The sequence below is a fragment of the Trachypithecus francoisi genome, unplaced genomic scaffold (genome assembly GCF_009764315.1).
Source record: "Trachypithecus francoisi isolate TF-2019V2 unplaced genomic scaffold, Tfra_2.0 Lachesis_group20, whole genome shotgun sequence".
Classification (NCBI taxonomy): Eukaryota; Metazoa; Chordata; class Mammalia; order Primates; family Cercopithecidae; genus Trachypithecus; species Trachypithecus francoisi.
In genome coordinates, this window is record NW_022681466.1 from 25,147,394 (window position 1) to 25,214,723 (window position 67,330).

Sequence of the window (67,330 nt, forward strand, 5' to 3'; positions counted from 1 at the left end):
ATGGAGGGCACCCTGTTGCATAGTTTAAATGCACACTCAGGCCAGGTGAGGAGGCTCACGCTTGTAATCCCAACACTTTGAGAAGCCAAGGTGGGAGGATCGCTTGAGCACAGCAGTTCAAGACCAGCCTGGACAACATAGCAAGACCATGTCTCTACAAAAAGTTCAAAAATTAGCTGGGTGCAGTGGCACATGCCTGTAGTCCCAGCTACTTGGAAGGCTGAGGCAGCAGGATCATTTGAGCTCAGGAGTTTGAAGCTGCAGTGAGCTGTGACTGTGCCACTGCACTCCAACCTGGGCAACAGAGTGAGATACTCTCTAAGAAAAATAAATACGTACATATTCATTTAACCCTTGCAGTGGCCTTGTGAGGGCAGCATTATGACCACCATTTTATGTATGTATATATGGATGGATGGATGGATGGATGAGATGGAGGTCTCGCTTTGTTGCCCAGGCTGGAGTGCAGTGGTGCAATCAGAGCTCACTGCAGCCTGGACCTCCTGGGCTCAAGCAATCTTCCTGCCTCAGCCTCCAGAATAGCTAAGACTACAGGTGTGGGCCACCAAAGTTGGCTAATTAAAAAAAACTTTTTAGGCAGGGCATGGTGGCTCACGCCTGTAATCCCAGCACTTTGGGAGGCCGAGGCGGGCGGATCACGAGGTCAGGAGTTCGAGACCAGCCTGACCAACTGGTGAAACCCCGTCTCTACTAAAAATACAAAAATTAGCCAGGTGTGGTGGCACACGCCTGTAATCCCACCTACTCAGGAGAACACATAGCTAGCAAGCCGGCATAGGTGGGATTAGAACCTAAATCTGTCTGGTTCTAGAACCCCTTCACTATTTGAGGTACAATTTACTGCGAGACTACTGGCACTAAACTTTGGGTTGGGGGCGGGGCCTGAGGTAGCTCCTGCTCTCATACATTCTGAGAGAGTTTGACAATAGGCAACTACATACAAAAAAAAAAAAAACTCCAGAATGCTTCAGGGCTCTAGAAGGGAAAAAAGCGGGTGCGTTTATAAACTTAAAATCATCAGAGGCAGCATCTGCAAGGACTGTGAGAATGCCCCAAGTCGGGGCAAAAGTTTTGGCTGTTCGGGGAAGTGATGAAAGGCCAAAGTGGCTGCAGCGACGTGGACCCGGGAGGTCATCAGGCGCGTTGGTGCGAGTGGGGGAGGGCAGCCACGGACACCTGAAACCCACGGTACGCCACGCAAGGGGTTTCAGCACGTCCTGAAAGGCCCGATACCCCCGGACCGCTGTGAGAGGGGCAGAGGGAGGTCCTTCGACAGGACGTGGCCTTAGTCGAGGAAGGTGGGAAGCAGGGGCTGGCACCTGCGACGCCCCATCCGCCCCCCGTGGCCTAGCAGCAGGGCGGGGCGAGGCGGGTCACGCACCCCTACCAGCCAGCCGCTCCCACCCAGCCCTCGGCTCCCAGAACTCGCGGGGGTCCTCGCCCGGGTCCCCCGCCCCGCCCCGCCCGGCTGGTGACGTCACTACGCTCGTCGGCGCCGCCTGTGGCGTCACGGGTCGGGCCCGCGGGGCGTTCTAGGGGTCCTTCGCTCTTGGAGCCGCCGGCGGCGGGCGCGTGCGCGGCCCGATGAAGAAGGTGGTTTCCAAGCAGTCTCCGCCCAAGTTGATTGGTAGGTGCCCTCCCCGCGCAGGGCGCCGGTTGCTACGGACGCAGTGGCGGCCGCTGGCTGACGGGCGTGCGCGGGGTCGCCGCGAGTGCGGCGCAGCCTCGGTGTCTCGGGGCCGGGCAGTGCAGGGTCACGCTTACCGCCGGGACGGCACCATGAGGTCTCTAAAGAAGGATTCCCGCCTCAAAATAACTCCAGCCAGATTATTAGAGGCCGCAGAGAGCTTCAAAGGTTGGCGCTGTCTGTCTTGGGCGCTCAGGAGAACCCAACAGCGGAAGCGGTCCCTGGAATGAGTTCAGGACATGGGGGCCTGGAGGATGGGGATGGCACCAGGGGTGGAGGAAAGATCACGGGGAAGTGGGGTACTGGGGATAGGACCCTTAGGGATGTGGGGGGCAAGGCAGGAAGAACCCACAGCGCACTGGGCCTTGGGGATGGGGACATAGGAAGTGGGAGACTGACAGAGGGGCCTCAGCGACCACTGGCTGGGGAGATGGCCTTGCGCAGGCAGGGATACCTTTACCTCTAACCACATCTTAGGGTGGCATGCAGGAGGCAGGATCCCCAGACTGGATGAGGTGCAGAAGAGCCAGGAAAGAGTTTAAGGGTAGAAGGGCCAGGAATTGGGGTCCTTGGGAAGAGGAAAGAATGGAGTGGTGAAACCAGCCACCTTAATGGGGTTCTTCGGTAGAGGAGGGTTGATGGGGGGCAGGCGTCACTCAGGATTCCTGCTGGAAAAACCCAGAAGAAAAGCCTTGCTTGGCTAGTTCTGTTTTTGACTGCCTTTTCCTACCACGTGCCCTTTCCAGCTGGATGACACTTATCCAGCTCCTTTAGCCTGAAGAGAGTCGCTAGATATGACTGCTTCCTGGCCTCTACAGCTTCCTTCTGGTTACACCTGGGAGAGCCACAGGGCGTCTGATAGCGGACTGACTTCCACGGACATGTTCTCATTTGCAACCCACCCCCTTTTGATCTTTTTTTGCTGTTTCCATTTATTTATTTTTAAATTTCATTTTTAGCTCTTTTGTGTGTGTGTGTGTGTGTGTGTGGAAACAGGGCTTTTGCTGTGTTGTCCCAGCTAGTGTCAAATTCTTGGCCTCAAGCGATCCTCCTGTCTCAGCCTCACAGACTGCTGGGATTCCAGGCATGGACCACTGCGCCCAGCCTAGTTTTGTTTACTGAGAGCTGGTTTTGTGTGGTACTGTGACTCACCAGAAGCGTATCGGTATTAACTGTGTGACCCTGGTCCTCAAGAAACTCAGTCTAATGAATACCTGGAGGAGTAACCAGACAAAGGTAGAAATACAAATGCTGTGATGTAGGTGCCCATCGGGCTTCAGGGGGCTCAGAACACCTGAGCTAGACCAGGGATGGTTGTAGGGGGTCGTCTTCTGAAGAAGGTGATATCTATGGCAGACAGGAAAAAAAAAAAAAGAGAGGTTTGCTTCTCTAGGTCTAGGAAGCAGCATGAGTTTATGGAACTGTAAATGTGGGAACCAGAAGAGGCTGCACAGGTAGGTAGGGCAGGGGCCAGACCATGAAAGGGCTTTATGTACTAGGTCAGAAAGCCTGATGTGCTCTTGCAGGCCCTGGGGAGACCCAGCCTCAGAGTTGTGAAAGCTCAGTGTGAGGAGAGGGGATGCTCAGAAAACTAACAGGAGCTTAGTCGCTTTTCAGTATGGCTCTATGTTTCTTCATTTATAAAAGTCCAACGTTGAGCCGGGCATGGTGGAGCACATCTGCAGTCTCAGCTGCTCAGGAGGCTGTGGCAGGAGGATTGTTCCAGGCCAGGAGTTCATGATCACACCTGTGAATAGCTGACTGCATTCCAGACTGGGCAACACAGTGAGACCCCCATTATTTAAAAAAACAAAAGTCCAATGCTGTTTTATGACATTATATATATATGTATTTTGAGACAGGGCCTTGCTCTGTCACCCAGGATAGAGTGCGGTGGTACAATCATAGCTCACTATAGCCTTGAACTTCTGGACTCAAGCGATCCTCCTGCCTCAGCCTCCCAAGTAGCTGGTATTACAGGTGCACACCACCATGCCTAGCTAATTTTTTTTTTTTTGTAGAGAGAAGTTGCCCAGGCTGGTCTTGAACTCCTGGGCTCAAGCCTTGATCCTCCCACCTTGGCCTCCCAAAGTGCTGGGATTACAGGCATGAGCCACCATGCCTGGCCCATGACATACTTTTTACTAGTTGAGAGAGAGGGAATATCTGGTCCCCTTTCCCAAGGGCAGTCAAGGGCTTTCCTAGCTACTGCCTCCTGCTTACATAGTTTCTGGAAGATCTTAATCAGATTTGAACTGCTGTAAACAAATCAAGGAAAGATTTTTTACTGCATATTTATTTTTAATAAGCAGAAAATTCAGTTTGTTAATTAACCCTTGAGTTAAGAACATGCACTAGAGTGAGGAGGGGGAAAAAATGAAGTGGTTAGCATGCAAGATACCTTTTTAAAAATCTCTCAGGGCAGCCTCTAATGTTGTAGTGCAGTACTCTCCCCCAGCCCCCATATAAGGCAGCTAATGACCAAATGTAATCTTGTAACCTTGTGCGATGTTTCTCCAAAATCTCTGATTCTTAAGCAAAAAGGAAAGCAAAAACAGTGACTTAAACCTGTTTCTTGGGACCTGAGAGCCTTTCTGAGTCCCAGTACCCCGCCTTCCCGCCTTGTGCCCCCCTACCCCTGCTGTCTTGTTGCTAAGAAGCCAAGAACCCTCCCAGCAGTATCAGATTCCCCTCCCCAACGAATTAAAGCTCCGCCCTAGTAGGGACAGCCCCTCCATGGTTCCCCCAGCCCAACCCTAAGGTCAGAATTTCCCAAAGACTTTAATCAACGCTAAAACCGAATAATACTCAGATAAAACAAGAAGCAGAAAGAGTCCAGGTTTCGTTTCCCTCCATAGTTCCCCCTCTGCATCTCCCTTCCTATCCCCACCTGAGCACCTTGCTTCCAGCCCTCTGGTCCAGCTCCAGCAGAAACTGACTGATTACCCCATGCAAGCGGGGTGGTCTCTTTTACCCCTCACTGTCAGCATCAAGGGAGAAATGTCAGCTGGGTGGCTCACCAGGAGCCCTATAGCTTGGGATTCCAGACCAAAGAACCAGAGAGTGCTGGGCCTCTACAGGCTAAGTAGTCAGACATACCTCAACCCTGTGGAGTCTTCCTGCAGGTCCTAAAATGATCCCTGGGGCTCTTCCTTCCCTGGTCTTCCCAGCTTGCCTCTGCCTCTCCTGTCCATCTGGCTCTCCGCATCTGATGAATCATTCTGAAATGCGCCTGTCATCAACTCACTCCCCTGGACCAAAGATCAGATGCCTGAGCCATGCTTTACAAAGCTCTCATGCCCTGGTTTCCCTCTCATCCCCAACATCACCACCTTCCCAGCAAATTTTCTGTGTTGTGCCACTCACATGCCATGCTCAGCCCTGCCCCCTGGCATGCTTGGACTTTGACCTCACCTGGAGCATCTCGGTTTGCTGTTGTACCTGTACCTGCCTCTCCTTCGAGGCCTGCCTCAGCCTGTGGAGCCACCTCTGCTGCTGTTCCTCTGAACCCTTCTTCAGAGCCCTGAACTGTGTAATCTACATGGATCTGTTCCTTTTTTGATGTCTAACCAAACCTATTGCCTGTACTGCAAATGTAGGAACTCCTCTACTATGTTATGATTGGTGTGTATTCGCGTGTTACATTTTTCAGTACCTCAAGAGAAGGAGCCATATCTTAACCTTTTATACTATCTTTGTAGTTTATAGCACATAGAAGAGGCTTGGTAAACAGTCCCTAGGAGCAATTTAAGATATATATATCCCTGGGCACAGTGGCTCATGCCTGTAATCCCAGCACTTTGGGAGGCTGAGGCGAGCACATCACCTGAGGTCAGGAGTTTGAGACCAGCCTGGCCAACATGGTGAAAATCTGTCTCTACTAAACATACAGAAAATAGTTGGGTGGTCGGGTGCGGTGGCTCATGCCTGTAATCTCAGCACTCTGGGAGGTTGAGGCAGGTGGATCACCTGAGGTCAGGGGTTTGAGACCAGCCTGGCCAACATAGTGAAACCCTGTCTCTACTAAACATACAGAAAATAGTTGGGCGGCCGGGCACGGTGGCTCATGCCTGTAATCCCAGCACTCTGGGAGGTTGAGGCAGGTGGATCACCTGAGGTCAGGAGTTCGAGACCAGCCTAGTCAACATGGTGAAACCCAGCCTCTACTAAAAATACAAAAAATTAGCCGGGCATGGTGGTGCATGCCTGTAATCCCAGCTACTTGGGAGGCTGAGGCAGGAGAATCACTTGAACCTGGGAGGTGGAAATTGCAGTGAGCTGAGATCACGCCATTGTACTCTAGCCTGGGCAACAAGAGCGAAACTCCATCTCAAAAAAAAAAAAAAAAAGCTGGGCATGGTGGTGCATACCTGTATTCCCAGCTACTTGGGAGGCTGAGGCAGGAGAATCACTTGAGCCTGGGAGGCAGAGGTTGCAGTGAGCCGAGATCGCACCAGTGAGCTGAGATCACGCCACTGCACTCCAGCCTGTGGGACAGAGTGAGACTCCATCTCAAGGAAAAAAAAAATGTATATATCATTTTAATGAATATTTTATTAACTAGAACATACCGCTCCCTGACCCTATGCAGTAACAGAGCGTTTATTGGACTACATTAAAGATAACTTTCTCAGAATAACCTTAGACCAGAGTTTTACTATTTCAATCTAAATCAAACATGAAAGATTGGCTTCTCTATCACTGAAGGGATGCGAGCTTTGGCCCCCAAAAATCTTCAGCAGTGTTGAAAGTTTCTGTTGACATGTGGTAATTGTGTACCCACCAGTAAAAAACACACATCTGGAGATGTTTAATCACTTGGAAAGATGTCAACCCAGTCAAGGTTATGGATAGAGGAAGCAAATGTCCTAGAAAATACAGATAATACCAAAATATTTACAAAAGCAGACCTTCAACTGATCTCAGTTCTCATAGGCTGCCACCCACTTTGGTGAGTTTGTGTAGAAGGGAGAGGGGAGGTAGAAATCAAAGCCCAAGGCTGCATCTCCACACTTGGCGGCAGATGACACTGGAACTCGGGGTTCAGCTGTCAGCCGCGCATGTGTGTTTGTGTGCACAGAGCCATGCATTTAACAGACAGATATTCCTGAACCTTTGCTGACCCCATTACAGAAACAGACTGTGGATGATAGGCCGAATTTATTATTTTTTTCTAACAGAAAAAAAAATTTTTAAGGATAGGTTCGCCTGTGTTGCCCAGGCTGGTTTTGAACTCCTGGCCTCAAGCAGTCCTCCCATCTCGGCCTCCCAAAGTGTTGGGATTACAAGCGTGAGCCACTACACCTGGCCAGCAGGCTGAATTTAGAACTATGTTTGGAATGATTTTGGTGTGAGTTTTTTTGGCCACCAACTCTATGGAAATTTCCTTTAAAAAAGTTTGATTTTATTAACCAAAACACCTGCCTTGATGTTTTAGTGATACTGCCTCTTAAAGATTATGGTGCTGTGAGAAGCAGTGGATAAAACCAAATTTTGTTTTAAACTCCCTAAAGGCAGAACTTAGGTTTTCTTTTGATTGTTTTATGTAGGGCCTTATATCAAACCGTTCTGAACCAGAGGGAAAATGACAGGGTTGACCAGCCAGAGAAATGAGATGTGTTTGAACCTGTTAAGCCACCTCTGTGAAAGGAAGGCAGGGAGTGTGTCCTCATTGGAAAGTGACCTGTGACCCCCTTCTGCCCCAGATGTTGTCAATGTCATGCTCTGGCTGCCACAACAGACTCTTAAATACATTCATACGCTCATCTTGGTCTTGCAGGATTTTTTGTTTTGTTTTCTTAGAGACAGGGTCTTGTTCTATCACCCAGGCTGGAGTGCAGTGGCACAGTCTTGGCTCACTGCAGCCTTGACCTTCTGGGCTCAGGCTGTCCTTCGCCTCAGCCTCCCAAGTGGTTGGGACTACAGGCATGTACTACCATGCCTGGGTAATTTTTGTATTTTCTTTATAGAGCCCAGACTGGTCTTGAACTCCTGGGCTCAAGTGATCTGCCTGCCTTGGCCTCCCAAGATCTTGCAACTCTTAATCCATTCTTTGGCATGCTATATTGCCCATGGGGTAAGCCTTCACATGGCTCACTGAGCTCTGCACGATATGGCTGCTGCTGCTCTCTCTGAGCTCTGCCTCTTCCCTCCCACCTCACCACACTCCAGCTGTTTAAAAACACATGCTTTGAGTTCCAGGGATGTGCTTCATTCTCTTGCCTCTATGCCTCTTTATGTGATTTTCTTTGGAATGCCTGTTCCCCAGGGCCCTTTCCTTTCTCCAGCTTCTTTCTTCAGCTCTGTTTAAACATCCCTTCCTTAGGAAGCCCTCCCTGACCCCCCCACCTCCCACACCCGCCGACTCTGGGCTGGGTATTCCTCCCCACCATGTTCCTGTAGTTACTCTGGTTCAGTCTGTTTCACGGTCTTGTTTCCCACTGGGCATGTGCTCTTTAAAGACAAGCTCTGACATATATCCCCAGAACCTAGCACAGTGCCTGGCACGTAGAAGCTGCTTAAACAATCTTTTTTATTTTTTATTTTTGAGACGGAGTCTCGCTCTGTTGTCCAGGCTGGAGTGCAGTGGCCAGATCTCAGCTCACTGGAAGCTCTGCCTCCCAGGTTTTCGCCATTCTCCTGCCTCAGTCTCCCAAGTAGCTGGGACTACAGGCGCCCACCACCTCACCCGACTAGTTTTTTGTATTTTTAGTAGAGACAGGGTTTCACCGTGTTAGCCAGGATGGGCTCGATCTCCTGACCTCGTGATCCGCCCGTCTCGGCCTCCCAAAGTGCTGGGATTACAGGCTTGAGCCACCGCGCCTGGTCAACAATCTTTATTAAATGAAATAGTATGCAATAAATGGCCAGTGGTGAATGTTCTGCCTCCCCCACAGAGATGATGCATTTTAACCAGTGTCTTATGAAACCCAATGCCTTTACCCAGAAGCATGGATCAGTGCCAGCACTGGAGGACACTGGCAAAACATCTAGTTCAGTTGTTCCAAACCACTGTGCATCAGAATCACCTAGGGAGTTGAAAAAATTATAGCTCCCTAGGCCCTGGCTCCATGCAGTAGCCAGGAAGCTGTATTCATAAAACTCCTCCCAAGATTCTGAGGCAGACATTGGACTAATAGTTGGGAACCACTGATTTAGTCCAACTGACTCTTTGTACACATGGGAAGCCTGAGGCCTAGAGAGGTTAAGTGATGTGTGCCCAATACTGTCTAGCTTATAAATAGCATAACCTGAAATAGAACATCTTTTTTGCATATTAAAAATAATCTTTTTTGTACAGATGGAGTCTCAACTATGTTGCCCAGGCTAGTCTTGAACTCCTGGGCCCAAGCAATCCGCCTGCCTTGGCTTCTCAAAAGTGTTGTGATTCCAAGCTTGTACCACGGCACCCGAAATGAACATCTTTTTGTTTTGTTTTGTTTTTGAGACAGAGTCTCGCTCTCTTGCCCAGGTTGGAGTGCAGTAGCGCGATCTCAACTCACTGCAACCTCTACTTCCTGGGCTCAAGTGATTCTCCTGCCTCAGCCACCCGAGTAGCTGGGACTACAGGCATGGGTCTGGCTAATTTTTGTATTTTTAGTGGGGACAGGGTTTCACCATGTTGGCTGGCTGGTCTTGAACTCCTAGCCTCAAGTAATCCTCCTGTGTCAGCCTCCTAAAGTGCTGGGATTACAGGCATGAGCCACCATACCTGGCCTGAAATGAAACATCTTCTGATCTAAATTCTGGCTACAGAAGTCTTAGTCACTGTGGTGAGCCAGGGGCTGTGGGTAGGGGGACCCTCCAGAGGGAGCTCCTCTTGCCCCAGCAAAGTGCCGCCCAGGCCACCTTGGCAGCCTCTGCTATCTATCCAGCTGGTCAGCTCTGCACCGCCCCCCTCCATGGAGTCTAGTATATATTTATACTTTTGTATGTATATATTGACATATACAGAAGGAGCTCTTTAAGGACTTAATAACTTTCTGCTTCTCTTCAGAAAAGAAGCGGGCAAAGGGACCTGAACAACCCACACCCCCAATTCAGGAAGAGCCTGAACCTGTTAGCAATGTCCTACAAGGAGATGACATTCTTGCTTTGGCCATTAAGAAGGAAGACTTGAAGGAGGTGAGGATGAAGCCTAAGCTTCCCTTATCATAGAAACGTTTCCCTGCCAGCAGCCTGAGTGGTCTAGAACACCAGCCATGTCCACTGTCTTCCCACCATCTCCCTACTCATGGGGAGTGTCTAACTCCGTGGAAAAATCCACTGAACACAGATTCTTTTCACTTTACCACCTTAAGGAATTCACTGTGTTGTCTGTTGTAACATTTCTGAGATTCATATAGAACCACGGGGGAATGAGATGATGAGGTATCTTGCTCCTGTAGAGGTAGGTGCCATCATTCCCATTTCACAGAAGGGAGGATGAGTTTAAGGAGCAAAGGTACAGCTCTGGGTAAAGCTGCTAAACCCTAACCCCATGCTTCACTTGGGAGAGTCAGCCACCTCTCACCTGAACTATCTGGAGGCATAAGATGGTCTTTTTTTTCCCTCCAGGATATTACTAAGTCACATATCTGTTACACAGGCATTTCCTCAACAGAACATATGGGCAGAGCTGAAGAAACAGATCTGTCAGCCTTCAGGAACTCCACCCAGAACTAGAATGGAGGAGATGGGTGATGCTCTTCCTCCTTCCACCACAGGTGGAATTCTCCTTTGTTTTATTTCTTTTTAGCAACATATTCCTCGCCTTACTGAAAAGGAAGATAAACGCGTCATTACCCAGAAATTTATCATCCGTAAACTCAAACCCACGGATCCTAGGAGGAAGGTCTGCCACCTTGTAGCACGTCCTGCAAATCCTGATGCAGTCACAAAGCCTCTGGACTACTCTGGTACACCCAGTCTCAGCCCTGGCTTCACTGTCTTTCAACTCATGGGTCAACCTCAAGAGAAACCCAGTCTCCATCAGAAAGTTGCCCTCTTGAGAGTTGCCCACCCACAGCTTCTTTCCCCTTTCTTCTTTTATCCTCACAGGTCCCGGTGACAGCTTTGATGGCAGTGACCAGATCCTGCCCCACCACATCTTGGGGAGTCTCCAGGACTTTAAGAGAATTGCACTTGCTCGAGGGAACACCCGGGTTTGTTTGCACAGAACTACCCGGATGAGAGCAGTCACTGAAGTCATTTCGGTCTTCCACCTGACAGAGTCAAGCAGGGCTGGGGTTAAAGAGACAGTTTAGTCTCTAGGTTCCGAGTCTGAGTTGATAAGGGACCCTCTCCCAGAATAGTTAGCCACTTCAGTTGCAAGGCACAAAAGGCAGCTGAAGCTGGCTTCAGTGAAGTTGGGGATTTACTGTAAGGATTCCAGAGATTGCCTCATGGAACCCAAAGGTGGGAGTACCTGGGTCTGAGTAGACTGAACCCAGAAAGGCATCAGGACTCAGGGCCCACATGCCTCATTTCCTTCTGCTCTGTGCACTGTCTTGATTCTCCCTTCCCTGGAGACTGGCCTGCCCTCCTCACTCCACGTGGTGGAGGAAGGTGGCTTCCCACTGCTTCCTGGGCCATGGGAAGATTCTGTATCTTTTCAACCTTCCCATCATGCAGTGCTTCTCATGTCTCTTCCCCTTGCTTCTCTGGATCCAGGCTGACTCTGGTCAGGCGCTAAGGGGCCTGGGGCCATGTAAGAATGCTTCCATTTACACATGGGTGAAGGTGTCAATCAACGTCAGTTGTGAGGAGGACCAATAACACTAGAAGATGTTGACCCCAATCTTGAAACAGAAGTTAGCTTTCTGCGGGAGAGTGGACTGACAGCTGCTTTCAGGGCCCCCTGCTTCTGGGATTTATTTTCTGTCACTGGCTACCCTGGAGTCCTGAAGAGGAGGGATTCTCAGCACAGTGGGATAACAGCATGGGTTTAGGCCTCAGGAAATGTGTGCTCAGCCCCGCCAGAGCCTTCTCACTGCCCTCCACATGCCTATGTTGTACTTTTCAGCTGGCTGAGCTGATACCTACCTCACCCTGTCTGATGACCCTCATCTCTGCTAAAGGCGAGTCAAAGCAAAAAGCCCCCAAAGAAGAGAAGAGACCTCCCTGGGCCCCACCTCCTCAGCACAACTTTCTGAAAAACTGGCAGCGTAACATAGCCCTGCGGAAGAAGCAGCAGGAAGCCCTCAGTGGTGAGCAGAGCAGACAGGGCTCCCGCCCAGCCTCCATCTGGCGCAAGGCTCTGCTGGATTGTTTACTCTCCTCCAGAGCCTGGCCTCAGGCTGACCACATTTGTGCTGTTCACTCCCAAGAGCATCTCACTCTGAAGCTTCAGTGGGTCCTGAAATCAGCCCCATGAGGGAAGCTGTCCGATGCAGACTGCCAAGGCCCCTGTTTGTTCTGGTTTGGCAGAGCGGCTGCAGTCTTGCCTCTCTCTCTAGAACACCTAAAGAAGCCGATCAGTGAGCTGCTCATGCACACTGGGGAGACCTACAGACGGATCCAGGAGGAGCGGGAGCTCATTGACTGCACACTTCCAACGCGGCGTGATAAGAAAGTGAGGCCACCTGTCCTAAGTGCCCGGGGGGCAGGGGGTGGCAGAGAGGAGGGGGGTGGGGGGCAGGTGTCTGGACACAGGGATGCTGGTTTCAGGTGGCACAGCTGGGGAGAAAAAAACCTATCCATTGCAAAGCATCATTAAGCCCTCAAGGCCTTTACTAAATTCTATGATTAGTCAGTAAAGTTATTCAGCCTGTGGTGGCCACACGGGTAGCGAGTTATTAGAGTAGTCTTAGTGTTTGTCTCCTAGGAGCTTAGACTGAGTGGAGCCTACACCTAAGGAGAGAGGCTGAAGAGTCCCCCCTCTTTGGTAGACCAGTGCAGTACCTGTACCAACCCACACCATCTGGCTGGGGGCAGGTAAAGATGACAACAGGGTGTCCAGAAAACGTGGCAGTGGATGCTTCCGTTCTGCAATCATGGCAGCAGTGAATTCCCCAGAGGGAGCATCTGTAGCCTGTGGTGGTGCTTATCTTCCCACATCTCCACCAGCATCTGGCTGAGGTGTCCAGGTAATCTGACTCACCTTTCCTTCCTTGCCAGAGCTGGGAGAACAGTGGGTTCTGGAGTCGACTGGAATACTTGGGAGATGAGATGACAGGTCTGGTCATGACCAAGACAAAAACTCAGCGTGGCCTTATGGAGCCCATCACTCACATCGGGAAGCCCCACTCCATCCGGGTGGAGACAGGTGAGGCGCAGGGCTGTAAGCCAGCTGGCATCTTGTGCCTGGCCCAGAGGCAGGGTAGTGTGGCAGTGGCCAGCATGGCTCTACAGTGCGGCCCAGGGCCTGTTTCTCTGTGGCCTTAGGCAAGTCCCAGAGTCTTCCTGAAGTCTGGCTCCCTCTTCCTTTTCTTCAGTAAAACAGTGAGAGAGCTAGGAAACTGGCGTGCAGCCATAGAGCTGCCGTCCAGTGTGGAGCCTTGAGCTGCATGCCACCGGTGAGCACCTGGACCGTGGCTGCCCTGCACTGAGAAGTGCTGTCAACTGGACACTGGCTTCAGTGTGAAAACAATATATTCTATTAGTCATTTTTATATTGATTACATGTCAAAATGACAATATTTTTTATATACTGAGTTAAATAAACTATATTACTAAAATGAGGCTGGGCACAGTGGCTCACGCCTGTAATCCCAGCACTTTGGGAGGCTGAGGCAGATGGATCACTTGAGGTCAGAAGTTCAGAAACAGCCTGGCCGACATGGTGAAACCCCATCTCTACTAAAAATACAAAAATTAGCTGGGCATGGTGGTGCGCGCCTATAATCCCAGCTACTTGGGAGGCTGAGACAGGAGAATTACTTGAATCTGGGAGGTGGAGGTTGCAGTGAGCCAAGATCATGCCACTGCACTCCAGCCTGGGCAACAAGAGCAAAACTCTATCTCAAAAAATAAATAAATAAATAAATAAATAAATAAAATAAATAAACTATATTACTAAAATGAATCCCACTTGTTTCTTTTTTCCTTTTTCAGTGTGGTATCTAGGAAACTTTCAGTGACACATGTGGCTTGTGTTTGTGGTTTGCATCCTGTTTCTCTTGAGCATATCTGCTTTAGAGCCTGCCAGGCTGCCTGGGTTCAGGTCCCAGCCATGTCATATTAGTGAACCCCAGAGTGGTTGAACCCCTCTGGCCTTATCTGTAAAATATTCACAGAGTTGTGATAGGGCTAAATGAGATATGAAATGTATTAAGTTCTGACTCATTGTTAAGCACTCAATAAAAGGTAGCTGCTACTATCATTTTTATTATAATCCAAAAATTTGGCTATTTGGAAGCTAATTTTGCAGGAGTCTTGTGTAGGGCTGCTGAGGAGATATGGGACAGGAGAGCAGAGTCCAGCTGCTGCAGGGAAGCTGTATTTTTCATCCTTCCTAGAAATGGTGTTGGGATAGGCACTCTCAGAGCCCTTGAGAAGTGGGTGAGCAAGGGGGCATGGCAGCAGCCTGTGTTGAGGGTCCTTGGACCTCATGCTAGGATTACCAGCCCAGAGGGATGCTTCATACCGCTACACCTGGGATCGGAGTCTATTTCTGATCTACCGACGCAAGGAGCTGCAGAAAATCATGGCAGAGCTGGATTTCAGCCAGCAGGTTAGTATGGCCTCCATGCCCCAGTCAGAAGCCCCTTGGGGCAGTGCCTGTCTTCAGTCAGCTCTTCTAACCTTTCTCTGTCTCTCGGAGGATATTGATGGCCTGGAGGTGGTGGGCAAAGGGCAGCCCTTCTCAGCTGTTACTGTGGAAGACTACACAGTGTTTGAAAGAAGTCAGGGAAGCTCCTCTGAAGAGACAACATACTTGTGAGTGCAGCCTGAACCCGGGGGAGGGAGGCTGAAGAGTTCTCCAGCAACTACCAGTATGAAAGAGCAGGCTTCCCTCCCTGAGATCAGGGTGCCTCCAGCCTAGCTTCTCTCCAGTGGTTGCCACCCACTCCTTGAACCCATTCCAGCAGCTGTGCTGGCTTTCCTACTGCCACCTGCTCCTGTCCAACAACTAACTCCTAATGGGGCAGACATTCCCTTGCTGGTCAAGTGAGGGCTCTCTAGACCCTCCCACTGCTGTGCATCTTGAATGCCTCTGGCATGGAGAGTCTGTGTATTTCTGCGTACCATGAATAGCTCTGGCAGGAGGGCTTGAAGAGTCTGTGTGTTTCTAAGAACCTCCCACCTAGAGCAATGGGTCAGGAGGAAGCTGCACAGGAGTGGAGTTGATCATACTCCATTGCAGGGTGGAGCTGGTTGTGTTTCTAGGCTTCCTGGTGACCATTTCTGCGGGGTTCCACATGGCATGACTGGCAGCCTAAGAGAAAATAAGTCACTGGCTTTTCTTTCAGAGGCGCATTGGCCAGTTCCTCTGATGTCCCCATGCCTATTCTCGGCCCTTCTCTTCTGTTCTGTGGGAAGCCAGCTTGCTGGATCAGAGGCAGTAATCCACAGGACAAGGTAAAACTGCCTCCACCGCACCTGCTGGGAGGGCCTCCCTTGGGGGTGCAGCCCCGAGGTGTCTGTGGCAGTTACCAGCAGCCTGCACAGTCTCCTGTTTGGGTTTTTATCTGGTCGTGCATTCAGCACATCTGAAAATGGTGACAGCAACACTAACTTGAGCAAGAATAAAATCACAAGGCTGCAGACTGTCATAAGCCACTTGGGGCTTATACCTAGCCCCCAAGCATGTAAACAAGCAAACTCTCTCAAGGAGGTATGGCTCTAAGAAGGTTCTAAAATATTCTTCAGATGCTGAGGAATAGAAATGTTCATTGGGTATAAAATATATTTTATCTGACCAGGCGTGGAGGTTCACGCCTGTAATCCCAGCACTTTGGGAGGCTGACGTGGCTGGATCACCTGACATCAGGAGTTCAAGACCAGCCCTGGCCAACATGGTGAAAACCTATCTCTACACTAAAAATACAAAATAGCAGGGCGTGGTGGTGGACACCTGTAATCCCTGCTACTTGGAAAGCTGAGGCAGGAGAATCGCTTGAACCCGGGAGGCCGGGTTGTAGTGAACTGAGATCACACCATTGCACTCCAACCTGGGTGACGAGAGCAAAACTCTGTCTCAAAAAAAACCTTATATATAAATATATATATATATATTATATATAATTATATTTATATATATATTATCTTCTCTTCTTACTGTTGAGGGTAACCTCAGAGACAACCACATTGGAGTAGGATACCACTCTGTGTGACAGTGGGCAAGCCCTGGAGGCCTGGGACACGAGACTTGCAGTGCTAAAGCCAGAAAAGTTCTGGGCAGACCAGATGAGTTGTTCACTCTAGGCCAGGGTCTCCAAAAAAGACATTTCTTGTCCCTCCTCCTTCCAGAGGCAGGTCGGGATTGCTGTTCACTTGACCTTTGAAATCCTGGAAGGCGAGAAAACCTCCTCAGAACTGACTGTGGTCAATAATGGCACCGTGGCCATTTGGTATGACTGGCGACGGCAGCACCAACCGGATACTTTCCAAGACCTGAAGAAAAACAGGATGCAGCGATTTTACTTTAACAGCCGGGAAGGTACTTGGGCGAAGCCACCCTACACGCTGGCTCCTGTCTGGGGCTGGTTTTATCCTCGTGATACATCAAAATTTAGTTATGGCCCAGCTCCTGTAAGTTTGAGTCCCTCTCATTCCTTCCGTGAAATGTGTGGCCTGACTATTCATGTCTGTTGAGGAACTTGAGAACCCGGGGAGGTGAGCCACCTGGGAGCAGAAACGTTCTAGGGGCTCAGTTATCTAGATGCACAGGCCTGGAGCTAGGATGGCCAGCTGTCTCCATTTGCCTGGGACTTTAGCACTCAAAATCCCCCTTTCCAGGAAACCTCTCAGCCCTGGGCAAACTGGGATGGTTGGCCAGTCACCTGGCCTGGGGCTCAGTTAACTGCATGTAGGAGCATACAGGTCTGGGGCTCAGCCAGCTCCTGCATGTTGGAAACCTCAGTCTCTGTCCCTCTCAGGTGTGATTCTGCCTGGAGAAACTAAAACCTTTACCTTCTTCTTCAAGTCTTTGACTGCTGGGATCTTCAGGGAATGTTGGGAGTTTCGAACCCATCCTACTCTATTAGGAGGTGCTGTGCTGCAAGTCAATCTCCATGCAGTCTCCCTGACCCAGGATGTTTTTGAGGATGAGAGGAAAGTACTGGAGGTAAGGGACCCAGGACCATGGCCGCGGTGGGCATCAGGTAGGGTATCCTGCTATTCTTCCTGGCAGTGCCTGCAGGGATGGTATTTCTCCCAGCCTAAAAGGAGAATTGAATTTTTAGCAAACAGGTAACTACTTTTGCTCCATGAACACTTCCCAGGGCTTGTGATGTAAAAGATGGGTGCGCTGGCTAGGCAGGTGAGGAGCAGCTTGCAGCAATGCCATGCATGGCCCCACTGAGTTAGAAAGAAATTAGACTGAGCCTAAGAGGCAGACTGTGTAAAGTACAAACAATGCATGGCCCTATGCACTGGTCTACGTTTTGTCCATCGCTGTCTAGTACTATACAGTGGAGTTGCGTTTAACCGACAAGACTTCAAAACTAGTGATAATAATTAATAAATAGCAGGGTGAGTCTGCCCACCGTCCCACTCAATCAGCTGACAACTCTGGAGTGAGTGTGAGGTGGGAACTGGGAATCTGTCCCCCCGAATCAGTTTCACAGTGTGGCCATTTGAGCCGTGCATCCTGGGATTTGGTAGAAAGCTGTGCTTTTTTATTTTTTGTGGCCCCCAGTCACAAGGCCGGCTCCTTCAGCTGGAGCTCAGCCTGTGGTGATCAGAGGTCATTTTGACAATGTCATGCTTGCTTTACTCACTGACTATAGCACTCATGTCTCACACAAGGTGCCCCTCCCCTATGTTTCTGTGACACTGACTGAAGCCTGATGAAGGTTCACCACCATCCTCAGAAGCACCCCCACTGTGTGCCCCACCCCTTCTTCCTAATCTGGTGACATGCTAACTGTGTGATCACCAGGCCCCAGGCAGCAGCAGCCTTCCCTGGAACTGGCCCTCCTCTGGATCCTTTTCATCCATTTTTAGGGAACAAGGATGTCTGGAGAGATTCAGAGGCTTTCGGGTCTTAGAACAGGCGTGTGTGTGTGTGAGAGAGAGAGAGAAAGAGAGAGATAGAAAGAGAGAGCCAATGCCAAGAACTCAGACCCTAGGAAGGCACAAAGTCCTGGGGGCTCCAACTTCCTGAAGGATGCATGGGTTTTGAGAGCCTGGGCTGCCATCCTCTGCTACCTTCCCATTTGCAGAGCAAACTGACGGCCCATGAGGCAGTCACCATCGTTCACGAAGTGCTGCAGGAAGTGCTGATGGGGGTCTTGACCCCGGAGCGCACACCATCACCTGTGGATGCCTATCTCACCAAGGAAGACTTGTTCCGGCACAGGAATCCTCAGGTAAGGCCCAGTACCAGTACCAGCCTCTGTCCCATCATGTGTGCCCTGAGTCAAGGGTCCCCAACCCCCAGGTCGCACAGCAGCAGGTGAGCAGTGGGTCAGCCAGCATTACCGCCTGAGCTCTGCCTCCTGTCAGATCAGCAGTGGCATTAGATTCTCATAGGAGCGCGAATCTTATTGTAAACCGCACATGCAAGTGATCGAGGTTACACACTCCTTATGAGAATCTAACTAATGCCTGATGATCTGAGGTGGAACAGTTTCATCCTGAAACCATTCCCCCACTGCCTGCCATCCGTGGAAAAATTGTCTTCCATGAAACCAGTCCCTGGTGCCAAAAACCAGTCCCTGGTTGCGACTACTGCCCTAGGTGAGAGTAATAGCAAACTCTTTTATGTGTCAAACTCTGATCTGCACATCTTCCATGAATATCTCACCTCTTCTCACAGCAGTCCTATGAGATGGGTACTACTTATTTTTATTTATTTATTTTTTAGAAATAGCATGTCACTCTGTCACACTCCAGGCCAGAGTACAGTGTCCCATTCATAGCTCACTGTGACCTCAAACTCCCCAGCTCAGGTGATCCTCCCACCTCAGCCTCCTGAGTAGCTAGGACTACAGGCATGCATCACCATGCTCAGCTAAATTTCTCTATTTTTTTTTTTTTTTTTTTGGTAGAGATAGGATCTCTCTGTGTCACATAGGCCAGTCTTGAACTCCTGGGTTCAAGTGATCCTCCTACCCTGGCCTCCCAAAGCACTGGGATTGCAGGCTTGAGCCATTGTGCCTGGCCCTGGTACTGTTTATATCCTCATTTACATTGAGGAAACTGAGGCCCAGAAAGATGAAGTGATTTGCCCAGGGTAATTTTGCTAATAAGTGGATTCCTGGTGAGAATGGAGCTTCACAACTCCTTCATTCAAACCCAGGCTTCCTTGGAAGCCCAAATGCAAAAAAAAGCTTCAACTTGGAGGTTCCCAGGTTGAAAAGGAAGTAGGGGGCCCCTTTGGCTGCAGCCCTCCTGCTGGCTTCCTCCCTGCCTCCTCCATCAGTGCTCTCAGGGGAACGGGAAGAAGCCAGGGCCAGCTGGCATGGGCTCCGGTGCCTGCACCCCAGCCTCTCCCTCACAAGCCTTCCCATCTTCTGCTGCAGCTGCATTACGAGCACCAAGTGGTGCAAAGCCTGCATGAACTGTGGCGCCAGTACATGACCCTGCCCCCCAAGGCTGAGGAGGCCAGGCCAGGGGACAAGGAGCACGTCAGCCCCATAGCCACAGAGAAGGCCTCTGTGAATGCCGAGCTTTTACCGTGCTTTAAGAGCCCCACTTCTGAACCTCAAGTGCCCCAGCCTGAGAACGAGGCCCTCAGGGAATCCGGGTCCCAGAAGGCCAGAGTGGGAACCAAGAGTCCTCAGCAGAAGAGCATCATGGAGGAGATCCTGGTGGAGGAAAGCCCAGATGTGGACAACGCCAAGAGCCCCTGGGAGCCGGATGGCCTTCCCCTGCTGGAGTGGAATCTCTGCTTGGAGGATTTCAGAAAGGTGCTTCCAAGACCCTGGAAGGCGTTGGTAGAGAATAGTCCTGCCTTGAACCAACAAAGGAGGCCCCAGCAGCCCCTTTTGCTCCATGGGCAAAGAAACAAAATCTGAGAGCCCAGAGAAAGTGATCTCTTGGGTCGGTCGGTCTATCTATCTATCTATCTATCTATCTATCTATCTATCTATCTTTGAGATGAAGTTTTGCTCTTGTTGCCCAGACTGGAGTGCAGTGGCACGATCTCAACTCACTGCAACCTCCACCTCCCAGGTTCAAGCGATTCTCCTGCCTCAGCCTTCCAAGTAGCTGAGATTACTGGCATGCGCCACCACACCTGGCTAAATTTTTTTTGGTGGAGTCTTGCTATGTTGCCCAGGCTGGAGTGTAGTGGTGCAATTTTGGCTCACTGCAACCTCTGCCTCCCGGGTTCAAGTGACTCTCCTGCCTCAGCCTCCCCAAGCAGCTGGGACTACAGGCATGCACCACCACATCCAGCTAATTTTTGTATTTTTCGTAGAGATGGGGTTTTGCTATGTTGGCCAGGCTGGTCTCAAACTCCTGACCTCATGATCCACCCACCTTGGCCTCCCAAAGTGCTGACGTTACAGGCGTGAGCCACCATGCCAGGCCAATTTTGTATTTTTAGTAGAGACAGGGTTTCACCATGTTGGTCAGGCTGGTCTCGAACTCCTGACCTCAGGTGATCCACCCATGTCAGCCCCCCAAAGTGCTGGGATTACAGGTGTGAGCCACCGTGCCCAGCCGGGTTACCTAGTTTTGTCTGGGGTGCCCATGCTTCTATGTTCCAGGAGGGGGGCCCACTCTCTGACCCTGGCAAATCTTGGAGAAGGGGTTCATAGGTACAGATTTCTGAGGGGGGTCCCTGGCTCCCACCAAAGGCACCCAGACAGCTCTCCATGGCTACATCCCCTCCTGGTTTCTGGTCCCCTGCCACCCATCCCCACATCACCATGCCCTTCACTAGAGGACACAGAGAGCCTTGGTGTCCTGGTGCAGAATGGTGCCCATGACCCTGCCAGGCAGTGATGGTGCTCCCTGATGAGAACCAGAGAGAGGATGCGCTGATGAGGCTCAACAAAGCAGCCCTGGAGCTGTGCCAGAAGCCAAGGCCATTGCAGTCCAACCTCCTGCACCAGATGTGGTAGGTGCCCTGCCAGGAGAGCCGCCCCATCTCCTTCCCTTTGTGGCATCTGCAGGGGTCTTGGGACTCCAGGGGTCTGAGTTTCCCTTGAGCTCAGGTTGCTAGAGCATGCGGCAAACATTCCATGTTCTGGAACCCCGCAGTGCCTGCTGCTCACTGGAGAGCAGTCACAGCAGATCAAACACCTTAACTTTTTTTTCTTCCTGCTTTTTCCTTTTTCCTTCTCAATGAGCAGAGGAATGAAAAAGGAGAAGCCAGAGGGCAGAAAGAAGGGTGGGGGCAGATTCCATTAAAAGCTTCACTTCTCTGCTGTCACCCTCCCCAGTGCCTGTTTGGAACTTGCTGGTATAGGCGTGGGGTCCTTTTCAAGGCCCTCAGGACAAGCCCCAGGAGCCTATGCTGGAAGTCTCATGCAAGGTTCAGCCCCTCCAGTGGGACTGGGCCCAAGTCTGGCCCTGGCCCCAAGCCCTTTGAAGTAGGACTAAATTCATACAGGCCTCCTAACCCTAGTCCTGGGCCATGTTTTTTCTTGGTTGCCACCCAAGGCAAGCCAGAACCCCCTCCAAGCACTTGCCCTGGTGGGGAACAGTGAGGATGCTGGCTGCTCAGGCGTGTGGCATTTCCACAGCAGTTCCTGGCACCAGGGTCTTTGAAGGGAGGGACCCAAGCCTCTGCAGGTTCAAGGATAAATGAGGAGTGATGGCATTTCTCCACTATGTCTTGCCCTGTAGTTTGCAGCTGTGGCGAGATGTGATTGACAGCCTGGTGGGCCATTCCCTATGGCTGAGGTCTCTGCTGGGCCTGCCTGAGAAGGAGACCATCTATTTGAATGTGCCTGAAGAGCAAGGTCAGATCTTGTGCAACCAACCACACCTCTGCATAGCCCTCCTCATCTCTCTGAATGGACAGGCAGCAGTGCCTGGGCCAGTCATACTCCTATGGTGGAAGCTCTGCTAGGTTGAGCCCATGGAGTAAGCCCCTTACCCCCTTCTATCAGCTGCCAGGATGTGGTACCCAGAAGCTACCTTAGTGACCAGCTTGGTTTAGTAATCTCAGCAAAGTTAAATGACTTATCCATGGTCGTTCATGGGAGCATGGCAGAGCCGGGACCAGAACACAGGCACCACAGTCCTGTTTCATGAAGTCACGCGCCTACCAGGGCTCAAGGCTATTGCCCTTTGCTTTTCCACCTCCCCTCAAGCCTCCTCACGTGCCTGCAGCATCCACTAGGCTGCTGGGGGCCTGTCACATTTTCTTCCACCTACCTCCCTTAGATCAAAAATCACCTCCCATCATGGAAGTGAAGGTACCTGTGGGGAAAGTTGGGAAGGAGGAGCGGAAAGGAGCAGCCCAGGAAAAGAAGCAACTGGGGATCAAAGACAAAGAAGACAAGAAAGGAGCCAAGGTACTCGGGAAGGAGTCATGCTGGGGCATGGTCTGGGCCAGGTGGGGCTGGGGAGGGGATTGGAGGGGCTGCAGAGGTGTGGGCTGTGGAGGTGGGCATGTGCCCAGGCTCTCCCAGTGAGCTACTGTTGAGGACATCCGGGGCCTACCTCTGGTGCTCCTGAAGGCTGTGTGTGTCTCCCTCTTCCAGCAGGACCGTCCCAACAGCAAGAAGCACAGGGCAAAGGACGACAAGAAAGTCATAAAATCTACAAGTCGGGACAGGTTTTCCTTGGAAGACCCTATCCCTGACATCAACCTCCCTTCTCAAGAACCCATAGACCCCCTGGTCATGGAGAAATACACCCAGAGGCTGCACAGCGAGGTGAAGGGAAGCACCCAGCAGCCATTCCCCTGCCTCCCACCTGCCTCATTCATTCCGTTCAGTCTGCAAACAATAAGTGCCCACTCCATCATGGTGGAAGCATAGCTGCTTCAGGAAGGGCATCCTCGTGTGTGAGACAGGCCTCATGAATAAGGAATGTGCCTAGCATGTTAGGTGATGAGCACGATGCGACAGAAGATAGACCAGGCAGGGAATGGAGGCACAGAGGCCTCAGTGAGGAGGTGACAACCCACAAAGACTTGAAGGGAGGGGAAGGGAGGCCAAATGGACGTCCAGTGAAGAGTGCTTTAGGCAGGGGGAGCAACTGCCACAGGAGGGAGGGGCCAGCAGGGACAGGGTGGTAGATGGGGAACAGGTCATAGAGGTGAGGGATGGTTTGCAGGCTATTGTGAAGACTTGGGATTTTTTGGAGTGGAAATGAGAAGTCATGCAAGGTTTTGAAGAGCAACGCGATAGGGTCTGATAGGCTTTAGAAGATGGCTCTGGCTGCCCTTTGGAGAACAGACTCTAGGGGAACAGAGAGGAAGGAAGCCCTTCTCTTTATGCTGCTTCTCCTTACTCCCCGTTAGGTGCATCCTGGCAGACGTGTTCCTTGGGAGAACACCATGTAGGGTGCATTCCCATCAATTGTAAGGTTTTTGAAGGACTAGAGAGACTTCATCCTAATCCGTTCTTAAGTAGCAGGTCCTTAGAGATTCACCCAGGTTTTCCGTTTTGTTTTTTTGTTACTGCTGTTGTTTGTTTTGGAGGGGAGGTCCACAAAGCCATTTTCAATATGTCAGTATGTCTAATGGCCACGCCTTGTCTTCTTCTAAGGTGGATACCTGGGGAGCTGGGATTACATCATGTATTGTGTTCACACTCTGGATCTCATTTGATCAAAAGTTCCCTTTGCCACTGGTGATATCACTAAGATACCTGATGGTTGATGGGGTCTAGAAAGTAATTAAAGGGCTCTGAGGACCCACAGGGGTTGACCCTTCCATGGCTCTTTGATATTAAGAATCAACTAGCAGACCAGGTGCAGTGGCTCATGCCTGTAATCCTAGCACTTTGGGAGGCCAAGGTGGGCAGAATGCCTGAGCTCAGGAGTTTGAGAGCAGCCCGGGCAACATGGTGAGATCCCGTTTCTACTAAAAATACAAAAAATTAGCCAGGCATGACACTCACCTATAGTCCCAGCTACTTGGGTGACTGAGGCACAAGAATCGCTTGAACCCGGGAAGTGGAGGTTGCAGTGAGCTGAGATCATGCCATTTCACTCCAGCCTGGGTGACAGAGCGAGACTCTTATCTCCAAAAAAAAAAAAAAAAAAGAAAGAAAGAATCAATTTGCTGGCCAGGCACCAGTGGCTTACACCTGTAATCCTAGCACTTTGGGAGGCTGAGGCAGGTGGATTGCTTGAGCCCGGGAGTTCGACATCAGCCTAGACAACACAGGGAGACCCCATCTCTACAGAAAAAAAAAAAAAAAAAAGAATCAACTTGCCTGGGCTTGTATGATCCAACCCCATTGGAGGGCTCAGTCCCAGAGACCTTTCAGTGTGTGGATCTGTTATCATACAGGAAGGAAAATTGGCATCCAGGAGACCAGAGTAGAACTGGGACTGAGCCCAGGCCTACCCCAAACAGCTAAATGGGCACTGCTCCATGGGATCCCTGGAGTTCCCCTTTAACAACCTGGCTCCAGTGCCTCCATATGTCAAAGGTACCGGCGCAGGGCCACCTCCCCAGATTGGTTTCAAAAATAAAACTGCAAAAGCAGGTGGATTGCTTGAGCCCAGGAGTTCAAGACTAGCCCGGGCAATGTGGTGAAACCCCATCTCTAAAAAAAAATAGAAAAAAAGTAGCCAGGTGTGGTGGTGCACACCTGTAGTCCCAGTTACTTGGGAGGCTGAGGTGGGAGAATCACCTGAGCCAGGGAAGTCAAGGCTTGCAGTGAGCCATGATCACACCACTGGACTTCAGCCCGGGTGACAGAGAGATCCTGTCTTAAAAAGCAAAACCAAAAATTATTTTGCAAGAACTTTGAACTTGTGAAATTCTTTCACAAACAACTAGTTTCTTTCCCCTCTCTAGCTATTCTCCCACAGCACAATTGATATATAGGTGCTTCCCACAGAGGAAACCGTGCCTGTGATGTTGTCCTGTTCTTCCAGGTCCATGGGCTGCTGGACACCCTGGTGACCGACCTGATGGTCCTGGCTGATGAGCTCAGCCCCATAAAGACTGTCGAGGAGCCTTTGCATCTCTGCAGGTGACTCTTGGGCCCAAGCAACCTTCTGGAAAATGGGTTAATAAATAATAAAGAACCTTCAAGTTTCTACTACTTCTGTGTGCCTCTGTGTCTTACATGATGGATCTTGGCTAGGTCAGCTCCTGGTCCAGGTCTTCCCATGTCCCATCTGCCCTCAGATCCCCTCCTGCCAGCTGCCAGAGCCCTCCAGCAGGAGGAGAGACAGACATAGCTGGGGAGGTGATGTGAGGGATGCCAAGCAGAAGAGCAGGTTGGTAGCAAGACAAGGAGTCAGGTGACAGGACACAGTGTGTCACCTCTGGTAGTCCCTGCCTCTGGCTTCCTTGTCCCGAACTTTTAGGGTCATACTTCCTGGAGCCAGGTCTTCCCGAAGTGTCATCACCAAGTATGACAAAGTGTGAGATGAGGAGTAGAAGTAGACCCATGGGACCTGGCTCCCTGCTATCTCCCTTTAGCTGGGTCCCAGGGCCCCAACTCAGTCCCTGCAGATCATGCTCACCACACTTCTTCAGCTCTAGAGGCCACATCACCTTGTTATTTTGGGGTCTAGTCTTCCTTATCCCCTCCTCATCTCAAACTATCTGGCCTTGAGCCATCTTTCTGCCTTAAAAACAGCTGCTGATCTTCCTGCTGCCTCCCTTGCTCAGGGGAACATGAAACAGGCTAGAAATGGCTCTCAGAAAGGTACTGTCAGCTCAGACTCATGCCCATCATTGTCTTCTGTCAGTCATAACCATTTGGGTCTGGGTTCCCCATGTGAACAGCACTCCAGGCTCCCAGAGTTTGAAGAACAACTTTGGTTTTTGGGTGGGTGGGCGTCCTTAAGTGGGCCTCAGGGATCCTCCAGTTGAGATGCAGAAGGAGGATGGAGAGCAGGATCTGACTCCGTGTGGGAAAGGCAGGGAGGGGGCTGTGCTGGAGTCCTGATGCCCTCCTCCCCTAGAAGGCAGGGGCTCCACCAAAAAGCCAGTCCCAGGGAACGGCCCTGCCCTCTCCCTTAATGTCCTCCTGGCCCAGAGGAGGAAGGGGAGTGGTGTGGTGGGGGTGTTGGAGCCCCCCTCCTTTCCTGTTGAAGAGGCAGGGGAAGGGTTAACTCAAAGCAGAGGGGTCGCCAGCACTGGCTCCAGATTTGCACTTCCTGGGGGCGGCCAACAGGCAGGTCCCCCACCTCTCAATGCACCACCTGCTTGGCCAGCAGGAAGGGGTTAACCTGCCCTGCGCTTCCTCCTGTGTCCTGTTACTGCTGAGGCAGACCTGCCGGGCCAGCTGAGCAACTTTCCTCGGGAGTGCTGCCTGGCGCTGGCTAGGAGGCAAACGCATGCGGGAAGAGCTGCTACCCATTCCAGGGACCCTGCCGCTGCCCCTCTGAGGGGTCTGTGCCTCCTGGGAGCAGGTGGGTCTCTGGGACAAGGGTCCATGGTGGATGGCTCTGGAGACGCTCCCGAAGCTGTGCCGTTCCCCTGCTGCACAGGTTGGAGGGTCACCGCAGAGGCTACTCAGGCCAGGGCTGGGGCCGAGGGAGCCCACACTGGAGGTAAGCTCCCTCCCTGGCCCCCTCCCTGGCAGTGGCGGCATGGAAGGTGGGAGTTGGTGGGGAGCAAAGAGTGGGCTTGGGGCTTAGTCTCTTTTCCAGGTGCGAGGGAGAAGGCTGAGCTGTAGAGGACCTAAAGGCTTCTTTCCTGCCACCCCTCCCTCCCTGCAGCCCCCAGAAAGGGACTCAGGGCCCCCTCCCCATCCATCCTGGGAATTAGCATCTTTGGTGGCATTCCCCACAGACTCCTTCTGCACATCTCTGCTGTTTCCTCTTCCTCAGCCCCTCTTGCACACCTCTAGCCTCAGGGCAGCCCCCCTCCCCCATCTCCTGTGCTCCCAGGAGGCAGCTGTTACAGTGGCCAGAAGCTTAGAGCTCAAACTCACCCCCATTCCTACAGCATCAAGAAGGGCACTATCATTCCCCACTGCTCAGGCTGGACCTGATTTGGAGGCAGGGACTGGAGCCCACCTTAGCAGAGGACGGGAACGGGGTGTGGGCTGGGCTGGTGGGTGCACAGACTTTGCGCAAACTCATGCACGTGTGACTGGACAGATTTGGGTTCTTTCCGTTTCTCTGAAGCCCTTGCTGGGGACGAGCGATCTGCGTTTTTCGGTCCTGACTTTTGGGAAGCTCTCCAGATCCCCCCATCCTGCAGGCCCTGAGAAGAGCAGCCCCTCCCTACTGCGCAGTTCTCCTTGGGACCCTGTATGTAGGCGAGAGCTGATACTCCGTGGCCCATCCCACCGCCTGCTGGCCATGCTCCTATCCCCTCAGTCGCCTCCTTCCTCTGTCCTCTCCCTCATCTCTGAATTCTCAGGCCCTGCCCTCTCTGTGCCCTTCCCTCCACCTGACAGGGTCTGGCTCAAGGTCACTGCAGTAATTCCATCTCCAGCTGCCCAGGGCTGCTGCTGCTACCGCCACTGCCTTATCGGCCGCTGGGTTTCTGTTTCACTCCCTTTTATTTCTGGGCATATGGTGTTCGATAAAACCCTTTGCTTGTAACACTGCTGGCAGCGCTCCCAGCTGCTCCCTCCCGCGTTCCTTCCTTTCCTCCTCCCCTCTCTGTGCTCTGGCAGCCTCACCATGTTCCCTCAAACTCCAGAGAAGGAATATCAAGGTGCCTCCCCATGTTTCTGACCCCACACTTCCCCCCAGCCCCTGCAGGGGTGTGCAGAGAATGCCCACCTTCTGTGAGAAAGGTCCAGGCAGGGCCGCAGGGCCGCTGGGCCCACACCGAGAGTCCCCTCCCAGAGGCTGGTGCCCCTACCCGGGCCGGGCCGGAGGGCCAGGGCAGCCAGGTCCAGGTAGGGCTCTGGTGGAGTCACAGTGCTCGACTGGTTCTGCTACTTCCAGTGGCCAGCCGGTAGGGGTGTGCACTGGGCGGACTTTGGTGCACATTATTTCCCATCTTGACTCTGCCACCCCCAGCCACGGGATGGGGAGGTGAAGGCAGGTCTGAGTCACTAGCAAGGGGGAGGGCAGGAGTTAAACAAGTTGTGGCCGTGGCATCCCCACAGAAGGCCCATCACCCGCTGGAAGGAAAGACAGACAGGAGACAAAAGGTATGCTGCGCCGTGGGCCAGGCACTCTCCACCTTGTCTGCTCCCACGGGATCCTATTCTCTGGGCCCCAAACAAAACCTGCCAAGGCGTGTTTTCAAAGCGTGGGGCCGCTTTGAACTGAGCCCAGCACTGGCGGGGCTGGGGTGGAAGGAACATGGTATCGGGTGGGGGAAGGTCTCCTTCATTCCTGCTTCTGGCAGCCTGGGGACCAGCTGGGGCACGGGCTGGGATGGAGGGTGGAGCCGAGAGTTGTTTGGTGGGTGGGGGAGAGTTCACGGGGGAAGTGGAAGCTCTGCAGGCCCAGCCAGTGTGTGTGTGCATGCACAGACCAGCGCTAGTGTGGGAGGAATGGCGGTGGTCAGGGAATTCCTCTTTGGTTTCTGAAAGGACCTTGGGAGGACCTGGGGCCTGGGGTTGTATTCAGCAGACAGCTTGGACCTGCGGCTATTAGGGGCGAATTGGGCTGGCCTGGCTCTTCTCCCTGCTGGGGTAGCAGAGGTCCACCATGTGTCCAGGGCTTTGGGGCTTTGGAGCTTTGGAGAACCCAGACTGTTCCTACTTTCAGAGAGCTTCCATTCTAGCTGAGAAGGTGGGACTGAGACAGTAAAGCAATCCGATGAATTAATGACTAAGCTGGGTAACACTGACAATAAGGATTGGATTAGTCTTCTGGAGGCCCAGATGTTAGTCGAGGCTCTGCCACTTACGTGCCATATGACACGGGCAGGTCTCATCCCTTCTCTGGCCTCAACAATTTCATGTGTAAGTGGGGGGCGGCAGTGGTGGTGGCAGGCAGGAGTGTTGGCAGTGGCCAGATCTCTGAGGGGCAGCCTTCCTCAAATGATCCTTGCTTTCTTGCCTTCTGGCTCACTTCACAGCATTTCTTCTGAGCTGCCCTCCCCTGACTCGCTGGTTCACTCCTCCTTACTCTTCCCTTGGATCTTAGATCTCAGCTCCGCCACCACCTCCTCTAGGAAGTCTCCCCTGATTTTCCTGGCTTAGGTCTTCCTGGGCAGCTCTGCACTCCCACACTGGACTGTGATTTTCTGTACCCTCTCAACTGAACGTGGGTGGACCAAGGCGTGTGTTCTGTGCCTGGCATGATGCCTGGCTCAGAAAAGGCCTCCAGGAAATAGGTGTTGAATGCACCAAACTACAAAAATTAACAATATGAGAAAAGTGAGCTGAGGAGCTGGGAAGGACAGGTCTTAAGCTAGATCTCAGCAGAAACAGAGGCGGTGGTGGAGCAGAAGCAAGGCAAGTGAGCTTTCCTGGAATCCCATTAGCATTCCCCTATGAGGCCACGCCCTCTTAGGTGGGGCTTCCTAGGGTCATCTTGGTCCCCCATGTAGCAGCTCTGTGATCTTGGACAAGTCACTTAATATTACAGGGTCTCGCTCTGTTGCCCAGGTGGGAGTGCACTGGCACGATCATGGCTCACTGCAGCCTCCAACTCCTGGCCTCAAGTGATCCTCTTGCCTCGGCCTCCTGAAGTCCTGGAATTATAGGCATGACCCACTGTGCTAGGCCCATTTAATACTCTAAGCCCTACCTTTCCCATCTGTGGATGGAAACAACGATAATAGCATCTTTGTGGTGTGACTGTGAAGATAGATAGATGAGCATGCAAAGCTCCAAGTGCCTGCTGAATTATAAGTGAAATAAGAACGTGCACCGCTGAAGGCTATCCCTGGAGGCAGGGACACTCTGGCCAGGCCTCATTTAGTTGGTCAGTGGCTGAGTGCTCTGTAAGGTAGGGCTTTGCCCCTGAATTCCTGGCCCTTTCTTCCTCAGCCTCATGTGGAACCCAAGGACGCAGCTGCTCTGCTGAGAACACAGCGGCCCATCCTTCGAGACCGTGACCTCACCACAGTGGCCCTCAGCCCTCCATCTCCAGCGGGGGCGAGGGCCACCCACCTCCAAGTCTCCAGCCATGACGACTTCCGCGCTCCGGCGCCAGGTGAAGAACATTGTGCACAACTATTCCGAGGCGGAAATCAAGGTGCGCGAGGCCACCAGCAATGACCCCTGGGGCCCCCCCAGTTCGCTCATGTCCGAGATCGCTGACCTGACCTTCAACACGGTGGCTTTCACCGAGGTCATGGGCATGCTGTGGCGGCGGCTCAATGACAGCGGCAAGAACTGGCGGCACGTGTACAAGGCTCTGACATTGCTGGACTACCTGCTCAAGACAGGCTCTGAGCGGGTGGCCCACCAGTGCCGCGAGAACCTCTACACCATCCAGACACTCAAGGACTTCCAGTACATTGACCGCGATGGCAAGGACCAGGGCGTCAACGTGCGCGAGAAGGTCAAGCAAGTGATGGCCCTGCTCAAGGATGAGGAGCGGTTGCGGCAGGAGCGAACCCATGCCCTCAAGACCAAGGAGCGCATGGCACTGGAGGGCATCGGCATTGGCAGTGGGCAGCTGGGCTTCAGCCGCCGCTACGGCGAGGACTACGGCCGCTCCCGGGGCTCCCCGTCCTCCTACAACTGTGAGTGAGTCCCGGTGTGTGGCTGGGATGGGGAGGTGGCCCGACTTCCAATCCTGGCTCTGCAATCCAAGCCATGGTTCATAATACCTACCTCTGAGGGGTGTTACAAGGATTCAGACATAAGGAATGTAACATGCAAGGCACAACACCCAGCACACAGGAGGTGCTCAACAAGTTAGCTCAGATAATAATGTTGTTATAGATTCATCATCATTCGTTAGCTGCCTGATAGGATGGCGTGATGGTGGAAGCATGGGTTTGGAGACAGATAGCATTCTTTATTCTGCTTCCTCCAAGCTGTGTGACCTGGGCAACCAGTTCTCTGAACCTCAGTTTCCTCATCTGTACAGTGGAGATAAGCTCACCTACCTCCATTGTTTGATTTGAGAATGAAATGAGACCAGGCTCAGGAATGTCCTCTATCCCGTGCCCAGACATATGACATTCCCCTCCATCCCCCCCACCTGAAGGCAGCTGCCGGACAGTCCCTGACTGTCCTGCCCTGAGTCGTGGGGGCTTCCCCTAGCTGAGGAATACTCAGAATGGCCCGCCTTCCATAAAGCCCTTGACAGTTTGCTGAGGGCTGTTAGGCTGTGACCTCGTTGGACTAGAACCTCCTATCCTTGCATTTCCCTTGCCCCCAAGCAGGACAGGGTCCATCTGGAAGTCCAAGAGCTGGAGTCAGGGCACCTGGGTTCAAGTTCTGCTTGAGGACCCTGGTCAGGTGCCCTAAGTGCTGCCTGTGCATCTGCTAAGGAGGGATTGGAGCCGTCCCACCGGGACAGGGTGGGATGGGGAACTTACAGAGAGTGCCCAGCACACTGCCTGGCCCACGGGGGCCTCCACGGCCTGTTGTTCCCCTCCTCTCAGTTCTCTTCTTTGAGCCTCAGCTTCCTGGCAGGCAGAGGGGTGTGGAAGCTAATGGGTAATCGTGTGGTCACAGAGACATGATGGTCGTTGCAGCCTCCTCTTCGTCACCCCGCTATACCTCTGACCTGGAGCAGGCCCGGCCTCAGACATCAGGGGAAGAGGAACTGCAGCTGCAGCTGGCCCTAGCCATGAGTCGTGAGGAGGCAGAGAAGGTGAGGCCACGCAACCCCAATGTGGTGGGGAGGGGATGGGCTAGAGGGAGAATGCCTGGGAGCCCCTCAGCCTTGACTCAGGCTCTGTCATCTGAAGCCCCACTCCTGTGCCCAAGGACAGCACAAGACTCACTGTCTCTGTCGGTTTGTCGCAGGCAGGGACTGCCTCCCCACCTCCAATCCTCTCCACCTGGCCTGGAAAGAGTAGCAAATGTGTAATTAGGGGCACCTGATGTGTCTTGGGGGGCCTGCTACCACCTCATGGTGGAAGGGGTGAGTGAGCTCAGACATTGCTAGGAGACACTGGGATATGCTGCCCGCCCCTGCCTACCAGCTATCCTTTTGAGGAGACAAGGATGGGCCCCCAATATCATCAACTTTGCCCTTACCTCTGTGGATCCAGGAAGACCAGGCAGGAAGCAGCTGGGCCTCACACAGGAGGGCCTAGCGAACTCTCAGAGGATTCAGAAGCAAAATATCAGTCTTCCTGATCTTTAAACTGCATTTCAGATGCAGGCAGGGAGAAGACCACACCCACCCTGCTGACTGAGGGGCAAACGGCCCATGCATACTGAGGCTGGGCATCTGTCTCTCCGTCCCCATGACCCAGGCAGGGCTATACTGCCCTTCCGGTCCCAAGGTGGGAGTACAGGGCCAAGTTCACACCTCTCTTCCTCCGCAGCCTGTCCCCCCAGCCTCCCACAGGGATGAGGACCTGCAGCTGCAGCTGGCTCTGCGCCTGAGCCGGCAGGAGCACGAGAAGGTAGTGGGCTGAGCCCTCCCGGCCGCCGGTGCTGCTGCTGCTGCTGGTGGAGGTGCTTCAGGGCACTAACAGGCTCCTCCTGCTGTACCCGGTGGCCCTACTGCTCCTAACCTCTCAGCTGCCTCCCACCCTGCACTCTCTCGACTCCAGCCTCGGGTGCACAGGTCCCTGGATTCCAGCCAGTGCTGCTCATGCTCCTGACTCTTTCTGTGCCTTCTGCAGGAGGTGAGATCCTGGCGGGGTGATAGCTCCCCCATGGCCAATGGTGCAGGGCCTGCCGTCCACCATCAGCAGGACAGAGAGACCGAGAGAGAAGAGAGAGAGGAGGAGGAGAAACTAAAAACCAGCCAGGTAGGGAGTGGGCTGGGGTGCGTGGGATGGACAGGGCCTAAGACATGGACTGAGTATTTGTAAAGAGAGAGCAGAGCAGTGCTTGGCATACAGTAAGCACTGACATGTTTATTAGATGAAACAGGTGTGGGGATGTAGCAGCCCTAGTCCCACACTGCATGGGCTGATGACTGAGTTAACAGCAAAGTGGGATGCAAAGGGATCCTGATTGGAGACCCCTGGATTTGGGTTCTGAATTTGCTGCCACTTACTCTATGATGGGGCATGTCACTGTCATGGCCTCAGTTTCCCCTTCTGCACAGTGTGCTTATTGGATAGTTCCAGCTCTGACATGTTAGGATTATATGATACTGTCGATCAAGACTAAGGTGGGCCCAGGGACATGGTGCTGAAAACACCGCAGGCTCATGGACGTATTTTCTCCACATGGGGAGTGGGCAGCTGCTGAGTGCAGGGCTGCCCTCCAAAGCTGTCCATGCCATGCCCGGGTGCTGTGGTCTCCTTTCCGCCCATGTTCACTGTGGCCAATTTCTCTTGGACACTGACCTAGGGAGGTAGGCTGGTTGAAAAACATCTGCCTTTGGCCTTCCTGCCCCTTTCTGCTGGCCTGGATTCTATCCCAGCTCTGTCTTTCCCTGGCTGTGTGACTTCAGGCAAACCCCTTCCACCCTCTGTGCGCTGGCTGGCTCATCCATAAAATGGGTATATCACCTGCCCTACCTACCTCACAGGGTTGTTATGAAAATCAGGTACTCTGTGGATGAAGAAACATTATAAACTGTAAAGCACTATGTCGAGGTGAGGGATCATGAATAGGTATCTATGGAATGAATAAAGAGAATGAGCTGGCATTAGCCTGACAGGTCAGGGCCTGCCCTCCCTCCAGGCCCCACCCACTTCTGAGCCCCGGCTGCCTCTCCCCTCCACAGTCCTCCATCCTGGACTTGGCTGACATCTTCGTACCTGCCCTGGCCCCGCCCTCCACACACTGCTCTGCTGACCCATGGGACATCCCAGGTGGGCATGCAGGGCTGCAAGAGACTTCCAGGCTGGCCTGAATGCCCCCTCCTTCCCAACCACTTGCTGGGCCAAGCACCTCCCCGCAACATCTGAGTGTCACCGGGCAAGTCACTCACCACCTTGAGCCTCCGCCGCCTGTGGGACGGGCTTTCATAGTGAGGGCTATGGAGAATGTCTGAAGGGCCCAGCTCCTAGGAAACGCAGCAAATGTGCTCTCGCTGCACTCACTTGCTCAGCATGTCCCTGCCTGGGAAGGTGGCCTGAGTCACCCACACCTGCAGGTCCCAGTTCCTGGGGTCACTTGCCAAATACAGGCTCCAGCCTGCTGGGTGGTCCTGAGGCCACAGTCCATCTGTGACATGGATCCCCTGCCTCCCGATCTGGGCTGGGTAACTGGGAAGCGCCCTGGGCGAGGGATAAGGGTGGGCCTGGGATCATGTCTATGCTGTTCCCATTTCAGGTTTTAGGCCGAACACAGAGGCCAGTGGCTCCTCCTGGGGGCCTTCTGCAGACCCCTGGTCTCCGATCCCCTCAGGAACCGTCCTGTCCCGAAGCCAGCCCTGGGATCTGACTCCCATGCTCTCCTCCTCTGAGCCCTGGGGCAGGACCCCAGTGCTGCCTGCTGGGCCCCCCACCACAGACCCCTGGGCACTGAACTCTCCCCACCACAAACTCCCCAGCACTGGGGCTGACCCTTGGGGAACCTCCATTGAGACCTCCGACACACCTGGTAAGAAGAGGGCCAGAGCGTGTGAGTGAGGGGCTGGAGGACTTCCAGGCAGAGCCAAGGGGGCAGCAGATACTCTATGTGTTACGAGGGCAGCTTCTCTGGAAAGGGGTTAGACCAGCACCTGCCCTTTTTGCCAATCCATCTCCTCTCCCTCTCTCTCTTCCCCCAGCTGTAGGTGCTGCCTCAGCCTTTGACCCATTTGCCAAACCTCCGGAATCCACAGAGATCAAGGAGGGGCTGGAGCAGGCCCTGCCCTCTGGGAAGCCCAGTAGCCCTGCGGGTAAGCAGGGCAAGGGGATGGTGAGGCTCTGGGGAACAAGGGGCCCACCCCAAGCAGCCTCTGTCCTCTTCCTCCCACATCGGGCGCCAATCCCTCTCCCCACCAATGAGCTCTAGCATTTCTATTCCAGAGCTGGACCTGTTTGGCGATCCCAGCCCCAGTTCCAAGCAAAATGGCACGAAGGAGCCAGATGCCCTGGACCTGGGCATACTAGGGGAAGCACTAACCCAGCCAAGCAAAGAGGCCCGAGCTTGCCGGACTCCCGAGTCCTTCCTGGGCCCTTCGGCCTCTTCCTTGGTCAACCTTGACTCTTTGGTCAAGGCACCCCAGGCTGCAAAGACCCGGAACCCCTTTCTGACAGGTAAGACGTTCCTCAACCCAGGGGCTCCTGCTTTCAGAGCCTAGCCTCGGCCGGAGGAGCTCACTCTCCTTCCCAACTTCCAAGACCTCCCGGTGTAGGGCTCTGAATCCCGGGTCGCTCCAAGCCACTCTCGTTCTGCAGGTCTCAGCGCTCCGTCCCCCACCAACCCGTTCGGCGCGGGCGAGTCGGGCAGGCCAACGCTAAACCAGATGCGCACTGGGTCGCCGGCGCTGGGCCTGGCGGGCGGGCCCGTGGGGGCGCCCCTGGGCTCCATGACCTACAGCGCCTCTCTGCCCCTCCCGCTCAGTAGCGTGCCAGCCGGCTTGACCCTCCCCGCCTCGGTTAGCGTCTTCCCGCAGGCCGGCGCCTTCACACCGCCCCCAGCTGGCCTGCCGCAGCCGCTGCTGCCCACGCCGAGCTCAGCCGGGCCGCGGCCCCTGCCCCCGCACACCGGGACGAACCCCTTCCTCTGAGCGCCACCCCGCCGCGGGCCGGCCTGCGCATGCGCCAGGCGCCCCGCGGCCCCGCCTCCGGACCCGGGGCTGGGCGGGGCGCGGGTGCTAGTGAGTAGTTGAACCAGTGGCGGCTGGAATCACGCGTCGGCTCCGGAAGCTGGACGTGGACCACGGCCCGGGAGCTAGAGACTGAACGCCCGCATAATAAAGACTGGAACCCTCGTTCTCAGCTCTCACCAAGTGGACTTTTTGCGAGGTGTGGCGGCCGGGTCTCGACCACAGCGTGGATCGCCGGCTGTCTAGGAAACTGCAGCTGCACGACGCGGGGTGCAAAACTGCCCCCGCTTCCTTTACAGCTCCTCTCAACCCTCACCTCCATCCCCCGTCACCTAGGCACCTTCGCTTCCAGACGCTCCCAGGCTGTCACTCAATTCGGTCATTTCATTCATTTATCACACATGGGCACTGGGGCTTAACTAACAGCAAGAGACAATAGGCCTTTGTTCCTATTTATTGGGTACTGCTTATGTGCTAAGCAGATCAGTTTATTTAATCCTTGCAACGACTCTCTGAGGTAGATAATATTGTTAATTCCGTTCAGGACCCCGGCTACATAATTTGTGGGGCTCAATACAAAATGAAAATGTGAGGGCTCCTTGTTCAAAATCGTGTGAAGAATTTCAAAACAGGGACAGCAGAGCATGAAACCAAGCGCAAAGCCCACTGCAGGGCGATTGCACAGGTCTCTCACCTTGCAGCCGGTACTGCTCCCATTTTTCAGGCAAGGAAACCGAGGCTCAGGTTAAATGGCATGCTCAAAGTCACAAAGCTGGCATGGGGCGGGGCTGGAACTCAGAGTCAGACAGTCTGGCTCCAAGGCCAGGAGCTCCCAGGCAGGGCCCCAGAATTAATTCAGCAAATATTGACTGACTGCTGTGGACAAAGTGCTGGGCTCACCTGGGAGGGATTCAACCTCCAGGAGCGTGAGCGCAGCAGGGTAGACAAGCCAGGGGGCAGCAGGGTAGACAAGTCAGGGGCACGTGATGCGGCTGTGGCAGGAGCCAAGTGCAGCAGCTCCTAGGCTCCTTTGTTTTACTGAGTCACCTTAAATCTAACTCTGCCCTCTCCCTTGCTTCACCGAGGCTGGTGAGAAACTCAGTCTCAGCCACAGAGGGGGAATCAGACCCCTTCTAGGGGTTTATGTGGAGTCTGGGAAACCAAGGGTGGGGTGAGGCCTGGTAATCAATCCAGGAGGGGCCCCTATGACCACCCTTGCCTCTTTTTCTTCTCAATGCTTCCTGATCACTGGACCACTGGACACTGATGTGTCCTCAGTGCTTGGGGCCTGGCTCTGCAGGCAGCCTGCAGCCAGCCGCCATCCCCTTTAAGGGACAAATGACCTTCCACTAAAGTTGGTGAGTGAAGGGACACAATGCCACTCCCCTTCCTAAGGTGGGGGAAGGGGAAGGGAGTCCTACAATGGCAGTTATAGACAGGATGGACAAGAACGTCTGCTCAGGAGTCAGACTGACAGGGTTCAAAGTTCTGCTCCAAGGTTTGACCCTGACAAGAATCACTTAGTAATAAGTGGTTATGCTCTGTGGCCTTGAGTAAATTACTTACCCTCTCCCTGTCTCTGTGCCTGTGTTTCCTTACTTGTCATGGGATCAGAAGTTTCTTCCTGGCCGGGCGCGGTGGCTCAAGCCTGTAATCCCAGCACTTTGGGAGGCCGAGGCGGGTGGATCACGAGGTCAGGAGATCGAGACCATCCTGGCTAACACGGTGAAACCCCGTCTCTACTAAAAATACAAAAAAACTAGCCGGGCGCGGTGGCGGGCCCCTGTAGTCCCAGCTACTCGGAGGCTGAGGCGGGAGAATGGCCGGAACCCGGGAGGCGGAGCTTGCAGTGAGCCGAGATTGCGCCACTGCACTCCAGCCTGGGCAACACAACGAGACTCTGTCTCAAAAAAAAAAAAAAAGAAGTTTCTTCCTGATGAGGTTGCTGTGTGGATGCCCCCAGGCCAGTGTCCATTCAGCTCAGGGCCCACCCTCTTCAGAGACTGACCATGAGGCACGAACCCATCACGCCTTTCACTCCTGGTTTTGCCAGGCAATACCCAGAGTGTAGCACCCATCTATTAATATCTTCTGCTACACCCAAACCTGGGATGATTCCATCCTTCTTGTCCCCTGACCCAGCCTTTGTGGCCCTGCCACCCAGTCTCTCTTCTTCTAAACTGGATCCCCCTGAGATCTCCCAAGGGGAGCTGTTTTGTCTCCCACAAAGAAGAGGTTGATAGCCTTGCTTCCTGCCTCCCTCCCTACAAGACCCCTCCTGCTAGGAGGTTGGTGCCATAGGTCATTCTGTCTCCTCCCTGCCTGGGGCTGCCACTCCACCTCATTTTTGGGATGCTTCAGTCTTGGCTCATGGTCTTCTCATCCAGCTCTTACCTCAATTTCAAGTTCAAGTCGCTCCATTATCCAAGGACCTTACGGCCCCTTGACCTCTCAGTGACCCTCACCGTGGTCACACTTGGAGGTTTGTCATCACCCCAAATTCCTCTACATTCAAGGCAGACTTCCGGCTCTCTGAGCTTAACCTCATTCCTTCTAGCCAGAACATGTTCTTTCGAGCACCCGCTGGACCCTCCGGCTAGCCAACCTCTCCAACAGCCTGCCACACCCCACATTCTCAGGGCCACCCAGGACCACCACCTCTTCTATCCTTGATGGCGTTCACCACTTTCTTTTAAATGAATCCTTCCCATCGAAATGTGTCTTAATTAGCTCCATCAATCTTGACAGTGTCTTCCCATCTTTCCCCTCATGTCAAGCATGCATCTTCTCTCTCTGTTTCCCCTCCCTTTCCTCTTCCTCCTCAGCTGACTGGTCGACTTCTGCTCTCAGCCTGACTTCACTAGAACGACGCCCACTAAGCACACCAATGGCCTCCATGTTGCTGAAGCCAGTGGACGTTTTTCTGTCCTAGCCAGGCTGGCCCCTCAGAAGTCTGACATGTAGACACTGTCCTTCGTCTCTGGCGTGCTGCCCTGTCTGGGTTTCCTTTGCACCCTGGCTGCTCCCCGTCTGTGTCTTTCTTTTTCTTTCTTTCTTTCTTTCTTTTTTGTTTTTTTTTTGAGATGGAATTTCGCTTTTGTTGCCCAGGCTGGAGTGCAATAGTGAAATCTTGGCTCACTGTAACCTCCGCCTCCAGGTTCAAGCAGTTCTCCTGCCTCAGCCTCCCAAGTAGCTGGGATTACAGGCACGCGCCACCATGCCCAGCTAATTTTGCATTTTTAGGAGAGATGGGGTTTCTCCATGTTGGTCAGGTTGGTCTCGAACTCCTGACCTCAGGTGATCCACCCTCCTTGGCCTCCCAAAGTGTTGGGATTACAGACATGAGCCACTGCGCCCGGCCTCTATCTGTGTCTTTCACAGGCTCACTCAAGCCTGGACCTGAGCCCTCTTCTCTGCTCCGCTGCACGGTCTCCCTGAATCAGCTCCACACCCACATGATCTCAACAGTCAAGACCCCCAGTCCTCTCTCCTGACAGCCTCTCCTCTGTGCTCCGAGCAGTGTCATCACTGTCTCCATGTGCACATCTCAAACCTGCAGGTCCAACAATGAACCCCATGAATTGTCCCCGCTCCCCACCCCATGCCCTCTCTTAAGGGAATGGTACCACCTTCCAAGTCACCCTGGACACTGCCTTCTTTGTCGCTGCCAATCCTGATCTCGTTTCCTCCTTGACCGACTTCCAGCCCATCCCCTTCTCTGCATCTCCACTCTCCCATCTCCCCTGGGTGCTGCTATAGCCTCCTATCTGCCTCTGCTTTCACTCTTGCACCTTTCCAGTTCATTCTCCACTGGGAAGCTGGTGGGACCTTTCCAAAATGCAGATCCAACCAGGTCACCCTCCTGACTAAAGCCTTTCAACAGCTCTCTTCTGCTATCATCAAAAATCCCCTTCTCTGGCCAGACACGGTGGCTCACACCTGTAATCCCAGCACTTGGGAGGCTGAGGCAGATGGATCACTTGAGGTCAGGAGTTTGAGACCAGCCTAGGCAACATGGCAAAACCCCGTCTCTACTAAAAATACAGAAATTAGCTGGGCGTGGTGGCACGCACCTGTAGTCCCAGCTACTTGGGAGGCTGAGGCACAAGAATCGCTTGAACCTAGGGCTGGAGGTCAGCCAAAAGACCTCTCTCGGCAAGAGAGAGCCAAGATCAAACCACTGCACTCCAACTTGGGCGACAGAGCGCGATTCCGTCTAAAAAAAAAAAAAATTGAATTGGGCACGGTGGCTCATGCCTGTAATCCCAGCACTTTGGGAGGCCGAGATAGATGGATCACCTGAGGTCAGGCGTTCAAGACCAGCCTTGAACCCAGGATGCAGAGGTTGCAGTGAGCCGAGATCACACCACTCCACTCCAGCCTGGGTGACAGAGCAAGACTCCATCTCAAAAAATAAAAATCCCCTTCTCACAGTTCACTAGTCTCTCCAAGATTTTGCCTCTGCCCTCATCTACTCCCTGTCTTCCCTCCTTCTGCAGTTGCTCACCCCTCACTCACTGACAAGCCACAGGGCCTTTGCACAAACTTACCTCTGCCTCATTCCCCAGCACTCCCCCTGAGCGCCCTCTAAGTTCCTTCCTCTCATCCTCCATGTCTTCACAAATGTGATTTCCTCAGGGAAGGCTTCATCCTTTGCCCCTTCCACCAGATCAGGTCACTTGTTACGTTATACCCTCACGGACTTGTCACGTGGGTATGTATAGATTCATCGGTATGGCTGTTGAATTAGCATCTGCCGCTCTCAACAGACTGTGAGCCATGTGAGGGCAGGAGCCTTGTTTTTCTCTGCCCACCGTTGTATACCCAGTGCCTTGCAGAGCGGCAGACGGCAGACACTTAATAGATATTGGCTGAATGTAGCCAATAAGGCCATGTGTAACCTATGAGACATAAAATGGGCTCATCAGTATTATTTAAGGAAGGCTTCCTGGAGTGGGTAGGATTTGAGTAGGACCTAGAGATGAGGAGGTTGCAAAAAACAAAGCTTGTTAGCTAGTGGACCTGGCCAAGGTACGCCTTCGCCTTGCATCTCATTTCTCATTTGTAAAATGGGCAGGGGTTGGACAAATTGAGCTGAAGCTCTGGCATCCCATGGCCCTAGCATCCCCCAGCCCTGGATCCCACAACTCTCCTTGTTCCCATGAGAAGGGCTGTCCTCCCCAGGCAGGGGCAGAGCCCAATTTTATGCACAGAATGGGTTCTCCCAAGGCCGGAGTGCCTGATCTGCAATTCTGTGCTCGGCCGCAGGGTGACGCTCGGAGATCAGCCACACTGTCCCAAGTCCCAGCGAAGACCCGCCCGCGGCTCCGTGGGTGCCCAACCCGCCCCTCACAGTCTCCTGCCCTCCCTTCCTATCCGTAGCGGCCGGGCCCACGGCCCAGAGCAGCCATGCTGGGCGCACGGGCCTGGTTGGGCAGCGTCCTTCTGCTACCCCGTGCCGGTGTAGGCCTCGCCGCGAGCCGCAGGTACGGGCACTCCCTGCGCTTGCCTGCGGGCTCAGTGGAAGGTCTCCCGGGCACCGGTCCCCAGTGCCTGTCTGGACCACCCTTGCATGCCTGGCCCTTCCCCCACCCCACCTCCGGTATGCTTCTGAGACCTGGCCCTGGCAATAAGGTCCTCCTCCCCTCCCCTCCTGTCCTTATTCTTTCCCTTCCCTCCCCTCCCCTTCCTTCCAGTGCAGTGCCAACTCCCCAGGGACTGTTCTAACACCGCTTCCAGGAAGCCTTCCTTGCACCCCAGCGCTGGATGCTGGGTCAAGGGCCTTTCTCCAATAGTACCCTGTGCCCTGTCACAGCCCTTTATTGCTGCATAGACCTTTCGTTATTTAGGTCAGCTTGCACTGCCCACTTCCAGGCTGAACTCCCTGAGGTCTCTGATTCCTTAGGTGTCCTGGGGTCTGGCCCAGGACCTGGCCCCACAGGAATCCCAGCAGGAGGGCGTTGAGTGAGGCAGTCCCCGTGTCCTCTTTCCTCTGTTTGTCCCTCACCTGGTCCAGTCCCAGACCCTACTGATCTTGGCCTGTGCAGCCACCAACAGTGGGCTGCCTTCCGGTGGGGCCACACCCAGGCCTGCCAGAGAGATGCCTCCAAGCAGCTGCTCCAGGAAGGGCCCAGGGAGGGGCCCCGGGAGGGGTAAGAATGGAGCCCCAAGAACCGTTCTGCCCATTGTGACCCGCCCTGACCTCACAGCCATCCTTCCCACCACCAGGTCCAGGAGGTTGGGGGAGACTAACCTGGCAAGGAGCCCCCAATGAGCCACCTCTCCTCACCCCCCAAAAAACATAAGGGGGAGCACAAAGGCCACAGTCTCCCCCATGGTTCAGAAAGGTGGGTTGGGCTGGGAGCAGGGGTCCTACTGGGGTGCTGAGTGGAATGGGGCCTGGGATAAGGTGGGTGGAGGCCCCCAGCTTGCCTGATGCACCAGTCCTCGCCAGGGGTAGCTCCTCCCGGGACAAGGACCGAAGTGCGACGGTCAGTAGTTCAGTGCCCATGCCTGCTGGAGGGAAGGGAAGCCATCCTTCGTCTACACCCCAGAGGGTCCCCAACCGCCTGATCCATGAGAAGTCACCATATCTCCTACAACATGCCTACAATCCTGTGGACTGGTGAGCACTCTCCTGGGGCCCTGCCTGGAATCACTGGGGTCCTAGACCCCTCCCAGACCCCCTGGGCTACTGAGTGATGCCCCACCCTGCTGGGCCTAGGTACCCTTGGGGACAGGAAGCCTTCGACAAGGCCAGGAAAGAAAACAAGCCGATTTTCCTCTCAGGTAATGCTCCCACCTTCCCTGATACGGGGTTGTGGGCAGGGAGTGGCAGTGGATGGGGGAGGGTCTTCTCGGCCTGGCGGGTGTTCCAGGAGACTAGAGGCCAAGACGTCTTCCATCCAGCCAGGGCCACTTGGCCAGCCTCCCTCTGACCTGTGGCTGGCCCTCTGACCTCTCCCCATGGCCCTGTTCAGTCGGGTACTCCACCTGCCACTGGTGCCACATGATGGAAGAGGAGTCCTTCCAGAATGAGGAGATCGGCCGCCTGCTCAGTGAGGACTTTGTGAGCGTGAAGGTAGACCGTGAGGAGCGGCCCGACGTGGACAAGGTGTACATGACATTCGTGCAGGTGAGCAGTCCTCCTCCGGAGTGTGCCACATGGGCTCAGGGCAGCTCCCCTCACCCTCGCCCTCTCTCCGCCAGGCCACCAGCAGCGGCGGGGGCTGGCCCATGAATGTGTGGCTGACTCCCAACCTCCAGCCCTTTGTGGGGGGCACCTATTTCCCTCCTGAGGATGGCTTGACCCGAGTCGGCTTCCGCACAGTGTTGCTGAGAATACGAGAACAGGTGGGTGTGCCTGGGGGAGTTAGGGGACCAGGGTGGGGGACTAGGAAAGAAGAACCCCTCTCCCCAGCTGACCTCCAGGTGTGCCTCCACCTCCCGCAGTGGAAACAGAACAAGAACACCCTGCTAGAAAACAGCCAGCGTGTCACCACTGCCCTACTGGCCCGATCAGAAATCAGCATGGGTGACCGCCAGCTGCCGCCCTCTGCCGCCACCATGAACAATCGCTGCTTCCAGCAGCTGGACGAGGGCTACGATGAGGAATACGGTGGCTTCGCCGAGGCCCCCAAGTTTCCCACGCCGGGTCAGTGCCCCATGCCCGCCTTAGCCCGGGCTTTGGCCTTCTGATTCCTATGCTGGTCAGGGACCTACTGGCTCCTGGCCTCACCCATAGCTTCCTATCCTCCTGACTGGCAGTGACCTCCTTGCCCCTAGCCTGTTGGTAGCTATCGGTGAAGACCTGACTGCTGGTATCAGCAGTGACCCTCTCACCTTGACCTAGATGATGACCTTCTGTCCCCTGACTTGGTCAGTGACCCGGTGACCCTGGCTTGGCTAATGACATTCTGGGCTCTGGGGGGACAAGTAACTTTCTGGTCCTCTGTGAGTCAATGATATTCTGACCTCTGGCTTGGGCTGTTACCTTCTGTCCTGTGGGTTGACTGTTGACCTCACAGCCTGTTCAGAGACTGCCTATTGAGTGAACTCCCAGCCTCTGCCTGGCCCAAGGCCTCCTGACCACTCCGATCTCTGTCCCCACTTTCCCATTCTCTCACCCCCATGTTCTTGGTGCCCCCACAGTGATCCTGAGCTTCCTGTTCTCCTATTGGCTCAGCCATCGACTGACTCAGGACGGCTCTCGGGCCCAGCAGATGGCCTTGCATACCCTGAAAATGATGGCCAACGGGGGCATCCGGGACCATGTGGGGCAGGTAACAGACACTGGGTGTTCCCTGGGGGGGGCAGCAGAGGGCTGTGGGGTGGGGCAGAGGCTGGGACTAGCCTCCAGCTTTGTATTCCACCTGGTACAGGGTTTTCACCGCTACTCCACAGACTGCCAGTGGCACGTCCCTCACTTTGAGAAGATGCTCTATGACCAGGCACAGCTCGCTGTGGCCTTTTCGCAGGCCTTCCAGGTGATCCCTGACCCCAGCCCAGAGAACAGGCATCTCACTCTGGCTGCCCCTCCCAAGGCCTTACTGGTGACTGCGGCTCCTCTTAATCTGAATCCCCTGTTCCCTCCCATGTACCCACTACCCAGACTTCCATCCCCAACCTGCCTCGGAGAATGTTGTCCCCTTCCACCTGGGCCTCCCAGTGACCTCTGTTCAGTCTCCTTTCTTCCCTTTGTTAGATCTCTGGTGATGAATTCTACTCTGACGTGGCCAAAGGCATCCTGCAGTACGTGGCTCGGAGCCTGAGCCACCGGGTGTGTGTCCATGGTGGCAGGCGGGCCTGGCTATGGGAGGGGTTGGCGCCTCCACTGCCCTGTGGACCGGGGCCAGCCAACTCTCTCCTCCCCACAGTCCGGAGGCTTCTATAGCGCAGAGGATGCAGACTCGCCCCCAGAGCGGGGCACGCGGCCCAAAGAGGGCGCCTACTATGTGTGGACAGTCAAAGAAGTTCAGCAGCTCCTCCCGGAGCCTGTGCTGGGCGCCACCGAGCCGCTGACCTCAGGCCAGCTCCTCATGAAGCACTACGGCCTCACAGAGGCTGGTAACATCAGCCCCAGTCAGGTGAGGACTTCTGGGGTCACCTGACAGGCCCTGGAGCCTGCCAGGCGTGTGAGCTCGCAGACAAAGGCCATTCTCCTCAGGACCCCAAGGGGGAGCTGCAGGGCCAGAATGTGCTGACCGTCCGGTACTCGCTGGAGCTGACCGCTGCCCGCTTTGGCTTGGATGTGGAGGCCGTGCGGACCTTGCTCAACACAGGGCTGGAGAAGCTCTTCCAGGCCCGGAAGCATCGGCCCAAGCCGCACCTGGACAGCAAGATGCTGGCTGCCTGGAATGGTGGGGCGGCACATCTGAGACCCAGCCTGTCTGTAGGATCCCCCTTCACAAAGCCCCGTCTGTCCAGCACCTACTAAATGCTCACTCTCCCTTTATTAGGGTTATTACTCTCAGTTGACAAACAGAGGCTTAAGGAACTTGAGTAACCCTCCCAAGGTCACGCACAAGGGCTGGGAACCCTGCCATGTCTGGCTTTGGAGCCCAAGATCTCAGGGATCACCCATGACTCCAGGGAGGTGTTGGGGCCCGAGGTGATGGGGTGGAGTTGCCTGGAGGGTCCTGGCCAGCTTCTCACCACTACTTGTCTCTCCTGGCTCCAGGCTTGATGGTGTCAGGCTATGCTGTGACCGGGGCTGTCCTGGGCCAAGACAGGCTGATCAACTATGCCACCAATGGTGCCAAGTTCCTGAAGCGGCACATGTTTGATGTGGCCAGTGGCCGCCTGATGCGGACCTGCTACACCGGCTCTGGGGGGACTGTGGAGCACAGGTTGGGGACTGGGTAGACTGGGAGGGCTCGTGTCCCACACGTCCCCAGCTTGCCTCTGCCCTACTTCTCCACTCCATGTGGACTCCAGTCCTGGCTCTGCCAGGTGCTTGCTGTGAGTTTGTAGCCTACCTGGGCCCATTTACTCATCTGGGAAGTGGGCTGATGGCACCTGCCCAAGAGGGTTCATCTGGAGGGTTAAGTGAACAAATGTGTGAACGGGCCTCCTCTGGGAAAGGCCCTCTCTCCTGGGACTCTCCCCAGCCCCTCCCCTAATGCCTGTCCTCCAGCAACCCACCCTGCTGGGGCTTCCTGGAGGACTACGCCTTCGTGGTGCGGGGCCTGCTGGACCTGTATGAGGCCTCACAGGAGAGTGCGTGGCTCGAGTGGGCTCTGCGGCTGCAGGACACACAGGACAGGCTCTTTTGGGACTCCCAGGGTGGCGGCTACTTCTGCAGTGAGGCTGAGCTGGGAGCTGGCCTGCCCCTGCGTCTGAAGGACGGTCAGTAGGGGTGCAGGGCTAGTCTGGGGTCCTGGGAGGTGTTAAGTGCGGCATGCGTGAAGAACTGGTGTGGGCAGAAGCCCTCCTGGCTTTGTGTCTCTGCTACTTATTAATGGTGTGATTTTTGGCTGCTGTAATATTTCTGAGTCTCCTTTTCTTTTTTTTTTTTTAATAGAGAAAGAGTCTTGCTATGTTGCCCAGGCTGATCTTGAACTCCTGGGCTCAAGTGATCCTCCCACCTCGGCCTCCCAAAGTGCTGGGATTACAGGCATGAACCACTAAACTCAGCCTTAGTTTCGTTTCCTTCCTTTCTTTCCTTTCTTTTTCTTTCCTTTCTCTCTTTCTCTCTTTCTTTCCTTTATTTTCTTTCTCTCTCTCCTTTTTACCCCTTCCTTCCTTTCCTTCCTTCCTTCCTTGCTTCCTTCCTTCCTTTCCTTTCTTTCTCTCTCTCTTCCCTCCCTCCCTCCCTCCCTCTCTCTCTCTCTTTCTTTCTCTGTCTCTCTCTTTCTTTCTTTCTTTCTCTCTCTCTCTTTCTTTCTCTCTCTCTCTTTCTTTCTTTCTTTCTTTCTTTCTTTCTTTCTTCCATTCTTTCTTTCTTTCTTTCCTTCTTTCTTTCTTCTTTCTTTCCAGGGTCTCACTGTCACCCAGGCTGGAATGCAGTGGCATGATCTTGGCTCACAGCAACCTCTGCCTCTGGGACTGAATCAATTCTCCCACCCCAGCCTCCTGAGTAGCTAAGACTATAGGCATGCACCACCATGCCTGGCTAATTTTTGGTAGAGATGGGATTTCTCCATGTTGCCCAGGCTGGTCTCAAACTACTGGGCTCAAGTGATCTGCCCACCTCGGCCTCCCGAAGTGCTGGGATTACATGCGAGAGCCACCATGCCTGGCCTGTTTCTTAATAAGTAAAATGGAGCTGACATCGGTACTACCTCACAGGGTTGATGTAAAGATGAATTGAGCCATTCTGTAAACATGCTTAGCACAGTAACTGGCACCCATGGATTCAGATATTGACCAAGGCTCACTTGGTCCCTGCTCTCATGAAGTTTACAGTGTGGTAGGGGAGACAGCAAATATGCAGTAATAATGCAAAAACACATGCACAAATGTGTAGTTAAAATTTGTGGTGAGTGCTGTGAAGTAGGATGCTCTATGTGTACCTGCTCCCTATCACCCATGTGCCTTGTCTGTGGTTAAAGGTTTCTTTCCCGACTCTCAAATTTTAGCTCCTCAAAGATCAGGACTTTCTGCCACTGTTGTATCCCCAGGGTCTAGTGTGGTTCTGGCACATGGTAGGTGCTTAATAAATGTTAACTGAGTGAGCAAAAGGGCCTTGAGAGAGAACCGCAGAGGAGGCCCAACTCAGCCTAGGGAGCGATTAGAGTACACCTGTGATAGGTGTCATTTAACCAAGGCCTGGAGGGAAAGAGGGGCCATGTGGCCACAGAGAAGCTGAGAGAGAGTTCAGGCACAGCAGCACATGACAGGCTGGAGCACGCATCCTGTATCCTGGAGGACGGGCAGGGCCCGCGTGTTCCTGGAGGGCACCAAGGAGAATGCTGAGGCCAGCAGGGCACGGAAGTCATCTTTTTTTTTTTTTTTTTTCTAAGAAAAGAGATATGGTCTTACTGTGTTTCCCAGGCTGGTCTCAAACTCCTGGGCTCAGGTGATCCTCCCGCCTCAGCTTCCCAGGTGCTGGGACTACAGGTGTGAGCCACCATGCCCGGCTGGCAAGGAGGTTTTAAGTGGATTGTGACCTGCTCTGGTGTGGGTTTAAGGAGGTCACTCTGACCACTGGTAGAGAGAAGTGGGGGTAGGGGAAACAGATGACCAGTTAGGAGGCCATTAGTCGTGTTCAGTCCAGGCAGGCATTGGTGAAGGTTCAGAGCATGTGGAAGTATGAGATAGGGAGACGTGGGATTTGGATCTCTTCTGGCCGCAGCCCTGGCAAGACACAGATGGATTAGAAGCAGAGGGAGAGGGAGAGGAAGGGGTCAGGATGGTGCTGCTCTAGCTTGAGCAGCTGAGTGGCTGGACAGAAGTATCAGCAGCGAGGAGGGAGCTTGGAGACCAACAGTTGAAGCTAGGACAGGTAGAGTGGAGGGTGCCATAAAAGAGAGCAAAGTACTGATAACTGCTGGAGTGGCATCCACACCCAGAGTGGGGAAGGGGTGGGATAGGCAGGGCCTTTTCTCTGTCTCATCCCCCAAGTGGCCCTGGATACAGTCCTGGGGCAGGGTCCTGGGACTCAATGACCCTTCCTTACCCCCACCCCCTGCCTCCCCGTGTGCTGCAGACCAGGATGGCGCAGAGCCCAGCGCCAATTCCGTGTCAGCCCACAACCTGCTCCGGCTGCACGGCTTCACGGGTCACAAGGACTGGATGGACAAGTGTGTGTGCCTATTGACCGCCTTCTCCGAGCGCATGCGCCGTGTCCCGGTGGCATTGCCCGAGATGGTCCGCGCCCTCTCAGCCCAGCAGCAGACCCTCAAGCAGGTGGGGGGTGAGGGCACCTGGGCTGGGACCTCGGGTAAGAAGGAAGCTGGGGCTGCGATAGCAGATGGGAACAGGAGGTGGGGTTCCTGGGCTGTCCCCAGAGCTCAGGTCTGTGTGTGTGCGGGCCCGTGGAGGCACCTGTCAGACAGGGAGGCAGAAATTAATATGAGTCCGTGGTGGCTGATGAAGTGTTTCTCTGTACGTCTTGGTATCAGCGTAATTGCTTCTGTCGGTACTGTGTTATTGGTGTGTGTGTACTTCCAGGTGTGTGTGACCCTGAGGTGTGTGTCTGTGCACCTACCTTTGAGGGGGATGTTGGTGTGAGTGTTCACCGTGTGTGTTTGTCTGTGTGCGTGTGGATGCCCCATCTGCAGGTTTGCCTCTGTGTCTGCCTGCATGCGTGTGTGCCTGCTGTTCGTGTGTGTGGTATCTGCCTCTGTGTAGGCATCCACTGTGTGTGTGTGTGTGACTACTCTGTGTCTGTCTGGATGGGTCCCTGTGTGCTTTGGGTCTTCCGGGTATGTGTCTCCCTGTGTTTGTATCTGTACCATTGTGTATATGTATGACATTTCCACTTCGGTATTCTCGTATGTGAGTGTGTGTGTATGTGTGTGTGTGTGTTCCCACTTGCCAAGCATTAACTCATCCTGGCAGCTGAGATGAGTCCCTGTTCCTTAAGAATATAGGGTGGGGCGGAGGGAGGATGGGGAAACCCTGGTGGTCTAGAGCTTAGCCGCTCCCTCCCCTGACTCACCGGAGTGACCTTTCTATTCTGGTCAGATCGTGATCTGTGGAGACCGCCAGGCCAAGGACACCAAGGCTCTGGTGCAGTGCGTCCACTCTGTCTACATTCCTAACAAGGTACCCGAACCTGTGAGCCCCACCTCCCACCTCCTCAACGTCTCCTTTCCCTCAGAATGTTGGGAAGAGGGAACTCCCCAGTGGGCCTTGCCAATGGACCCTCCACCCTGGCAGGTGACTCTCCCTGCTCTGCTGCTGCCCTAGGTGCTGATTCTGGCTGATGGGGACCCTTCGAGCTTCCTGTCCCGCCAGCTGCCTTTCCTGAGTACCCTCCGACGACTGGAAGATCAGGCCACTGCATATGTATGTGAGAATCAAGCCTGCTCAATGCCCATCACTGATCCCTGTGAATTACGAAAACTGCTACATCCATGACTGCCCAACCCCCTTGGTCTGGGGCAGAAGGTGAAGCATCCCAACTGACTAGAGACTCGGGCCCTGCAGGGCCCTATAGAACCTGTGGCCATCCCTGAGCACCCTGTTACCAGGTGACCTCGGCCATACTCACTGCCCCCCTTGGGCACCCACTCACCCTAGAATAAACTTAACAGTGTCCCGTGGTAACCTGAGGGCCTCAGCTTTGCTTATGAGGGAGGGGCTTCAGGCTCCAGCCTGGGAACCAGCAGCTCAGGGCTGCTTCCTCTGGGAGCCCCCACCTAACTCCTCTGCCTTCTCCCATTTCTCCTTCATCTTCCAGAGGTCAGCAGACTGCCCCTGCCCCTCCATGGTCATTGTAGCCTGAATGAATTTAGTCCCTGAACTGAGGTCAGGGGACTAAAACCAAGTAAAGATGCCCACGGGTGGGCATGGGGGTGTGGACTGGCCCAGGAGGGGGAAAGCCCAATCCTTGCCCTCAGAAAGAGGTTAAGAAGGGAACCTGCCTTCCCCTCCCCATTGTCTTTTTGTGTTGAGCTGGAGAAGGGGCAGAGATGCTTTATATGAGCTTTCATATTTCACAGAATGGTGACGTTGCATATGCCCTGGTGCATTGTGGGAGCTGCTGTTGTCATGACTAATACATTTCTTTTGGGGTATCCATCTAACCCCAGCCTCGAAAAGATGGAAGCAAGTCCTCCTTGCAGGAGGTCATGTTGTCCATCTATCTGCTTTCATACAAGCTGATCCAAAGAGAGAGTTATCTTTTGTTTGGAACATGTTGGGTTGGAAGTCCTTCCCCAAATCTGAGTCCTTCTTGCTGCAGAGAAAGTCTTCCTGTGACCTCATCCTTTCCCCTAAATGTTGGGAAATGCTCCTGAGTCCCGTCCTTGACACACACATCTTCCCAGGCTCCAGAAACCCCATCTAGCTTCCATGGGTTGAGGGATGGGGACTGGGACCATTGCTTTGGGAAGGGCAGGTGCAGAGTGATGGGGCTGACAGGGAGTGGGGGAAGCATGGGGAGGAGCTGTCTCTCTGAGGCCTTTGGGAATCGGCTGAGCCAGGCATCCTCAGCCCCAAGCTAAGCAACACAGAGAGCCAAAAGAGGCTACTAGAGACAAGAAGGCCTTCGTGGGGCCACTGCTTGTGGGGGATGTCAGCAGTGGGGAGGAGTGAAGCAGGAAGGAACCGGGAGACTGGATGGAGTTGCTCCCTTCACACGGTCACACACAGCCACACATAGTCACTGGGACCAGAGTCAGCTCTGTCTGGGCAGCCAGGCCCTCAGTGCAAGCCACCGGCCCATCTGGAGGGGATTAGTGCTCCGGCCAACAAGGTCAGCTGGCCCCTTCCTAGCTGGAGCCCACTCAACCTTGCCAGGAAGTCAGAGAGCTGGACAAGTGGAGCCTGGCCTGGGGAGGTGGCAGGGAAGGAGGATGGAGCATGGTGAAGCACAGGTGGCCTTTTTGGCAGCCCCAGCCCTGGCTTTGGAACAGTCTGGGCAGTGTGCCAACCCCTCTTGCCACTGTCGTCCCATTGACCCTCATGAATGAGTTGGTGAGGCAGGTACCTTCAGCCTCATATGGATAAATATTCGAGGCCCAGAGAGGGTAAGAGACCGGCCTGCAACCCCTCAGCACTTCTGGTTCTCTCTGGGGTCTTCAGGGTACAATAAGGACCCCTAAGGCTTCCTCTTCTTGCAGGAGGTCCAGGCGCAGCTGTGAGGGAGGGTGCCCTTGGTGTCTTCTGTCCCTGCAGCCAGTCTGCTTTCTGCTCGGCAGCTCCTCTCTCCCTCCTGGGATGAGATGTGCACGCGATGATGGGATTTTGTAAATGGGTTGGAAAGAAGGAGTTACCTCCTTAAAGGGTTAGTTGAATTGAATTTCTAAAGAGGGCAGTGCTTGAATTTCTAAAGAGGGCAGGGTCCCACATAAATCTCGCTCAGAAGCAGGATTGTAAGAGTTCCTGTAGTATCCCTTCCCCTTTGCTGGTCCCTCTTGGGTGTGCACCCAGTTATACCAGCGGAACACCTGTGGGCCAGGGTCACTGGAGACAGGGCCATACCATTTGGGCAGTCACTTAAGTAACTTCATCTTTCTGAGCACCCCCTTCCTTATCTGAAAGGTGGGGGGCCACCTACTCAGCTCTCAGGGCTGTTAAGGTGACTAAATGGGATAATGGTTGTATCATCCCTGAGCAAAGGGTATCACAGATGGGAAGATTATCTTAGCTCCGCAGGGAGCCAGATGGGCTGTGAGGGAGGGGTAAAGGCAGGGCTGGAGGGGGTTGGAGGGGCTGCCTGAGCAGGGTATATATGGGGAGTTCTTCCTCAAACCCAGAAAAGCTCTTAGGCTTAGCGTCTTTGTTGGGAAACTGAGGCCCAAAGAAAGGAATTTCTTGTCCCTTTGTTTACTTTTCCCTGCCTGAGGTCATTCATTCACCTAACAACTTTGTGCCTGACACTAGATAAGGCCCTAGTGAGCAAAATGAACATAGCCCCTCTGGGAACACAGAGCCTAGATGGGGAGACAAGCATTTCATTACTGCAAACACAAACATACAATCCCAGCCTGCGCTAAGTGCTGTGAAGTTCCAGACTTGTGTCTGGCTCGGTGCTGTATCCTAAGCACCTTGGCACTTAAGAGGCATTGAAATACTTGCGGGAAAGAAGGCCACTCTGAGGAGGTGATGTCAGAGCTGAGGCTTGGAGGGCTGGAGTGAAATAAAGATGGTTTCAGGTCTTTTTTGCCTTCCCTGTGGGTCCTGCCTCTGCCTCCTCTCTGGCACTCAGGATAAGGGTAAGCATCTCCGACTGGCCATCAGCCCCAACATGCTGAGTACAGGGATCGGATCCTGTCTTGCCTGGTCCGTCTTCCCTAGGTCCCGAACCTAGGGAAGTGCATGTGGATCTCAATTTATCCAGATGGTGCGTTTGTGCCTGCCCTCCTTTCGGGCATGTTCTAGAACAGAGTTCAACCCAGAGTCCAGGGGTGGCCAGGATGATGGATGAGGGTGTGGGGCCTGCTGACCACCAGGGGACCTGATATTGGGCTGGGCCAGCCTCTCTGCCCTCATTTTCCCCTCTGCAAAAAAGAGGTGATGAGTGTCCCTACTTCTCGCGCCAGCCCCGGGGCCTCTATCCTGACTGGAAGGGCAGGCCGACCCGGCAGACTGCGGACTCGCGGGAGGGAAGAAGGTGTCAGACGCGCGGAGCAACCATAAATAGCCCCCCTCTCCCAGAAGACGGCACGGAGTTCAAGACTCCGGCGCCGCATACTCAGAATGAGAGCAGAGACTCCCGCCAGGAAAAAAAGGCACTTAGGGGATCTGCTCATTAGCATGAAATGCAAATGAGCCCGCTCGGCCTCATTTGCACAACTCGGTGCAAGGATTCGGCGAAAGGGCAACCAGGGAGACGACGGCGCAGCAGCCACTCTGCCACTTCCCCCATCCCCTCCGCCCATCGGCCGGGGTGGGAACTGAGACGACCCCAACCCTCTGCGGTAGCGGGAGATGCGCGGGGGCTGCGTGGATGGCGCAGCCTTAGGAGAGTGAACAACGCCCAGGGGTGATGGCCTCAACAACGTGAGGGGTGTTGATAGAGGTCATCCCGCCCATCCCTTCCCGTCTCCGCAGTGGCGTAAGCGCCCCAAAATCTCCGGAGAGGGAACTGACTGACCCACTAGGTTCCGCCGTGTCTACCTCTCGCAGATGTTGGGGAAGTGCTTCCCGGCGTCTAATCCTCGATGTTTCCCCCTCCACCGGCGCCCAGCACACCCGCGGCGCTCCGCGCCGGGTTACCCACAGCTTTCTGGAGTGGCGCCGGCGGCAGGAGAGAGCTAGAGCCGACTGAGCCCCAGAACTCGGGGAGGTAGGCGGGGCAAGGGCCGGGGTCTGCGCGTGCGTGTGCGCGCGTGGAAAGCACAAACCCACGAGGGCCCGCTGCTGGTGGGGTGGAGGTGAGTGAAGGCGGCAGACCTGCGAAGTTCCAGTTCCGCGGGCACTCTTTCCCTAAGCCACATAGGGACTTAAGAGAAACTGAGGCACGAAGTTGGGGAGTGGCGGTGGTAGGGACTTTGAAGGTCGAGTCGATAAAGCCCAGCTCTGTGCTTCCGCCCCTTCCCACACACTCGAGACCCCCACAGGTTCCTTCTTAGGGGTCCTTGCTCTACTCCGCAGTCGTTCCTGGGGATCCGGGCTCTGCGGTCCAGCGCGACCTGCCTGGGGCCACGTGTTCAAGCACGAAGCCCCTGCGTGGAGTCCACGCCCTTCAAAAGGTCCCTAGGGGCAAGGGGATGAAGCCAGAAGCTTCAACGTGAGGTCAGGTCCAGCGAGTTAGGGCTAAGAGGTCAGGGTCAAAGTCTCAGAATTGGACTCGGGAGCATGACCAATAAGCCCAAGAGATTTGTGGAGGCCACGCCCAGACCATGCCTGTCCCAGCCTTTCTCGAGCTCCGCCCGTTTCTCCAAGACCAGCCCCCTGCAGCCTGAAGCCCCACCCCCGGGACATCCAGCTCCGCTCCTTCCCTTCGCCAGTACGGCGGCCAAGCTTAACTCCACGGTGGGAGATTAACCAGGTGGAGACCTGGGATTTCGCTCTGGGACCCCCGGTCACAACCCTCACCCCCGTGCCGCCTGTCTCTTTTCTTCCCCAGGCCCGCCCAGAGCTGAGCTCCGCCCTCCGGCTGCGGCCCAAATCAGGGGTCGTGGACAAAGGATGCCTGGGGCCTGCGGCGCTACGCCAGGACCGCGCGCCGAATACTCTGATTCTTCGGGCTCCCTCCAAGGGAGTCCCAAAGACCCCAATGGCCAATAGGAAAGTGGGTTCGGTCTGGGCAGCAGTCTGATTGGCTCCAGCCTTCGGGAGCGGACCCAGGGGCAAGGGGAGGAGAGAGGGGCGGTCCTGGATTTTGGGGTGGGAATCGGATTCCAGCTGTGGTTCTCTCCCGGCGCTCCCGCCCGCACTGCCACGGCCGACCGCCAATGGACGCGCGGTTCGGGGCCGGCGGCGTCCGGCGATTGGCTGCGGGGCTGTCTGGGGGCGGGGCCGAGGCTTGAAGTTGGAGTGAGGGATCCAGCTGTGGTGTGCGCCGGGCTCCTCGCCGCCGCTTTCGCTCGCTCGCTCCGCGTCTCGGCCGGAGGAGGAGGCAGTGGCGCCGGCGACAGCTACGGCAGCGGCAGCCACCGCGGCGGCTGCGGCGGCGGCATCTCCGCCTCCACTCCCGCCCGGGACTGCCCCCCACCGTCTCCCCGCCCCTCCCGGACCGTGAGCCTGCCGCGGGGCGGGGGAAGGAGCCGCCCCCACCCCCTCCAAGCCCACCCCTAAAGAGATCCCTCCTCCCCTCCCCCGCCGCCTGGCGCGGAGCCGGGACGATGCTGACCCCTTAGATCCCGCTCCAGCTGCGCCGCGGGAAGAGGGGGCGCCCCTCCCCGGACCCCCGCCCTTCGCCGCTGCCCCCCTTTTCGCTCGCCCTCTTGGGGCCGCTTCGCCGAAGGTAGCGCCGAATCCGGCAACCGGAGCCTGGGCGCGAAGCGAAGAAGCCGGAACAAAGTGAGGGGGAGCCGGCCGGCTGGCCCGGGGAGCCCCAGGGGCGCAGGGGAAGCGGGACTTGCGCCGGGCGGGGTTTCCCTGCGCCCCGGCGCCCCGCGGGCAGCATGCCCCTGCGGGCAGGGGGAGCTGGACTGAACTGGCCCTCCCGGGGGCTCAGCTTACGCCCTAGAGCCCCCCAGATGTGCCCCCGCCGGGGCTCCCGGGTTGCGTGAGGACACCTCCTCGGAGGGGCGCCGCTTGCCCCTCTCCGGACCGCCCGGGGCCCCGGCTGGCCAGAGGATGGACGAGGAGGAGGATGGAACGGGCGCAGAAGAGTCGGGACAGCCCCGGAGCTTCATGCGGCTCAACGACCTGTCGGGGGCCGGGGGCCGGCCGGGGCCGGGGTCAGCAGAAAAGGACCCGGGCAGCGCGGACTCCGAGGCGGAGGGGCTGCCGTACCCGGCGCTGGCCCCGGTGGTTTTCTTCTACTTGAGCCAGGACAGCCGCCCGCGGAGCTGGTGTCTCCGCACGGTCTGTAACCCATATCCTTCGGGGCACGACGGCCAGACGCGGGGTCGGAAGGGGGACGGGCCGCACCACCGGGGGTCGGGGGGGAAGAGAATCCACCGTCAGGTGAGTCGGAGAAGTGAGCCAGGAGGGTGGGCGGATGAGAGGGGGGCTGCCAGGGAGGGGAGGGGCACCAGAGTGGGAGCGGAGACGCGAGCAGGTCTCGTCGGTAACCCGGGCTTACCCCACCTCCGTACACACATCTCAGTCCTCCTGGGTGGGGGGTGGAATCCAGGCCAGGAGAAGAGAGCTGTGCCCCGCTGGCTCGCAGCTGGACGCCCTCCAGATATGGGCAGGGGAGGGTCGTCATCCTCCAGATGTGGGAAGCTTCGGGAGCCTGGGAGCTGTACTCTGCCCGCGCCGGTTAGCGAGCTGGGTTTGGTTTCCGAGTTTGGTGTTGGGGGAGAGAGGCGGTGGGGAGGAAGCTGCGGGGACGGAGGAGGGGGGACTGCAATCTCCTGGGTTTCCCTCCTTCCCCCGCCCCAAAGTTTACGGCGGATTCTAGGGTCTGATCCCCCAACCTGGTCCTTGAGGCTGAGGTTTTTACTGACACAGAGGGAGATGTTGGGGGGGGGCGGGGACCAGGTCCTGGCCCACCTCACCCCCCACCTCGCGGGTTGGAGGCACAACAAGGAGATTCCGGCGGTGGCTGATGTCAGGGGCGCAGAATGAGAACAAGATGTGGTGGAGGGGATCTGTCTGCCCCCAGAGCTGGGAGTGGAACCCCTTTCCGCTAGAGCCCAGTGCCGCGAGTGCCTCCTTCTACCCGATCTCCATTCGATGCAGGATGCTTAAGGTTGGGTTGGGGGAGTTTTGTGCTGGATTTTTCTTGTGGAGGGAAAGACTGTGGCAAGAGCTTTTTTAGCAAGTGGGGGATGGGATTAAGCTGGTCCAGGTTACTCCTCTCCTCTCACAAATAAAGAGTGCTCCTGCAGACCAGGTATGGGGGACTGCAGGCCTGAGAAAATATTAGGGGGACCGTAATACAGTGAGTGTGTTCACTAAGGAGGACTCGGGTCTACCACCCCAGTGTAGACTCTGCAGATAGGTTTGGGGAATGCAAGCCCCACGTTCCAGAGAGATGGATTTAGCACTGCCCCCTGTCTGCCCAGGCTGGAGTGGTAGGGGAGACCCCAGCCTGGTCAGCCCCTAGCACAAAGCACCACTTGATAGACGCCTGGCCCCAGGCTCCCTGGTGGGTCCTGCCACCGGGGGAAGGAAAGGTGGAGGGGAGGTGTTGCTGCAGTCCCAGGTCTGGACAGCTTCTCTGGGCTCCTTCCTTCCAGCTCAGAGGTTCTTATAGACCCAGGGTGGGAGACCCCAGGTCTCCTTTGTAACCCATGTGAGCCTAGCCGGGACTCTGCTTTGAGGAAGGGGGGGTGGGAAGGTTGGTGCCGCCCTCACTCTCTGCAGCTCTGCTGCCTCTAGTGCGCAAAGCAGGGATGAGCTTATGGCCCCCCCACCCCCATCCTCTACACCTTGTGGGTCTTTGGGAAGCTCCTCTCATCACACCCTCTCCTCATCCCCTGCCCCTTCTTCCTTTCTCTCTGAGCTGCAGAAAGAGAGGTGCAGGCCTTAGAGGTTTGTGTTCCTGCTGAAGAGGCACAATATTGAGGTTTGAGCCCCCACCCCCAGGCCCCTTTCTCCAAGGCAGGGATGGAGATGGAAAACTGATATGGCTGGAAAGGATGGGTTCTGAGCAACTCTCCTCTCTGCCCCTAACCATTTACCCCTTCCACGAATGGGAAAAAGCATCAACCTCTATGTCCTCCTTCTCAAGGGTCCCAGGGGAGGTAGAGAACGCTCTTCTCTCCCCTCTCCCGGAAAACAGACCTCTAGGCTAGCATCTCTTCTCGCCTGCCCTATCCCCAGGTGCTAGTGGAGGGTCTGGAGGCAGACTCCTTCACTGAGGGGTCTGGACAGGGGCAAGCGTTGAGGCCTGGCATGGGAGAAGAGAGGTAGGAGGACAGCACTCACCTTGGGAGTTGGGGAGCAGCTTCCCCCAGGGGAGTGGTAGTCTGGGGTGTGGGGCATCAGCATTACTAGGTCTGAAGAAGCGTGGATTGGCTGAGGATGGGTTGAGAACAATTTTTTGGCAGGGGACTGTCTAAGCTTTGCCCCTCACCACTGCCATCCTACCCAAGTACCAAGAGAAACCTGTATTTTTGCTGCCAGAGGGGCTTTGAACTGCCTCCTAGGCCTCCCTCTTTCTCTCTGTGGTATCTGTGACTCCCCCCAGGCTTCAGGAGGGTTCATCTACACCTCTGAGCCTGAGAGACATAAGGACACTCCCCTCCACCCCCCAACTAACTGAAGCTAGTTAGGCTTTTCTTGGCACATTCTACTTCTTGGCCTCTCCTTTTTAAGAGACCAGGTTTCCTAGAGAGGAGAGATCTAGACCCAGGTAGGAAGTGTGTGTGTGTGTGTGTGTGTGTGTGTGTGTGTGTCTGTGTCTGTGTGTGTGTGTGTGTTGGGAAGGGAGGACAGCAAAAGGCACAGAAGTGCAAGCTTTGGTGTGAAGAGCAGGGGTACTGGCAGACAGTCACCCCTGCCTCAGGTCGGAGGGGAGCACGCTGGCCTTTCCAATATGTGTTCCTGTGAGTGTGAGGGAGTGCGCTCCCCTCTCGGGGAGGAGTTCCTCCGCATTCCCTCTCTGGCTGTTGTGTCACATCTGGAAGTTTGTGTAGGAGTTTCTCCAAGCTCAGAGCCCAGCACAGCTTTTTCTCATTTGGAAATCACAGGCTGGCATTTGGGATGCCGAGAGAGGGGGAGTGGGAGGGGGGCCAGAGGGGGAGAGGGGAGCCTGCCAGGAGTTGGGGGAGGAGGGGGGGAGGCCTGAACGGCAGGAGCCCTAATGGCTTCCAGAAGTGAGTGTGAGTAGTGACTGTGCGTCACTCTGTGTGTCTGAGTGTGTCCCTCTAGAGGGGTAGGGGAACAGGAGTTTCTGGAGCCTTCCTTGCCACACTGTCCCAGTGCCCCCAGTCTGCCTATTTCTCTCACCTAGGGAGAATTCTCCATTTCTGTCCTCAGAGGAAATGGTGGGGGGAGTGTTCTTTCTGTCTCTTCATCAATTCCTTCCTCCAATTTAATTTCCAAACCCTGAGCTCGCCAGAGGAGATTCTGGGGAGAAGGGCTGGGGCTGGAGAATTGAATGGGATTGAAGGGGGCCAAATCACCCCTTGGCATGCTTTCTGCCCCAGGCCCGCTTTCTTTCTGGGTCACACACACACTCATTCCCACCCGCTCCGCTCCACCGCTCTGTTGGGGGACTCCCCATCACCCGTAGTGCCAGTTGGAACCATTCCTGGGATTACCCCCACCACGCAGCCCCCCCTCACCCTCGCCTGCTCCCGCCCAGCACTCACCCCGCCCTGCCTGCCTCAGCCAGGATGGCGACAGACACAACTGCTCACACGCAGACATGCGCACGCGCGCGCGCACACACACACACACACAGACACACACACACACACAGAGTCACAGACGTTTGAATCAGATTTCTGGCCTATTTCCCCTCCCAAAGATTCCAGCGGGCTGCCTCTCTTGTGTCTCTGTGTCTCATGTCTCTGTCTCTGGGTGGAGCCGGCTGCCTTTCTGTGAGCTTCAGTTTTCAGTTCAGCTGGAAGCCTCTCTCCCCCTACACCCACACACTGAAGCGTGGTGGGGGGGATCCACAGGGAAATGGGCTTGTAGGAATGGGGAGTTCTGCTGGGGGAATCCCCCTTTGAGCTTTGGAGCAGGGCGGAGCCCCTACATCCCCTGTTACCCTTAGGGGTTGCCCAATCCGATAGACACCAGCCTCTCTGTGGGATGGGTGAGGCAAAGACCTACCCCGCTACCTCCTCACTTACGAGAATGCCAGGACTCCTGGGTCCAGGCCCATTTTCTCCTCAATATTCCTTAGTCTCACATTTCCAGTCTCCTGGGTGGGAATGGGGCAGCTGGAGGGCCTGCTTCCCTTTCAGCTCATGCCCAGAGTCCCCGTGCCCCTAGAGGTGTCCCGGCCACCCCCCTCCTCTCCCTGCTTTGCTCACCCTTGTGGCTGCCAGGCTAAGCAATGGCTCTATCTAGATAAAGCCCCACAGAGAGGACTCATTTGTGGAGATAACATGCTCTAGTTCTCTCTCCCACGAGGGAGGAAAGGAGGAGGGATGGAAGTGGGGTTCCTCTCTCTGCCGTTTCCTTTTTCTCTGCTTTTGATGGTGGGTTGTGGGGAGAAGAAAGATCCTCCCCTCTCCTACCCCCTCTTTGGGATCCACTCCAGCCCGGACAGTCACCATAGCAACAGTAGACATGTGACTGCACAGGTCTCTCATAGTCACTATGGCAACCAGTGTCCCCCGTTCCCTTGGTTACCATGGGGATCTGTCACATGGTTCCCCCCAACCTGATAACCTGTGGGTCTCCCTGATTCTCCTCCCCTGCATAAGGACAAGATAACAGCCTCAGTAAAGGGAGATCATGTGAGAGGGGTCTCTTTAATTACCATGACAACAAAGCCACACCACCTGGTGACACATCCTCCTGTCGTTATGGCAACAGAAGAACATCACACAGTGACATACTGCCAGGTTCCCAAGGAAACGAGCCCTATCTGAGAAGGGTGAAAGACCTCCCTCCCCCGGTTAATTATTCCTCTATTCAGATTGTCCCAAATGGTCATGTGCCTTGGTCTCTTCCCTGTCCGTTTATGCTTACCTGTCGTGGAAGGAGAGCTGTACAGGGTGGGCAGGATGTTACCTGGAAGTAGGCTGAATTGCCAAGGGACCCTTAAGAAGGGGCTGCCATGGTCCAGAGCTGAGCATAAGGTTATCTGGGGGGCAAACTCTGCCTGTAAGAGGCCTCCAGTCTGAGCCTGAGTAAGGTGGGGACAGAAAGAGGGGCAGCTCCTCTGTGGAGGTCACTTCTGTACCTTCCTCCACAGTTATAAGCAGTTCACCTCTATCAAGGGAAACAAGGCAGGAAAACCTGAATGGGGAGACACATCTGGCTTCTAGGCAAGGAGACTGATTGATTGGTTGATTCATTCATTCATTCGTTCAGTCTTCCCAGGTATGGATCATCTGCTCCGTGCCAGGCACTACAGCAAGCTCCGTAGGGGATCTAAGATGTATTGGAATGCCCTTGCCTGTCAGGAGCCCCAGCTCAGCAGGGGAGGTTGACAAGTGCATAGATGACTAACATGGTGGAACTGTGCCATTAGAGGGGTCCAGTTAGATGTCCTGGGAGCCCCTCTTCCTCAGAGATCTGCCCCTCCACATAGAGACATTCGCTCACATGGGCTCCTTCCAGACCCCCCTTTCCCTGCAGAGGAGAGGAGGGGACCTGCGTGGGGAAAGCAGACCAGTTCTTGAGGGTAATGGGGTCTTTCCCTTTCCAAATGATGGCTCCCTTCCTGTCCCCCTTTTTCCAGGGTGACCCCTGGCTGACCCCCATTCTGGGGAGAGATCCACTGCACTCTGGCTCCACTCAGAAAAACAATTTCATGGAAACAGAGCACTTTTTATTTCCTCCCTCCCGTCTACTTGCCCCCCAAAACCTAGAACTTTTCTTAAAAAAAAAAAACCCTCTTATTCTTGTAAGGAGGTGGGGGTTAGGGAAACTGCAGTGCCTTAGGACTCTCAGGGTACCACAGACAGGTGGCAAGCAGGGATGTGAGTCTAGGGGAAAGGGGCCTGGGTGGTGGAGAAGAGAAGGGGGAGGGCTGTCAGGGGTTTGAGGGAGTCATGGGCTGTGGGGGAGGGCATGTGGCTTGGGAGTCAAAAGAGATGGCCTATGGCTGGGACCAGCTGGGAGGAAGGTCCATAGGTTCCCGAACATTCCTGCTGGCCTCTTCATGCCTGGCCAAAGCCTTCTCATTCCAGAAGCAAGATTCCACCTGCTCTGGGCCCTACAGAGTCTGACTTGGTGGGTCATGCCAGGAGCTGCCACAATATCTCCCCCATCCCCATTCCCCTGGGGGTCTCTGGTCTCCTTTCCCCAATCTCCTGCTCTCTGATCTTTTCTAGCGTCTTTACTCTTCCCCACCCTTCTCATATTTTCCTTAAAGAAAATAGGATACTTGGTCATTTAACTGCGAGTCCAGTGCCTGGAACCTTCTAAGGTCCGGAGGCCGTTTTGTACATTCTGCTGATGGGCTGGAAATGAGTCACTCCGTAGAACCCACTGTGTGGAAAGACCCAGGGTTTAGAAAGAACCCCTCCCTCCCGCTTGCTGTTTTGGCTAGTCCGGGCTGGAAGCCACAAGCAGGTGTGATGGTGGCAGTGGCCTCTTGGGGGATGGGGTAGACATTGTCCACTCTGCATGGCTTGGGAGCTATGCCCGGCATGGTGCCTGACACATAATTGGTCCTCAATATTTAAACGTGTGAATGTGCCTAGTGGTCATTTGAGGGTGTTGAGAGGTTGGGAGGCTGGTGGTGGAAGAGGGAGCCCCGGGCTCTGGTGCTGTAGCAAGGGGGACTGCAGCTGTGGACGTCTACCTTCCACCTAGTGAGTGCCAGGGCGGTCATGACAGGCAGTTCTGCATGCCTGAGCAGCTGTGGTGTACAGAGGAAACTATCATAGATCAGGAGCTTGGAAACCATCGTCTCATCCTGGCTTCTCGGGTGACCTTCAGCTTATGACTTTGGCATTCCAGGGCCTCAACTTCCTCGAGTTCTGGGGAAGAAAACGATCTATCCTGGATACTTCAGAGGGCTGTTGTGAGCATCAACTGTGGCATTGTGTGAAAGTGCTTGGTAAACTGTAAGGCAGGCATAATCCGACTTTAGGTTTGTATAACACATTCATATACAGTATCTCATTTGCTTCTCACATCTACCCTGTGAGGTAGGGAGAATAGGATTCAGATTCTGCAGCAAACTCATGGTGTCTGGCATTTCCACAGGCATGATCGATTTATTCCCCAAATGACTTGTGCAAATAGTCAGGGTATTTGTGGCTTGTCTTCCTTTACAGATGAGGAAGCTGGGTCCAGAGAGGTGAGATAACCAAGGTGGGACTCCCCTTCTCTGATGGAGAGCCTGGGGCTGGGGGCTAGTCTGACGGGTAGGTCAGGTCCCTGGCACCACACCTGCTTAGCCTCAGATGGAGCCAGGAGGTAAACAAAGAGGAGGTGTTAGGGCAGGGCAGGGAGCTGGCCTCAGCTCCAGCCTTGGCCAGCTGTTTCCTTGACTGCCCCTACCTGGTTTGAGCGTATCAGCATGTTGGTCATCCTTCTCAACTGCGTGACCCTGGGCATGTTCCGGCCGTGCGAGGACATCGCCTGTGATTCCCAGCGCTGCCGGATCCTGCAGGTGAGTGTGTGTGTGTGTGTGTGTGTGTGTGTGTGTGTGTGTGTGTTGGGGGGTTGGCCCCTCCTAATCTTAATATCCCCTACTCCTCTGCAAGAGGCCCTGACCCAACTGGTGGGGGCTAGGGTGGGACTAAAGGGTATTCCCTCACCCACTTCTCAGTTTCAGCCACCTCTTGTCCCCACATCAGGCCTTTGATGACTTCATCTTTGCCTTCTTCGCCGTGGAGATGGTGGTGAAGATGGTGGCCTTGGGCATCTTTGGGAAAAAATGTTACCTGGGAGACACTTGGAACCGGCTTGACTTTTTCATCGTCATTGCAGGGTGAGGGCCTGGGCTGGGGTGGGAGAGCAATGGATCAGATCGGTCCCTTCCCTAGGTTCAGGGCTCTGGGCCTTTGACCTCGTGGCTCCAGCCCAGTTACAGCACCACTTTCTCCCTGGGCTGTCTCCTGAGGATCCGAGGCTGCCCTGCCTCCAGCACTGTAGCCTATATTCTAAATTCCAAGGCCCTCTTCCTAATTCTGCCCCCTTCTCTGATGGACAGTCTGTCCTTGTCTCGGGGGTAGCCTTGCCCCCCAGACAGAGAGCCGGATCTTCAGGGTCCCTTGGTGAAGGAGAAAAAGGACTCAGAGGTCATCCTGCTGCCCTTAAAGCAGGATTCCTCATTGACTTCTTTTGACCCCACCGTGGCCTCAGACTCAAAGGGCCTCCCTTTGGGCCCCTCCCTGCAGGATGCTGGAGTACTCGCTGGACCTGCAGAACGTCAGCTTCTCAGCTGTCAGGACAGTCCGTGTGCTGCGACCGCTCAGGGCCATTAACCGGGTGCCCAGTGAGTGACCCCTCAGCCCTCAGCCCCTGAAGAGAGCCCCAGGAGGAAATGTGGAAATCTCAGACCCCACCTCTACCACTGTGTCCTCACCTGACCCCTCACAGGCCCTGTCAAAGAAGGGCTTAGCGGGGAGTCGGGGTTGCTGGAACAAAATGGAACTCTGACTGTGGCACTATGGGAGTTACCTGGGAAGACCCCACCTCATTTTAGCCTGGCTTTAGGTCAGAGTCTCAGAAACATCTCAGCTGACCCTTGCCCTTCAGCTAGATGACCACTCCCCCTGGGAGGATAGAGGTGTGGGGACCGGAGCGGCTGACAGGCAAGGAGTGGATGCAAGGTGCTAATGGCCTTTTCTAGCCAGAACAGCCTCTCATAAAATCTGGTTCTTGCTGGTGAGACACGCTGGCCACGCTGAACGTGACTTCTCTCAAGACAAGGCCACTCCATGTCTCACCCTCCGCCTCTGTCCCCTTCCTCCTTCCCACCACCTTCCAACCCGTTGCAGCAACTGCCGGGCCCATTATCTAAATTAAACTGCATTGGTTTCTGGAGCCAGCCAGGCTTTGGCAGCTCTGGTTCCCCTACATCCTGCCCCCTCCGTTTGCTCAGGCCCCTTTGCAACTCCCCAACCTACACAAGCTGCAGATGGTCCCTGCTGTGGTCCTAGGAGTGGGGTGGTTGGCAGGGAATGCATGTTTCTGGGGCTCAGTGCCTGGTTGTGTACCTGATGTAGCAGCCCCCTGCGCTGTGTGTGTGTGTGTGTGTGTGGAGTGTGATGTTGCTGCTGCCCCTGGGAGGGCAGAGCTGTTGAATGTGTCCTCTGGGGCTCGAGGTGTGTTGGTGTTAACAGGACCTCCAGAAGAGGGGCATGCCTTGCCTCCTCTCCCACCCCAGGTGATGGCTGGCAGATTTATAGCCTCTGTCTAACCACCGGTGTAATTCCCTTAATACAAACCCTGAGGAATTGATCTCAGTTGGAGCACAGAGAAGCTGAAGGGGGATGGGGTAGGAGGAGGGGGAGGGAGTGAGAAGACTGGGCTAGCAGGGGCGGGGATGGGCGCTGCAGTCACCAAGAGAGTTAATTAGCTGCTGCTTAGCAGCTCTTGCCCTGGAGGGGGCAGGTGGCCATAGATGGCACTTTGGGGGTGAAGCCAGCCTTTAGAGATCTGTCTGCTTGATGAGGGCTTGGCAGACTGGGGGCTGGTTCAGACTATTTGGGCCGGTTGGGTTCTAGACCTGGAATGCAGTGAGAGGGAAGTAACCCTAATAGGCCTTTTGAGGAGGGGGTTTCAGTGGCTTTCCCTGTGGAGGGGGGTGTAAATTGATGGACTTCTGAGAAGACAGTATTGTGTCTCTTCAGGCCCTGATTTGGGAATTTGGACCATGCAGGGAATAGATTCAGGGCAGCAGTGCTCAGAGCCGTAGTGACGCACAGGGCATCTTGGCCCCTGCCTAGGAGCTGGCTCTCAAAATGAGATTCCTGCCCAGTGTCATTCCTCCTGGAGTTCACTGCCTCAGTTTCCCTAATGACTCTGGTGGTGATAACTTAGAAAGGTCAAGTGACTGTGACTGTTGAGAGAAGGAAGTAGGTAGGGAGTGTGCGTGTGAGTGTGTGCGGGTGTGGGTGTGTGTTGGAGAGGGATTCGGAAGCCCAAAGCCTGGGTTCAAGTTCCGGCACCTACACTTAGCAGCTGTGTGATACTGGGGGAGTCAAGTCATTTCTCTGAGCTTCAGACTTCTCATCTGTAAATTGGGAGTGACATTATCCACATGTGATGATGTTGGGAGAGTTAGGAGGGGCCACAATTTCCCTAGCTCACTGTCGGTGGTACTGTGCAGGTTACTATGGGCAAGCCACAAGGGGAAGTGGGTCGGGGTAAGGAGCTGCAGAGGCTATGTGGGGAGTCAGAGGTGTCTGTTGGTCTCCCCTCCAGCTTGAGCCGGGCCGTCTCAGCCTCAGAGTCCCTGGTGGGGCCCCTCCAGGAGTGCTGCCGGGCCGTGGCAGTCAGCCTAGCCCGGCCAGCCTGGTGTCCCCAGCGTGGCTTCTGCCCCCACAGGCATGCGTATCCTCGTCACGTTGCTGCTGGACACACTGCCCATGCTGGGCAACGTCCTGCTGCTCTGCTTCTTCGTCTTCTTCATCTTTGGCATCGTCGGCGTCCAGCTGTGGGCAGGGCTGCTTCGGAATCGATGCTTCCTACCTGAGAATTTCAGCCTGTGAGTGGTGGACAGGGTCCGGGAGGACCTGGGAGTGGTTGCGGGGCTGGGGCACCCCCCACTAGTTCCTTGCTTCCGGTTGCTACTGACATATCTGTTCTAACATCTGAGACATATCTGATTCTCGAACTTGGCTACCCATTGGAACCACCTGGGGAGTTTTAAAAAGTACTGATGCCTGGGTGCCACCTCCAGAGATTCTGATTTTGTTGGTCTGGGGCTCAGCTTGGATGCAGAGATTTTTTAAACCTCTCCAGTGATCCCAATGTGCAGTGAAATTTGAAAACCACTATTCTAGTATGTGACCTTCCAACATCCTAAGTCTGGAGTCTCCCTACTCAGGCCTCATGCTCCTGGTGCCCACAAATCCCTGCCCTGCCCAGTCCCTTCCCCATTCTTGGTTCTGTCCTGCTCACCCTGTGTGCCTCGAGCACTCATGCCATCTCTCCCTTCCTGGGCCCTCTCCCTGGAGAGCCCACTCCCCAGCCTCACCCCTGTTCCCCTTCCCATCCTGCAGCCCCCTGAGCGTGGACCTGGAGCGCTATTACCAGACAGAGAATGAGGATGAGAGCCCCTTCATCTGCTCCCAGCCACGCGAGAACGGCATGCGGTCCTGTAGAAGCGTGCCCACGTTGCGTGGGGAGGGGGGCGGTGGCCCACCTTGTGGTCTGGACTATGAGGCCTACAACAGCTCCAGCAATACCACCTGTGTCAACTGGAACCAGTACTACACCAACTGCTCAGCGGGGGAGCACAACCCCTTCAAGGGCGCCATCAACTTTGACAACATTGGCTATGCCTGGATCGCCATCTTCCAGGTGGGGCAGCCTGGGCCCCGGGAGATTCCCCAGAACACCAGCCCCAGGACACAGCCCAGGATCGGAGTGGTCGCTCTCAGGGTTGGGGTGGGGGTTAAGGCCTCTGGAGGAGACTGGAGGAGGATTTGGTGGGCCCATAGTCAGCCTGCCCCTCTGCACCCCCTAGGTCATCACGCTGGAGGGCTGGGTCGACATCATGTACTTTGTGATGGATGCTCATTCCTTCTACAATTTCATCTACTTCATCCTCCTCATCATCGTGAGTGACTCCTCAGATCCCCGTGGGGATGGGCGATCCTGGGGACACCCGTGGGGGCAGTCCAGAGAGGGGATAGTTTGTTCTGTCTGAAGTTTTCAGCTCTCAGGGCAAGTCCTGTACAGAGGGTATCTGTCATGTAGTAGGAGGGACACCAGATGCGGAGTCAGGAGGAAATCCAAGGTCAAGGAGGG

General features: G+C 54.8%; 4 protein-coding genes across 24 annotated transcripts in view; all 4 read left to right on the top strand.

Annotated features, from left to right (window-relative positions):
- Window positions 1-1,495: 1,495 nt before the first annotated feature.
- On the top strand, window positions 1,496-24,979 carry MYCBPAP (MYCBP associated protein). Of its 4 annotated transcripts, none has more exons than XM_033183473.1 (19): window positions 1,496-1,876; window positions 9,705-9,832; window positions 10,446-10,605; window positions 10,748-10,851; window positions 11,712-11,895; window positions 12,145-12,260; window positions 12,806-12,953; window positions 14,245-14,360; window positions 14,451-14,566; window positions 15,100-15,208; window positions 16,100-16,289; window positions 16,729-16,916; window positions 18,016-18,162; window positions 19,318-19,704; window positions 20,740-20,861; window positions 21,593-21,708; window positions 22,136-22,266; window positions 22,456-22,629; window positions 24,809-24,979. In XM_033183473.1, the coding sequence occupies exons 1-19, from the start codon at window positions 1,606-1,608 to the stop codon at window positions 24,908-24,910; spliced, it is 3,009 nt and encodes a 1,002-aa protein (XP_033039364.1). In that variant the 5' UTR covers window positions 1,496-1,605; the 3' UTR covers window positions 24,911-24,979. The 4 variants fall into 4 exon arrangements, with proteins under 4 accessions (XP_033039364.1, XP_033039365.1, XP_033039366.1 ...); XM_033183474.1 differs by having other exon boundaries at window positions 22,459-22,629; XM_033183475.1 differs by having other exon boundaries at window positions 24,729-24,972.
- A 1,156-nt stretch (window positions 24,980-26,135) lies between these two features.
- On the top strand, window positions 26,136-37,172 carry EPN3 (epsin 3). Of its 4 annotated transcripts, none has more exons than XM_033183478.1 (10): window positions 26,136-26,299; window positions 29,797-30,497; window positions 31,461-31,579; window positions 32,262-32,342; window positions 32,565-32,693; window positions 33,623-33,710; window positions 34,174-34,443; window positions 34,613-34,723; window positions 34,854-35,084; window positions 35,226-37,172. In XM_033183478.1, the coding sequence occupies exons 2-10, from the start codon at window positions 29,936-29,938 to the stop codon at window positions 35,555-35,557; spliced, it is 1,923 nt and encodes a 640-aa protein (XP_033039369.1). In that variant the 5' UTR covers window positions 26,136-26,299; window positions 29,797-29,935; the 3' UTR covers window positions 35,558-37,172. The 4 variants fall into 4 exon arrangements, with proteins under 4 accessions (XP_033039369.1, XP_033039368.1, XP_033039371.1 ...); XM_033183477.1 differs by having other exon boundaries at window positions 26,141-26,440; XM_033183479.1 differs by lacking the exon at window positions 26,136-26,299 and adding an exon at window positions 27,718-28,002.
- Window positions 37,173-40,885: 3,713 nt separating this feature from the next.
- SPATA20 (spermatogenesis associated 20) lies at window positions 40,886-49,810 on the top strand. Of its 4 annotated transcripts, XM_033183484.1 has the most exons (17): window positions 40,980-41,082; window positions 41,825-41,943; window positions 42,051-42,221; window positions 42,321-42,385; window positions 42,577-42,731; window positions 42,806-42,949; window positions 43,049-43,250; window positions 43,748-43,878; window positions 43,978-44,082; window positions 44,301-44,375; window positions 44,473-44,682; window positions 44,763-44,955; window positions 45,276-45,444; window positions 45,732-45,943; window positions 48,246-48,445; window positions 49,226-49,306; window positions 49,451-49,810. In XM_033183484.1, exons 2-17 carry the CDS (start codon window positions 41,867-41,869, stop codon window positions 49,619-49,621), a joined length of 2,361 nt encoding a protein of 786 aa, XP_033039375.1. In that variant the 5' UTR covers window positions 40,980-41,082; window positions 41,825-41,866; the 3' UTR covers window positions 49,622-49,810. The 4 variants fall into 4 exon arrangements, with proteins under 4 accessions (XP_033039376.1, XP_033039373.1, XP_033039375.1 ...); XM_033183485.1 differs by lacking the exon at window positions 41,825-41,943 and having other exon boundaries at window positions 40,886-41,082; XM_033183481.1 differs by having other exon boundaries at window positions 43,748-44,082.
- A 4,670-nt stretch (window positions 49,811-54,480) lies between these two features.
- The window catches only part of CACNA1G (calcium voltage-gated channel subunit alpha1 G), a 67,003-nt gene continuing 54,153 nt past the window's right edge, over window positions 54,481-67,330 (top strand). For 8 of the 12 annotated variants that reach the window (XM_033183497.1, XM_033183491.1, XM_033183496.1 and 5 more), the window contains exons 1-7: window positions 54,481-55,695; window positions 62,906-63,017; window positions 63,205-63,338; window positions 63,748-63,845; window positions 65,903-66,062; window positions 66,580-66,880; window positions 67,047-67,139. In XM_033183497.1, coding sequence (XP_033039388.1) covers window positions 55,454-55,695; window positions 62,906-63,017; window positions 63,205-63,338; window positions 63,748-63,845; window positions 65,903-66,062; window positions 66,580-66,880; window positions 67,047-67,139 — 1,140 coding nt within the window. In that variant the 5' untranslated portion in view covers window positions 54,481-55,453. Of the gene's footprint in view, window positions 55,696-62,783; window positions 63,018-63,204; window positions 63,339-63,747; window positions 63,846-65,902; window positions 66,063-66,579; window positions 66,881-67,046; window positions 67,140-67,330 lie in introns of those variants that run through there. The other 4 variants (XM_033183488.1, XM_033183487.1, XM_033183486.1 and 1 more) reach the window with 1 other exon arrangement.

Coding starts and splice junctions, on each gene's coding strand:
- MYCBPAP (XM_033183473.1), top strand. CDS start 1,606: ATGAAGAAGGTGGTTTCCAAGCAGTCTCCGCCCAAGTTGATTGGTAGG. Junction 14,361..14,450: donor AGCTGGATTTCAGCCAGCAG/GTTAGTATGGCC, acceptor TGTCTCTCGGAG/GATATTGATGGCCTGGAGGT. Junction 22,267..22,455: donor AAGACAAGAAAGGAGCCAAG/GTACTCGGGAAG, acceptor TCCCTCTTCCAG/CAGGACCGTCCCAACAGCAA.
- EPN3 (XM_033183478.1), top strand. CDS start 29,936: ATGACGACTTCCGCGCTCCGGCGCCAGGTGAAGAACATTGTGCACAAC. Junction 33,711..34,173: donor TGACCCATGGGACATCCCAG/GTGGGCATGCAG, acceptor TTCCCATTTCAG/GTTTTAGGCCGAACACAGAG. Junction 34,724..34,853: donor GAAGCCCAGTAGCCCTGCGG/GTAAGCAGGGCA, acceptor TTTCTATTCCAG/AGCTGGACCTGTTTGGCGAT.
- SPATA20 (XM_033183482.1), top strand. CDS start 41,006: ATGCTGGGCGCACGGGCCTGGTTGGGCAGCGTCCTTCTGCTACCCCGT. Junction 44,683..44,762: donor GTAACATCAGCCCCAGTCAG/GTGAGGACTTCT, acceptor CATTCTCCTCAG/GACCCCAAGGGGGAGCTGCA. Junction 44,956..45,275: donor GATGCTGGCTGCCTGGAATG/GTGGGGCGGCAC, acceptor TCCTGGCTCCAG/GCTTGATGGTGTCAGGCTAT.